Source organism: Dipodomys merriami, unplaced genomic scaffold (genome assembly GCF_024711535.1).
Source record: "Dipodomys merriami isolate MVZ:Mamm:240054 unplaced genomic scaffold, mDipMer1.0.p SCAF_15, whole genome shotgun sequence".
NCBI classification, from domain to species: domain Eukaryota; kingdom Metazoa; phylum Chordata; class Mammalia; order Rodentia; family Heteromyidae; genus Dipodomys; species Dipodomys merriami.
The window spans coordinates 21,013,907-21,085,995 of NW_027202826.1; the positions used below are offsets into that span (position 1 = coordinate 21,013,907).

Genomic DNA, 72,089 nt, shown 5'->3' on the forward strand with positions numbered 1-72,089 from the left:
GCTCAAGTGCTAGCCTTGAGCAAAAAACCCTCAGGAACAGTACCCAGACCCTGAGTTCAATCCCCAAGACTTCTATAAACACACACACACACACACACACACACACACACACACACACACACACACACACACACACACACACACAATGTCTTTTGAAATACAAACAACTGGTTTTAGCTACAAAATATATAATTCTGTTACCTTCTACCAACACATTCTTGCTCATGTTGCCATGCTGCCTGTTTACTTTTTCTTTCCTTGTAGCTCTGCCTTAATGATTTCCATGACAGAAACTAAGGATATCTTCTCTGTATTCCCCAGCATACCCACACCTTAGTGCATCCACATTCTGCTACTGGGGTTTGAACTCAGAACCTTGTACTTGCTGAGCTTGTTTGCTAGGCTGGTCCTCTATCACTAGAGCCGTACCTCCAGCACAACTTTTCAATGGTTATTTTGGAGTTGGAATGTTGTGTACTTTACTGCTTGTGATTGCTTTGACCTACAATTCTCTGGATCAAAGACTTCTGAGTACCTAGGATTACAGGGATGAGACTCCAGAACCAAGCTTCCATTAGGGTTCTTCAGTCACTATTCACAGCTACCCTAGGACACTATCTAAGTTGTTTTATTTTAAGCATCTCTATGTTTCATGGTGGTTCTTAGTTCAGTTTTGTATCTCCTGAATCAGTTAAAATGCCTAGCACTTAATGGCTGGCCTAGTATTTTTTAATTGCAATAAGGAAGAATATGCAATGTCTAGTTGCATGGGTATCAACCATCCACAGTCATAGACAGGACCAATTCAAAAGTGTAGAAAATATGCATTAATTCAAATGAAACTGAAGCCCCTTCTGTTCTTGGCTTATAACTTAATTACTAGATTTAATATTGTCAGTAACTTCATGTGTCAAGTGCTAAGTTAGGTATTGAAAGAACTATATGCTCTAAAAGTAAAAAAAAATTTGTTTCCAGTTCACAAAGAACAGATAGTCTAATGGGAAAAATAGACCATGCACCAGGCCATTACAAATAAATGTGATAAGGACCATCACAATAAACTCTAAATTTATTAAAAAGTATTTCTAAAGGAAATACATTGCACTGCAGTGATTTAACACTACTTCCAAGAAGAGGAGGTATCTGAATTTCACTTGAATATACAAAACTCTAATTGGTATAAAATAGCATTTCAAGAACAGAGACAAGACTAAACATAAACATTAGAGATCAATAATAATTTGAGATATTAACTAATATTTGCTCCATGCTCTTCTTTCTGTTTTTCATTCCCTCTCTTCCTTCTTGCATTAGGACTCAGATAGGATATCATAACATGCAAGGAAAAGCTATTTTATTTTCAAAAATAATTTTAAATGTTAGGCTTTTCTAGTGGGAGGTGCTAAGCCTTGAAACATTCAATACAAGCTAGGATCAAAGTTTGTGTTTTTATAAACAAGGCACAAAGGACCAGATCTCTCAAAATCAGACTATGTAAAAATTTCACTGGCCAAGAAAAACAGAAATTCTGTGATACTGACAAAGACCCAGCCAGGGCAGCTAGCACATAACTCAGGCCTTGGAAGAAGACAATAGGAGCCATTCAACAGGCTAAAGGAACCTGGGCTCAGCTCCACCCAGGGGAAAGTTGTCCTTCCTAGGCAGAGAAAGCTCTGCCCATGGAGGAGTGACTTCCTTCACTGGGTAAACAGAGCCAGAAGCTACCTCTCCCCACTGCAACACAGACGGCAGACCTAGCTGCTGGAGGGTAAAAGAAAAACAATTGGAAACTCAATACACATAAATCCTGAGAAGGGCTCTAGGCTGGGCTGTGTGAGTGTTTCAGGAGCTAGCCCTTCAGGGAAAAGCTACTGATTGCAGACAGGCCGCAGCCCTACAGATAACCTAGCCTCATCACAACAACTCCAAGCTAGAGGAAGCAGCCATCCCTCTCTCTTATAATACTCAAAGCAGATCGACCTCCTACTGAACTAGCCTCCGAGGAGGGTCATAAAGTCCCTGGTAAGGCAGAACTTCCTTCTGCTTGCTCAAACTGATTTAAGAAACCAATCAAGCCACAGGAACACCAAACATCACAAGCAAGCCAGAGACTCTACCAAGAGACTGGTTAGGGACACAGGGGAGAAACTAGATCTGCCCCCAACAACAACAATAAAAAACAACAACAACAAAGAACTATTTTTTTCTACATAATTTTTAATTTTAAAAAATGTTTTCTATTTTTTCATCATTTTTACTTTAGGTTTTTTTTTTTAATTCTCCTTTTACTCTTTTCCCTTTTGGTCCTTTTTGGGCGTTTTGTTTTTTGTTTTTGTTTTTGTCTTACTTAATTGCTGATCAGTTCATCTCCAGATATATATATCTGTCTTTGATATTTAGACCTTATCCTTTATTCAGATATAACTCCTCAGCCATAACTCCTTTAATTGCAGTATTATTTCTTTATACTTATATAATTTTAAGTATTTCATTTTTAAATTTTTTATTTTTTGTTTTTCTGTATCCCTCTTCTTCCCTTCTATCCTTTTCCTCTCTCTGCATTTAAGTCTTGGTTATATTCCCTCTCTCCTTTTCCCTCCCAACATTCCTCTAATCTTTTTTCTCCTCACAAGTCTCCCTAAACCTATTAATTTCTGGTCTGCTGAGTCCTTCTTTGATTTTCTTAGTCCATTGATCCCTAGCTGTTTGTTGTTGAACTAGATTATATCTATTGAAGTAGACTGTATCTGTATTCATTTTGATTGTATCAAACAATCTGTGCAACCACAGATTTCTGGTTGATGCTCACCTTAAAATAGTGTTCTAACATGGAATTGGTTTTGCATTCATACCCAAATGGGCAGAACAAGCTGGAGAAACACAAGAAAAATGGGAAGTCCAGGTATCTCAACTCTCACTCATAATAATCAGGCAACAGAGCAGTTAATGAATAATCCAGAGGAGAGTTCCCAAAATGCTCTACAAACACTACTGGTAAACATGCTGAATGAAAATATTGAAAGCCTGCAAAGGACTCTGTGTGAGCATGATAGAGAAATATTTGAGCATGATGAGGCTAACCAAAGATTAATACAGGAATTTTGTAAGCATGAGGAGGCTAATCAAAGATTCATTGAGGAATTGTCTGAGCAGGATGAGAATGAACAAAGATTAATAGAGGCATTCATGGAAGCCACAAAAAGAAAGCTGGAGGAATCCATGCTGGCCACAAGGATTGCTGAATGAAGCCCAACAGAAGGAAAGGGAGTCCAATGAAACTATAACCAATCAACTAAGGGATCTGAGAATGAACACTGAAAGCCAAATTAAGGAGGTAAATAAGTCCATATAACATCTAAAACAAAGCTCCAACAAAGAATTTGAAGCCATCAAATCTGACCAATTAGAAGGAAATGAAATAAAAAAACAAAGTAGAAAGCCTTTACAGTAGGTTAGACCATGCAGAAGATCGAATCTCTGGGATGGAAGACAGCCTAGATTTTATAGAGAAAGAATATACAAGTATTCAAAACAAATCCAAGAAATATGATAGAACTATTTAATATTTAGAAGACATCATCAGAAGGCCTAATTTAAGGCTAATGGGTGTAGAGGAGGGCCTAGAGACAGAAGTTAAAGGTCTAGGAAATTTATTTAACAGGATTCTGGCAGAGAACTTCCCAAACATGCAAAAAGATAGGCCCATTCATGTACAAGAAGCCTTTAGAACCCCAAATAAACCAGAACAGAACAGGACATCCCACCATCACGTTGCAATGTGTACAGGATCAATTGAGACCAAGGAAAGGATCTCTAAAGCTGTCAGGGAGAGAAGATCAATCACCTATAAAGGGAAACCACCCAGAAAACTTCAGATTTCCCAGCAGAGATAATTAAAGATGAAGAGCCTGGAATGATGTATACCACACCCTAAAGACAAACAGCCATGAACCAAGACTACTATACCCAACTAAACAGAAGGACCAATAAAAACCTTCCACAGCAAAGAAAAATTGAAAAATATATCTCCACCAAACCAGCCTTACAAGACACTTAAAGATGTCCTATACATAGAAACCAACAAGCGCACAATAAAGGCCAAGAACAGCCCCCAAACAGAGAATCCAAGAATCATAGAAAGAACCCAGTTGGCACAGCCCCCAAGAAGGTGGATAACATGGCAGGAATTACCAAATAACATCTCAGTCCTAACTCTCAATATTAATGAACTTAACTCTCCAATTAAGCAACATAGACTGTCTAGTTGGATCAAAAAGCAAAATCCTTCTATCTGCTGCCTTCAAAAGTTACACCTCACCCACAAAAACAAATATATTCTGAAAGTAAAAAGATGGAATAAAATCTATCATGCAAATGGACCCCATAAACAGGCAGGAGTTGCAATCCTAAAATCAGATAAAATAGCCTTCAAATTAAAATTAGCCAGAAAAGATAAAGAAGGATCTCTCGTTCAGGAGGATATTACAATTCTAAATATCTATTCACCAAATAATGAAGCATCCAAATTTATCCAAGAAACACTATTTTCCCTAAAATATCACATAGATCCAAAGACATGAATTGTTGGGGACTTTAACACATCACTATCCCCACTGGATAGATCAACCTGGCCAAAAATTCAATAGAGAAACCTCGAATCTAAATAACTGCATAGATCAAATATGATTAACAGATATCTACCAAATATTTCAGCTAGCAGCATCAGAATACATGTTCTTTTCAGCAGCACCTGGAACATTCTCCAAAATAGACCGCATTTTAGGTCACAAAGCAAAATTGTCCAAATTCAGAAAAAGTGAAATTATGTCCTACATTCTCTTTGACCAAAGGGAATAAAACTAGAGCTCAAGATGAAAAGCCACGAAAGAAAATCTGTAACACATGAAGGCTGAACAACACACTGTTGAATCAGCAGTAGGTCATGGAAAAGATCAGAAAGAAAATTCAAATGTTCATGAATTCAACAAAAATGAACCACAAATTACCAGCTCTTCTGGGAAATAGCAAAGGCAGTACTCAGAGGCAAGTTTATAGCTCTGAGTTCCTACAACAAATTGGAGAGATCTTAAACCAACAACAAGGCACTTGAAGCTCCTTAAAAAAGAGGAACAAGAGGCTGGGAAGGTGGCCCAGTGGTAGAGTGCTTGCCTTGTATGCATGAGGCCCTGGGTTCAATTCCTCAGCACCACATAAGCAAAAAGCCGGAAGTGGCGCTGTGGCTCAAGTGGTAGAGTGCTAGCCTTGAGCTGAAGAGCTGAGGGACAGTGCCCAGGCCCAGAGTTCAGGCCCCACAACTGTACCCCCCCCCAAAAAAAGAGGAACAAGATAAATGCCAATCCAGTTGGCAGAAACAAATGAGTAAAATTAAACCAGAATTAAATGAATTAGAGTCCAAAAAAAATGACAGAAAGAATCAACAGAACAGTTTGTTCTTCAAAAAATTAACAAAATTGACAGACCATTAGCAAATCTTATCCATTAGCAAATCTTATCAGAAAAAGAAGAGAACACACCAAAATAAACTCAGATGAGAATGAAAACATCACCACAAAAAAAAAATACAAGATTCAGAACATTATAAGGGAATAACTCTCAAACCTTTATGCTAATAAGTTTGAAAACCTGGAAGAAATGGACAAATTTCCAGCAAATATTGATATAACCAAACTAAACCAAGATGATTTAAACTAGCTTAACACACCCATATCAAGCATGTAAATAGAAACTGCAATAAGAGTCCTCTCACCCAAGAAAAGCCTAGGACCAGATGGATTTACAGCAAAATTCTACAAGGCCTTCAAAGCAGAACTCACACCAATACTCCTCCAACTCTTCAATGAAATTGAAAGTGAAAGTTCACTATCAAACTCTTTCTATGAAGCCATCATAACCCTCATCCCTCATCACAGGGACTCATCAAAGAAAGAGAACTATAGACCCATTTCTTTGATGTTCATTGATGCAAAACTTCTCAACAACATTTTGGCCAATCAACTTCAATAACTCATCAAAAAAATCATATAGCATGATCAAACAGGATTTATTTCAGAGCTGCAAAGCTGGTTCAATATACGTGAACCAATTAATATCATTCATCACATCAACAAGAGCAAGGATAAGAACCACATGGTTATCTCAATAGATGCAGAAAAAGCATTTGACAAGATCCAACACCCCTTTATGATGAAAGCTCTGGAAAAACTAGGAGTCTATGGAACATTCCTCAATATAATCTGTGTATGATAATTCTACAGCCAGCATTACACTTAATGGCAGAAAGCTAAAGCCATTTCCTCTAAACTCAGGAATGAGACAAGGATGCCCACTCTCTCCATTCTTCTTCATTTTAGTATTAGAATGCCTAGCTAGAGCAATAAGACAAAATGCAAACATAAAGGGGATCCAAATAGGGAAAGATGAAGTAAAACTCTCCCTCTTTGCAGATGACATGATCTTGTATTTAAAGAACCCCATGGATTCCATTCCCAACTTACTTGAGCTGATCAGAAACTTTGGCAAAGTGGCAGGGTAGAAAATTAGCCCTCAAAAATCAGTGGCTTTTCTGTATGCCAATAATAAGAAGAGCACAGCTGAAATCAGGAAAGCAACTCCTTTGTAATAGCCCCACAAACATAACTAAAGAAGTGAAAGACTTCCATGATGAAAACTTTAAAAACCTAAAAAGGAAATTAAAGCAGAACTAAGGAAGTGGAAATGCCTCCCAAGCTCCTGGATTGTGAAAATGGCAATACTGCCAAAGGCTATCTAAAATGCAATGCCATAATACCCATCAATATCCAAACCTCATTCTTCAAGGAAATAAAAGAAGGAATCCAAAAATTCATATGGAACAATAAAAAACCCCAAGTAGCAAAAACAACCCTTAGCAGAAAGAACAGTGCTGGAGGAATATCAATACCAAACTTCAAACTCTACTACAAAGCCATAGTAATCAAAAGAAGTTGGTACTGGCACAAGAACGGACCTGAGGACCAATGGAATAGAACTGAAGATCCAGAAATGAATCTACAGACCTATATCCACCTAGTCTTGGATAAAGGAGCAAAAAAAAAAAATAGAATGGAAGACAGCCTCTTCAGTAAATGGTGCTGGTAAAATTGGTTAAAGACCGTAGAAAACTAAAGCTAGATCCTTATATATCACCCTGAACCAGAATCAACTCGAAATGGATCAAACATCTCGAAGTAAAAGCAGACACTCTGAAAACATTACAGGAAGAAATAGGAGAAACTCTAGGGCTCCTTGGCACAGGCCAAAATTTTCTTAATAAAGACCCAGAAACACAACAAATCAAAGAAAGGTTGAACAAATCGGATTGCATGAAACTGCAGAGTTTCTGCATGGCAGAGGACATAGCTAGCAAGATCAATAGAAAGCCATGGATTGGGAGATCTTCATTAGCCATACAGACAAAGGTCTCATATCTAAAATATACTTAGAAATCAGAAAATTAAATCCCCCAACAACAAATCATCAAAAAAAACTGCCCAATAAATAAGTGAGCTAAAGACTTAAAGAGAAACTTCTCTGAAGAGGAAATAAGAATGGTCAATAGACACATGAATAAATATTCAATTTCTCTAGCCATAAAAGCAATGCATATCAAATCAATATTGAGACTCTATCTCACCCCAGTTGGAATGGCTATAATAAAGAAATCTAATGCTGGAGAGGATGTGGCCAAAAGGAAACCCTACTGCACTGTTAGTGGAAATGTAAACTTATTCAACCGCTTTGGAAAGCAGTATGGAGGTTCCTCAAAAGACTACACATAGAGCTCCCCTACTACCCAGCAATCCCAAATAATCACAAACAAGACCATACTAAAGCTACCAGCACAACTATGTTTATTGCAGCATTATTTACCATAGCTAAGATGTGGAACCAACCCAGATACCCCTCAGTAGATGAATGGATCAAGAAAATGTGGTATATATACACAATGGAATTCTATGCCTCCATGAGAAAGAATGACCCTGTCCCATTTGTTAGGAAATGGAAAGACTTGGAAAAAATTATAGTAAGTGAAGTAAGCCAGGCCCAAAGAAACATAGGTCTCATGGTTTTCCTTATTTGCAATAACTAGTATATGTCTGAGACAAGCAGAAAAGGTCAGATAAGTTGATGTTAGGGAAATGAACCCTAAGATATGTATTCAAATGTTTTTTTTTCTTTCTTGCTATTGTTTCTAACACATGGACTGCATATTCTAGTTATATTTAAAAAACTTAACTAAGCAGTGGACTAATAAAGACCAATGTTTCTTTTTAAATTTTGCATTGTAGTCGTCAGAGAAATCTGAAGCTCCAGTTAGGAGACTCTAAATGATCCCAATCAACAGTCCTTGATGCAATTGTAGAAGTTAGATGAAGGTCCATTTCGATAAAGTTGCCTGATTACGTAAATGGATAATACATGTAAATGAATGTTCTAAAATAGGGATCTGTTGGTGTGTGATGAAATAGTATCAGATAATAATAAAAGCAGTGCTACTTGCCCCTGGAGGAAATTGTGTTCCTAATGCTGGTTTCTGGGAGATTTCAGCAAGGTAGATTTCTTTCAAAGTTGGTAAGACTTGCTTTGATTACACCCACACACAAAAGTCATTTATAATTTGAAATACTGTCTTGCTTGCAAAATAGAAAAATTGGTAAAGATGTCAACCATCATTACAGAAACAAAATAAACTGAAATTAAGTTATGCTGATACTTAACACCTAATACAGACATGAATAGTCAAAGGTGTGCTTGAACTCTACTTGTTCTCAATGAAGTCTTTTGAGGAATATATTTTTATGTGATTATACAAGTTTTTGTAGCATATATCCTGGAACTGGAGCTTGGGATCAGGCCTCATTCTTTCATTCAGCTTTCTCTCTCTCTCTCTCTCTCTCTCTCTCTCTCTCTCTCTCTCTCTCTCTCTCTCTCTCTCTCTCTCTCTCTCTCTCTCTCTCTCTCTCTCTCTCTCTCTCTCTCTCTCTCTCTCTCTCTCTCTCTCTCTCTCTCTAGGCTAGTGCTCTACCACTTGAGCCACATACCTTCACTTTTGGCTTTTTGCTGGTTAATTGAGGTTAAGAGTCTCACTGGATTTTCCTGCTTTGACAGGCTTTGAGACAGCATCCTGAGTAGCTAGGATTGCAGGCACGAGCCACCAGCACTATGCTCAATATGTTTTCAATTACATAAATTAGTTAGCACTAAGGATTTAACTTTTAAGGAAACAATTGAAGCGTGGATCTGCTGGATTTACTTCTTAAAAACAAAAGTAATAAACATAGTCGTGCTGGTAGCTTTAGTGTGGTCTTGTTTGTGATCATTTGGGTAAATGCCCAATAGTGGGATTGCTGGGTCATAGGGGAGCTCTATGTGGAGTCTTTTGAGGAACCTCCATACTGCTTCCCAAAGTGGTTGAACAAGTTTACACTCCCACCAACAATTCAGTAAGGTTCCCTTCTGGCCACATCCCCTCCAGCAACTGCTATGTTTATTGCAGCATTATTTACCATAGCTAAGATATGGAACCAACCCAGATGCCCCTCAGTAGATGAATGGATCAAGAAAATGTGGTATATTCTATGCCTCCGTCAGAAAGAAGGACACTGCCCCATTTGTTAGGAAATGGAAAAACTTGGAAAAAATTATATTAAGTGAAGTAAGCCAGGCTCAAAGAAACATAGGTCCCATGAGTCAAGCAGAAAAGGTCAGATAAGTTGATGTTAGGGGAATGAACACCAAGATAAGTATTCAAATGCTTTTTTTATCCTTTCATGCAATTGTTTCTAACATATTTATAAAATTGTTTTTGTGTTGCTTTGAATGTCCCTCCCCCACGGTATAACCCAGTCTTTAACTGTATTTGATGTTGGAATAATTTGTGGAGGGGAAGGAAAAAAACAAATTGTTTAACTAGGGATACAGGTGGTCCCATTGCAACAATGAGATGTACAACTCATTATATCGAAAAACGAACTTTACTACTTTGGTAGGGGGTGGGAGGAGGATCTAGTAGGGAGAGGGGGGGAGTATAGAAAGGGATGGGAAGGGGAAACAAAGAGGAGGCAACAATGCTTGATAAGAAATGTACTTGTAGGGGTTATACTTGCAACAATGAGATGTACAAGTTGTTATGTCGAAAAACGAACTTTACAACTTTGGTGGGGGGGGAGGATTGGGTGGGGGGCGGGGGAAGGATGGGAAGAGATGGGAAGGGGAAACAAAGGAGGAGGCTACAATGCTTGATAAGAAATGTATTATTATCTTGCCCATGTAATTGTAAGTCCTCTGTATGTTATTCTCACAATATAAATAAATAAATAAATAAATAAATAAATAAATAAATAAATAAATAAATAAATAAATGTAAGCTATTCAGCTGGGCACCAGTGGCTCATGCCTGTAATCCTAGTTACTCAGGAGGCTGAGATCTGCGGATAGCAGTTCAAAGCCAGCTCAGGCAGGAAAGTCCATGAGACTCTTTATCTCCAATTAACCACCAAAAATAAAAAAACAAAAAAAAACAAAAAACAAAATAAAACAAAGTCTCAACTGATAGAGTGCTAGCCTTGAGCTGAAGAACTGAGGGACAATGCCCAGGCCTGAAGTTCCAATTCAACATGAAATTATGCTAAATGTTGTAGACCAATAAAAAATAGTAATAGCTATATTTGAACTTCCAATCTCAAATATTACAATAATCTTTTTATTCAACTAATCAGTTAGTCTTTTACATGTAAATTTTTATCAGTGTCACCAATGCCACAAACATATAAGTCTTGATTTTAGGATAAATATCATTTCTTTTAAAAAATCAACCCTTATATGTGTGTATGCATATATTTTACTCTGAAATTACAAGTAGTTTATAAATTCATAAATATGGATTTAGACACATTATTAAGTCTAACTAGTTATTTTAAATAAGTTGTGCCATTTTGATTGAATACATTCATTGTTACATATATATGAAAACATAATATTTCTACAAACATGTGTCTATGATCAATTAAAACAATAAATAAGTTAAAAATAAATAAAAATATTTAGATTGAACAACACCATTTCTGGAACGAACTCTTTACATCAATATTTGTAATAAAGAGCTATGTTAATCCCATCCAAATTGTCTCTAAGTATTAAACTTTAAAGAAAACCCTACTTCAGGATTTTATAAATTCTTTCTTAGTATTACTTATTTTAGGAAATTTGTTTTATATGTATATATTGTCTATTTTAATATGAAAGACCACCAAACTATGTAAGATCTTAGTTTTCTTCTAAATTGGAAGATGAGAATGAAGGTATTTTTATGTACACAAGAGCAAATGTATTTCATAAGGCAAATAAGTACTTGTAGTTACTTACACATTTGTGTGTGTTAAATACACTCACATTGGATGACAAATTAATATGAATTCAAATGCTTGAGAAGACTGTCTGATTTGTCTAATAATATTTATTTTAGGATCTAGTTATTTCATATTTCCTTCTTCTTGTTCTACTTTAAGATGCTTGAGGTTCCACTCCGTGTGTAGGAAACAGGTAACTGTTTCTCTTCTCCACATCTACACCCTCTTGTCCCATCAGTGACCCTCTCCTTTCCCCACAAGCAGAGCTGCCTATCTGGGTTTCATGGAGAGGTGGGAGGACTGCAGACCTCTATATTTGGGAAGAGAGAGAAAACACGTTCCATTCACTTGTCCTGAGATGTATAAAGATATTTAGTCTCTTGGAGCAGTGGTTCAAGGACAGGTCCAAGATCCATGTCAGGCCAGGAATTTTTTTTTCTGTCTCAGAAAAGAAAGAAAGAACCTCTTTGCACTGAGTTGACAAAATGGAAGCTGGTATGACAGGAAGCAAGGGTGACACTATTCCAAGAAGAATCTGAGGAAGCCCATTGGGATGACGTTACGTTGCCTCATAATGACGTTACGTTGCCTCATAATGAAGTTAATTCAATCAGGCTAATCTATACAGAAGGAGCAAGAGACAATGAAATGTTTCCTAAACGAATATTCATGCACTCACAACCATCTCTGTTCATATGCTCCAAGCAAGGAGTTTTCTTACAGCAAAGCAATAGGAAGTCAAATGTTTTCCTTGCTTCTTTATGGCTCAGGGGAAGTTGACAGCTGTCAGTCAAATAAACCACAATGCCTGAGTGGCCAAACAGCAAGTAAAAGGAAACTGAACTGCTAGAGAAATTGATGCCTCGATTTTCTAAGGAGATTCTGACATCTGCCTTTTAAATTAGAATCCGTTTTAAAGATGGTTGATTTCAAGATGGCTTTCCATTTTACACAGGTGAATTTGTCTCATCCATACATTCATATCAACTATTTATTATTACCTAAAAATATCTTTTCTGTACTGGGCTGCCTTTTCTTTTTGGTTTCAGTATGAAAATCTTTACAGACCTATCTTTGTGGGCATAGATTCTTCTTCCTTAGCTATGTTAAGCCTGCTGATACACCTATTGAAGGTATTCTTTTTATATTTTATATTTTATTTTTTCTGTGCTGGGCTTGAATTCAGGGCCTAGTACTGTCCCTGAACTTAGTATGCTTAGGACTAGCACTCTACCACTTGAACCACAGCTTGACTCTTTTTTGGTCAGTCATGGGTCTTGAACTCTGGGCTTGGATGCTGTCCCTGAGCTCTTCAGCTCAAGGCTAATGCTCTACCACTTGAGCCACAGTGCCACTTCTAGTTTTCTGGTGGTTAATTGGAAGATAAGAGTCTCATGGATGTTCCTGCTTGGGCTGCCTTTGAACCGCAGTCCTCAGATCTCAGCCTCCTGAGTACTTACCATAGCTCTACTTTTGTTTTTTGTTTTGTTTTGTTTTGGGTGGTTACTTGGAGATATGAGCCTCACAGACTTGCCTGCATGGACTGGCCCTGAACAGTAACCCTCAGATCTCAGCCTCCTGAAGAGTTACAAGTATGAGCCCCCAGTGCCTAGCTGAAGGCATTCTTGCTTGGTTTCTGTGTGTTTTGTTTTTATCTGATGTTTTTCAAACTTTTTATCTCTGCTGAAATCACCAATCACTTATCAGAGCTAAGGTTTATTTACATCTTGTCTTGGCAAATTTGGACTCATCTCTCCTTTCTTCATAAATACTTCTCCCTAGATTTGGGGTCAGTTAGTTGAGTGACACCTCTGAGACACTCAAAAACAGTCATCACAGACGAGCGTAATATTCATTATGGTTCTCTATATTTCCAAGTGAAAGCCAGAAGCCCCTTATGAAAGATTCATATTTTGGTCTTTTCAATGAAAAAAACCCCACTAACGTAGTTGGCATTACGAACCCTGGTTCAGCTTCTTCATTTTTGCCATCTTTGTCTTATAGTTGGGAAGATAATTTACGTATCATATTACATATGGTTTTAATATTTCATAAAATAATAGTATACAATGAGAAAACACTTTACTGTTGCAGATATGATACATAAGGATTCTCTCATAGCATGAGGTAAATGAGTTCAAAATGGTAAACATTAAGTGTTCTGAAACAATAAAACATTTGACTTCAATTATACACTTTTTGGGGGACTAAGTCAAGTTAAATGTAGGTTGACTGATGAGGTAGCAGATACTATGAAATAATCTACATAAAATGCATTTTTATTTGTTAGGAAATGGAAAGACTTGGAAAAAATCATATTAAGTGAAGTAAACCAGTCCCAAAGAAATTTAGGTCCCATGGTTTCCCTTATTTGCAATAATTAGTATACATATAGGATAATCAGATGAGCTGAAAATCTCAAAAGCTATGTATATGTGTCCATATAAGATGATGCTAAGTGAAATGAACCTCAAGATATGGACACAAGAGGTCTGTCTTGGTTGTTATTGTTTTAAATGTACTATGTGAATTTTTTTATTGTCTCCTTTGTATGTTCTTCCCCCTATAGTATATCCCCTGTTGTCACTGTACTTGATGTTGGTACCCTGCATCTTGTATATACATATGTCTAATCTGAGGAAGGAAAGGGGAATAACAAAACGCTGAAACAAGGACACAGGATGACCCTTTGCAACAATGATACAAGAGGGTATACTGGAAATGAACTTTACAACTTCAGGGGTGGGGGGAAGGGAGGGGTGGGGGGAGGGACGAGATAGCGGGACAACAGGGAGGGGGTAACAATGCTCAACAAGTAATGTACTCATTGCCTTACTCATGTAACTGTAACCCCTCTGTACAGCATCTTTACAATAAAATAAATATTAAAAAAATAAAAACAGGGCTGGGAAGATGGCTCAGTGGTAGAGTGCTTGCCTTGCCTTGCCTTATATGAAGCCCTGAGTTTGATTCCTCAGCATCACATAAGCAGAAAAAGCCGGAAGTGGTGCTGTGGTAATAGTAGTGGTAGAGCACTAGTCTTGAGCTGAAGAGCTGCAGGACAGTGCCCAGGCCCAGAGTTCAGGCCCCACAACTGACAAAAAAATAAATGAAAATAAAAATAAATAAAGTTGGTGTCCCAAGTCTAATTTGTATCCTAGGATTTCTGTGATTTTATTTTAGTTCTCTATAAAAAATCCTTTTGTGTGTAGATAGATAGATAGATAGATAGATAGATAGATAGATAGATAGATATTACTTATGCTCTACACAAATTTTCGCATATATTTCTATGAAATAATGAAGTAACTAGAAAAAATGGAATTTTGCCAGAAGTCTACAAAACTCATTGAAAATCACCAGCACTACAGAAATAGTGTTGCACTCATTTAGACCCAATTATAGGTAGAATGTTATTGTATGTGCCTGTGTGTGTTTATGCATATACATGACTAATTAATACAAATAGATTTTCCAACATAGCCAAATAGAATTATCACACAATTATACAGAAATTAATGATCCTATTAGAATTCCAACTAAGATCTCCGTTTCTCTGACTCCTTTCTCCTGCTGCTACCTTGTCTATTTGTCTCTTCAATAAAAGATGCTGCCAGAGCCACTTGTATCATCTCTTTTCTTCTTCCTTCTGGTCCTTCCTTCCCCGTTCTCTGTCTTTTCTTTATCTGTGGTTCTTTTTCTCTATTCATTTTCCATTCCATCTTTTTTTCCTGTCATTCATTTTTTTCTTTTGACACTCATTCTCTATATTTGATAATTCTGTGCTGGTTTCCCCTGAAGAGATCTTTTTCCATCTCAATAAGTATGATAAAAAGAGGCATACTCCATCCTGATGGCAGAGTAGGGCTAGGATTAATCAAAACCTTGCTTTGAAGTTGCTCAGATACCTAGCCAATTGGATCCAACAGGTATTACTTCCGGAATGTTTGTTTTTGTTGTTGGCTGAAATTGTCAGGAAAGTGTTCACTTTCTAGGAACTGCAATGAAAAACATTAGGGAACGGTAGAGACCACACCATAAGCAGAGAAGATCTCTTTTAGTTGGCCAACAAAGAAAAATGAAAAAATAAGGACAGGAAGACAAAATAGCATGTTTCTTTGCTTTCGCTTTTTCTCATCTGAGATAATAAATTCTCATCCCTGTTTAATCTGCTGCCTATAGTTCTACTTTCTACCTTCTTCAGAGAGTAATGCGAAAGAAAAGGGTTGTACCCTCAGAGAAGCCATTTTCTCTTCTACAAATTAAATTAGCAAAAATAACTTCAAAACAGTATTATTGGAATAACACAAATTGAATAAGCTCCCTGTTTTAAAAGTTCATCAAGACATATTAACATCGTGCCATGAACAAAAAGCAACTTTATCTTCCAATTTTAATGGATATTTTGGAGTTACCTATGGGAAGCTACATGAAGCAGATGAAAACTAAAGATGTTTTGCCAATCAAATGCAATTTCTCTCTGTCAAAAGCAGAGAGTACCAGGTTATATCTTATCTGAGCAGTTTTGCTTACCTATTACACTTTATTTCCACTACCAACAGGAGGAGTGTATACATAATTATGAACTGGCAGATGTAAATGTGCAGCATTGGCAGCCTGTGTGATTACTGATGAGAATGAATCAATGTTCCTCGTGCCATGTACAATGCGGTTAGAAACAGCAAATCTGTTCAAGCATTGCCCATAAGCTGCATAAAAGGCTAACCAAGTAAAAATATATCATCCGCCATGACTCAGCTTATGTCATTGAATTGTTAGCTAGCTTTCCTTAAATTAGCCATTTTTATAAAATCCAGTAGATTTTATAAACTGGAAATTACCTCATCTCAGGCTCTCAGTTCTGTGACAATGTCAATGTCAGAATACTTTTAAATAATTCATAATAATAATAATAATTAAATAATCATTAAAGAGTTCATAAATGAACTCTTACCTGGTAAAATTAGTTGATGAGAAAATGTATTGGTGTGATTTCCTGAATGGCAGGATTTATTGTGAAGTCTAAGAGGCTCTACTGCTTGAGCTCCTAAAGAGAGAATAGATTGCCATTTTATTGCTAAATGCTTCCCACCATGATAGATTGTATTTTTTTAAATTCTTGACATTTTTCAAAAGATAATCAACATTTCTTTTCTTTTCTTTTTTTTTTTTAAACCAAATTAGGAAATGAAGCATTTCAGGTGATGTGGTAGTCATTGTTTGTTTTCTTGTTTGGATTGTATCAATCAGAATTATATCAATCATTATCATGTTAATTGGCTGAAAGCTACTGTTCATCTCCTTCAGGTTTAGTAGTGGTTTTCCTTCAGTCTTTGGATATTTGGTGGTAAGGATTCATCTGGGATCGTCAAATACGTAGAAGTTCTGTCAGATGTTAAATTGGAAATTGAAAACACCCGAGAAGATCTGTTAAAGAAAAATGCTTTCTCATCACTTGCAAAACACAACTACTTCTCTCCTAATCATGTGTCTCAGAAGGCATTTCAGCCTCTATTGAAAAGTGTTCACAATTCCTTTGTGAAGAAGGAAGGCTAGAAGATCAAGAATGATAATTAATAAAAATGTAAACTCTATGGTAAGAAATGTATGCATTATCCTGCCCATGTAATTGTAACCCCTCTGTACAGTATGTTCTCAAATAAAATAAAATTTATTTAAAAAAAATGTAAACTCTAATATGTTTTATAGTCACAAGCCAACTTCTCCTATGAGGATAGTTTAGACAAACCTGAAAGTCTTATCCCTTTTTTGTGACTGAAAGTCAACCAGGATTAATCTCAATTTTATTTGCTTTTTTTGGGGGGGGGGAGGGGAGGGATCAAAACTAGGAATTCAATTCAGGGCCTCCTGATGGCTAGACAGTCACTCTATCACATGAGCCATGTCTCCAGGCTGCTTTTGGCTGTTTATAGTGGAATTTGATTTCACAGTCTTTTGCCCAGATTGGCCTTGAACGACACTCTTCCAGATCTCAGCTGAGTAACAAGGATTACAGACATGACCCACTTGGTTAATCTAAATTTTCAATACCTACTCACTTTCTGCTCAAGCAGTTTAGGCCCCAGCAATGTCAAATAAGCAATGATATCATCATTTTAAAGGCTTGCCGCTGAAGAATATAAGAACAGGATAAATTCTTAAACTAAGTGGAATCAAATTTGTTTATTAATTACATGATTAAACATGCTATACCTTTAATTCAAGGTATTTACATCTGTTATGAAAGCATTCTATCATATTGAATTACTGCAATAGAATATTTTGTGCAGATAAATAAATAATTATAAAATATGCATGCAGTGGAGAGGGGATAAGTTTATGAGAGCAACACATGGATGGAAGTTAAAGATAGATAGATAGATAGATAGATAGATAGATAGATAGATAGATAGATAGATAGATAGATGGATGTAGATACAGGTATATCTCTGAGCTGTGCCCAACAAACAAACAATTCAAGTGGAAATTTTTCATTCATGCTTTACCTTGGTCAGTGTGGGATATAGAAACCAATGGGAAAAAATAATTAAGGATACAACTGTTACAGATGAGCCCAGTTCTAGCCCTTGATTAAATTTTACTTCTCCAGGCTCATTATTCTTTAACATCCTTTGTATTCCCAGCATGTGTGTGTGTGCACGCATGTGCACGCGCACACACATGTATACCTATTATCTCTCTATATCTCTATCTATCTAGCTATCTATCTACCTATGCCTTGATTTCCAAGCCTATACATTGAATTGTACAAACAATACTATTTCCTTGGATGTCTGAGAAGTTTAAAGTCAGTAGGTCCAAAAAACAAAATTTAGCCATCCCAACTTGGTAAATGGCAAGTTTATTTTTTCAATTATTCATAATTAAGAACTCTTCAACCACTTACTTTAGATGTCTGCAAATTCTGTTGCTTTTATTTTATATTATATTATCAATTGAACCGTTGTCACCGTTTCCACCACTGCGACCCTAGTTCTACTTGAAGTAAAACTTGGCTTTCCCAAACTGACATGTGTTCTTCCATCTTTGGCCTCTTATAGTCTGTCCTCAACACAGTGGCCAAAGTAGTTTTTGTTTTTATAATACACACTAGATTATGTTTTCCATCACCCAAACACTCCAAACAGTTCCCATGATGTTTTGAGTCTTTAAAAGGACTTTGAACTATCTTGTCTCTTTTTAACTATATTTTTATTATTCTGTCTTCTCGCTGGTCCTTGAGAACTCCAGGCTCATTCTTGTCAGGAGTCTTTACAACTTGCTATTATCCTTTGTGCACTGGGTTACTTCCAAGATAGCCACATGACTTCCTTCCTTTAGGTCTCAACTCCAACATCTCCTTCTCAGTTTAAGTTTGTCCTAAATGCCCATTCAAACTCCTGTTATCTTCCTTCCCTTTTCACTTCACAATCATTCCTGATGTCATTTTACCTCCTAAATTATTTTCTTAACATATACACTAGTACCATGTGACACTGTGTGTGTGTGAGAGAGAAAGAGAAATAGAGATTCTCATTGCCTAGGTGAGTGGAGAGTATATGAGATCTATCTATCTATCTATCTATCTATCTATCTATCTATCTATCTATCTATCTATCTATCTATCTATCTATCTATCTCATATGAGATAATTTAGCTGGGCGCTGGGGGCTCAGACCTGTATTCCTAGCTACTCAGAAATCTAAGATCTGAGGATCGCAGTTTGAAGTCAGCCCAGACAGGAAAGTCTGTGAGACTCTTATCTCTAATTAACCATCAGATGCTGGAAGTGGAGCTGTGCCTCAAAGTGGTAGAGTGCTAGCTTTGAGCAAAAAAACTCAGGGGCAGCACCTAGGCCCTGAGTTCAACCCCCACAACTGCCCCCCCCAAAAATCAACATTGTCAACATTGCTATAAAGATATGACGGATAATTTGAGAAGCTCTAATAGGTAAATCAAACATAGCCCTAAAAGTTAGAAAGGTTAAAAGTATGTCTCTTTCACTAAGTTCAGAAGAATGAAGAGTTATTATCCAGGAGAAGGGAGAAGAATCGGGTGCGAAGAATGTAAACAGACTGTCTGAAATGGAAGGAAAACAAGCCCATCTTGCAAGTCTGCATTGGAACAAAGGCTGAGTGACTGGAGCTTAGAAAGAAGAGACTACAGGGTCAGGGCTCCTCATAGATCACATTCCGGGATTTGTTCTAAGGGTGATGGGCCATTAATGATGCACATGGAATCCCATGAACTGTGTGTGGGCACCTTAGGTCTGCAGGGGCTGAGGCACATAACGGAATGACTAGAGAAAGACAAGGTGGGAGATGAAATGAGAATTAGAACTAAGTAGCTTTGACTAAGGTATGATTTCTCATTCAAGTCTTGTAAACCATTCTTTTTCTTCCTTGCCATGATAGTCTTCACTATTTTATTGTCAGGTTTTAGCCCAGAAATGTTCAGGTTATAGTCTCTTTCTTGAGCTGAAGTAAAAAAAAAAAAAAAAAAAGTTCATTCTATCATCTCCAGCTATTCCTCCACTCAGAATGGATATTTTCCATGGATTTTTATATACTTGGAATATTTATTTCAGCCTTTTGATGAATTCCAAGATGATCATAATGTATCAGGAACCATGTTTAATTTATTCCCATAAACTCAGTAGCTGGCATGTTGAAGATTCATAATCACACTTGTTAAATAAATGTGAGATGAAATTGGTTGCTAGTCTGCCAACACAAAATACTGGCAGTGTTTTCATTGCTGGTCTGGATACACTGGATGTTGCTTTGAAATGAAGGCCTTTTCTGTATCACCCACAAACAGATCAAATGGTCAGTGGTCAGATGTGTATTTCAATTGCAAACATACAGATACCTTAACAGGACATAATTATATACAAACTGCCCAAATTATATTAACATTGAATAATACATGTAAGGAGCAAATCATTTTTCAACACAGTTCCTAAAGGAACTGAAAGTAGAGAACTATAAATTGAAGAAGAAATTCAGTAAAAAAACAAACAAACATTATTTTAAAGGAATAAAAATATCTTTGTAGCTTCTCAAAAGTCTCTGATTCCCAGAGAATATGATAAATATTGTAAGATGCTAAATCATCAAGTATAACTTCAACTGTTTAATCATAAAAGGATCCTTCCAAATTAAATAAAAATCTTAATAGTCTACACTGATCCTTAACTACTTATTCTAGGACACGGCTTAAACTCTACTGAGCAGAAATAAACATGCACAAGGAGGCTGATCTGTGTATACACATAAGTACATTCATACATAAACACATTAATTCAGTACTGTAATAAATAAAGTTATAATGCAAGTCATACAAGGAATAAGAATTTTCAAATGAAATGCTTTATGACCATATAAGCCAGAGGGAGCAGTCACTCTCCATTTATGATGGGAACTGTGGAGGGATGAGAAAGCTGGAAATGGAATGTGGGTGAATAGGATTAAAGTACTTTATGTGAAGGTCTGAAAACAGAACAAGGAAACCTGCTAAATTGTTTTTGAAAGGGGTAAGGGGCAGATATGAAAGAAATGGAGAGGGGAAATTTGATCAACATACACTTATGATTGTATGGAAAATCACAATGAATCTTTGTACAATGAAGATAGAGTAATAAAAAGTTATGTAGCACCATTTAAATAGATGCTTCTAAACCTGCAACTGTGAAGTTTTCCTGAAGTTATAGAATTTGAAATAGATCTCTTTACATAAAAATTGTAGGCAAACCATAGTTTGAACAAGGCTAAGACATAAGATCCTCCCATAGTGTAACTATTAAAGCGTAATTTAGTTGTATGTCAAAAAATGCTTCACACTTAAGAGTGTGTTTTAAAAAGTAGTGTTTTGGAAAGGAATATGCTTCTGTAAAACAGAACAACTTTTGCAATAATACATTAAACAAAACAGAGTTGGGCAAAAAGATAATTTGGTAGTTTATATATACTTGATATTAAGATACATTGACTTAAAAACTGGCCAAAAACACGTAGACAAAGAAGTAGATCTCAAGCTGAGATCTCAAGCTGTTCTATTTATATAATGCATGCACATATTGTATTAGTTGTATTTATTTCAAATAACATTTTTCTAAAAAATGACCTGAACAGTGGGAAAATGAAGAGTAGTTTCTGCATAAAACACAGAACAAAAACTTTTACCAACAAACACACTTTAAACATAGAGTATATGTTATGAACGATAAAAATTATGTGACTTGATGTCTAAATAAGTTACAGCAATCTTCTTTCATCTCTCCAAATTTTTGTTACTCAAATTCTCTTGAAGAGGATTACCTAGGGGCTTTCAAGTATTCGTATCTTTGCCAATTTCAAGTACAGAAAGGACCATTTGTCAAATTCCAGTTCAATGTATCTGTCATATTTGCTGTTGCTTACACCCAGAAATAATATAGAAACACAGACTTACCTGAGAAATTGCAGAATATATTGGAGTTCCTATAGTCCAAATTACTGAATTCTTCTTTCTCATCCTGTATGATTCCATTCTGTTGCAATAACTCAGATTTCTACATTTGTAATATTATACTAATAGGTCACATATTAATGCTCAAAAATGTATTTTTTTCCTGATTGATTAATGGATTTTGTTTTTAATAATTAGCTAGTCACTTAGTATTTTTTTTTACTATTTTTTAAATTTAATTTTATTTTATTTGTGAACATACTGTACAGAGGGGTTACAATTACATGGGCAGGATAATGCGTACATTTCTTACCAAGCATTGCACCCTCCTCCTTTGGTTTACCCTTCACATCCCTTCCCAGCATCCCCCCTCCTCCCCAATCCCAATCCTTCTCCTTCCCCCTCCTCCCCCCCCCCCCCTGCACCGATGTTGTAAAGCTCGTTTTGGACATGACAACTTGTACTTCTCATTGTTGCAACAGGTCCACCTGTATCCTTAAACAACTGGTTTTTCCCCATCTCCTCCACAAGTTATACTGACATCAAATATAGTGAAATCAGGGGTTATACTGTGGGGGAGGGACATACAAAGCAACAAAGAGATAATCTTATAAATGCGTTAGAAACACATGCATGAAAGAAAAAAACATTAAAATACATATCTAAGGGTTCATTTTCCTGACCTCACATTATCTGACCTTTTCCGCTTGACTCCTACATATACTAGATATTGCAAATAAGGGAAACCATGGGACCTATGTTTCTTTGGGCCTGGCTTACTTCACTTAATATAATCAAAAATGTATTTTTAAAAGGTGGTATTCTACTCTATGAATACAAACTGTCAATCATATGAAGTTCCATGTTTGTAGTGATTTCCATGTTTTAAAACCATGCTCCACTTTTTCTTTTGGTAATTAATTGTAGTTAAGAGTCTCATGGACTTTTCTGTCTTGGCTGGCTTTGAACCACCATCCTCATCAGTCTCCTGAGTAGCTAGGATTACAGGCAACAGTCACCATTAAAAAAAAATAGAATCTAAGGCATCAAAATATCAGAACTTTGGCTTAATAAGCAGTGAAATAAGAGTTAGGCACATTCACCACCAACCAATAAGCAACCTGGGTAGACTACAATATTTCATAATAAAAAAATCACTATAAAATTTCATCTCAGAATATTGCTGAGTAGCTAAAGATAGCCATAAAGCATATTTCATATTTTCTCCTAGCAGAATTTATCTTGGAGAAAGAAGAGTATGGTACATTCAATTCCTCCTTAATTTAGAAGGCCTTTAAGTTTTCAAGAAAAAGATACATCATTCAAATATGAACAAAGAGCATGCATTTTCTGTAAAGCCAAAAAAAAAAAAATACCCTGAACTTCAATGGCACGTTTAATGAAAGTTGTGTACACAATGTTCGTTCTACTGAGCTAAGGGAGTGTATAGAAATGTAACTTTCTATCATACATAGAATTAAATTTTTAGGTCACTTTCTATCCTACATAGAATTAAGTTTTTAGGATCCTATAGTCACTACTTAAAATCCCACAAGTAAAAATGTATCCATGGAAAAGTAGAGATATTTTGAATACTAAAGTCCTTTATTCAACAACACAGAAATTTCACAAAAACAACTGTACTGGGCAAAATTGAAGTGATTTTTTAAGGTTTTTTTTTTTTTTACAGTTTTGTACATGCCCCATAAGTGATTTTTCTTTAATAAATACACTGTTTTCCAAAACTGCATTTTAAATAATTGCACAAGCATACATACACCTTACACAAATATCTATTAGAAAATGTAATAGATAACTGCACAGTTCAGGATAGGAGAACAAAGTGACAGGAGTCCACCTAGTGACCCAAGTTCCTGAAATATTTCAACTATTTTGCCATTGTGATAACAGAGTCCCTCCTAACACAGTAGCTGTGTTTCATTCATGAAGAATACAGATCTCAGTGTGAAATGCCAAACTGAATAAAAACAAAATGTGAAACATTTAGCTGTTACATGAGAACCAACTGTGTGATATCACCGTGAATCTAACCATGATCAAAGGCTCACTATAGCTTTTGGCTGAATATATTTGACCCCAAAGAGTGTGTATGTTTAACTGCTTTCATTTTTTTTCATTATTTTATTACTGATATTATCCGCTTAAAGGCTTCATATGCTTTAGCATTAATTGCACACTTCTGTGCCAGGGGTTCTGACTGAGAGGAAGGGAATATTTCTTGTAGTGATTATTTAATGTTAATTCACAGTAAGCCCATCATTTCTTACTTGCTGGACATGTGTTTAGAAGAAGAAAGTTGGGAGACAGAACATAAGCAACAAGGAGACATTTGTGATGTATGCTTTCATGGGGAGAAGACAATTCTTATTTTTTTCCCCAAGGATGGATAAGTTACTACTTTGTGAGCATACCTCTGCTTATACACAAAGCAGAGTCCATCAAAAAGCCACTTTGGTCGAAGGTTCAAGAAGAGAGGGTCTGTATTATGAGTTAGGGCACTGTGTGATAATAAACTGTACATTTGCTCACTACATTGGCCCAACTATTTTGATCTCCCTAAATACTGGCACATTATTATATTTCCTTTGAGAGGACAGGACCCAGAGCATGTTGGACCTCTGTTTTTAGTTCATCTGATATATAATTTTTAAGTTGTTTAGCGAGTACCCACCACACCATCTATCTTTGGATTACTGAATTTTGAATTTTCTTGAAAACTGAATAGGAAAGGCAGTGAGGAATTTTTTTAAGTTACATTTCATCAGTATTTGAGAATATGAGAACTGTAAACCTTGAAGTCAGGACCCTAAAGCTGTCATTGTATGCTTTATAAGTTCTCACTATATGAACAAATTGGAAGAAAACCAGAGGGAGTCCAGAAGAATATATTTTTTTCATCATCACCAATGAGAACTTTATGGCACCCCACACTACACAGACTTGTAACCAAAAATATTCAAAGCAGGTGATATGAAACACATCAGTAAAATATATATATGTGAGAATTAAAGAAAAGCTACTCTGTTCTTTTTCAGTAATTAACAGATTTACTTTGATAAAAAAAATGAACTGACATAATAAACATCACATTATACAATATAGATACAGATTCACTAGTTATTTTCAAAAGCAACCAAAAACACATTAAGACATGCAACACCACAATGCATTTCAGACTGTCAGTACATTGCTATGTGATCTTTTTAAAATAATATGCCCAATATAGCCTGAATAGAAGTCTGTTTATTTATGTAGTAATCATTTTCCTAAGAAAGGCAAGCTTCTCGTTGAAGTGTGAAAGCAAGTTTTCACTTATGTGTACCTCATTAGTACAAATTGGTAAACAAAGGCAAATTAAAATAATAAAGGGGAACAAGGAAGAACTTATACTCGTTCTCATTGGTCCTATAGAAGAAATATAAATTCTAACTAGAAACCCTCAAAGGAATATTCATCGAGTCAAAAGCTATCTCAAAATTATTATACAGTACTGTACCCCATAGCTTGTGATTATTTATACTGTCTAAACCCAGACTGATTTTAGCACATAATGGATTTTCTCCAAAAGGTGCTGGGATGGTTACTGTAGACTTGCTTTGGTGTTCTAGGCCAGTGATGTCACACTTTTTGTCTCCCAGTGGCATTTGCATGATCAGTACCCACACTTCCCCCAAGTATTCTGCTGATGTATAAGGTGCTCCTTCTGCCTCCCAATACTTCATTCCAATCCTATCATCTCAATTCCCATTCAAAACTACAACTAGATTCTTTTGACTACTCGTTTGCCAGTCTTTCAAAAACGTTACACTTCAACTTCTCTCTGTCCCATCATAGTTTAGTTATTTTTCTTCTCCTGGGCCGTTTGACCAACCTGTTTCAACAGGCTTGTGGAATGTCATGAGCTAGCATGACTTTCATGAATACAGAACAAAATGCTGCAGTAACATGACAACTTGAATGTTGTGTGCATTTTTTTTTTGTTTTTTGTTTTTGATAAACTCTGTTCCAGTCTGGAATCTGAAAATAACCTTTATAGTTTCATTAAAAGAAAAAAATAAAAGAAAAAATCCCTAGGAATGCTGACTCTCATAAGCCAAACAAACCCTATAGGCCATGGTAGCCACGCTTGTATGGATCACTATCTCCTTTGTATGTGGACAGATGACAGAGCCAGCCTTCCGTTTACGAAATTCCACAGGCTGGCCCCATCTCAGGGAAGCATAAATGACAAGAATGGGAAAGGGGATGGTGGAGATTTCCACTGAGACGTGGGGGGGGAAAGCCACTGGTCCAACCAGAAGGCTATGAGAAAAGAAGGTAAAAACAGACCATATGCCTCACTTTTAGAAATTTGTTTGATTTTTTTTTTGGTAACTTAAAAATATACTTAGCAACACCCCAAAACCAGGTCTCCATGTATTTAAGTGTTAAAACCTTATTTCATAACATTAACACATTTGGATACTGTGTATTAAGGATTTTTTTCCTACCAAAAAATAGGCAAAAAGAAAATGAACAAAACAAAAATAAAATCAAAACCCAAAACAAACTTATCCTATGTTTGTCTAGGAAAGAAAAATCAGTCGTGGATTTCTCCCCCTAAGATCTTATGTTTAGTCTAGGAAACACTGGGTTGTTTTTTTTTTTAATTTGTGTTGTTGTTAACAAAAAAATTTACACAACTGATTCTGCATTTTCCAACTATTCTGAGTACTTTGGCTTACAGTGCAACTCAAGACAAGCCAACTACACTAAGTACTGGGGATCTACACCCTTCTGTACAGTTTGCTTGTAAGCAATGCAAGTGCATAACCACTACTCTAATACAGTGCTCAAAAGATTAATTGAAACTTTCATTACATCTTCCCCTCTTAGAACAGAACAACGGAAGGTAATGGCTGGATGCATCATCTTTGAAGTCTTGTAAAACTTGGCCTCAAGTCTCTAAGGAAAGATGCATGGCAAAACAGTGCCAGTATTCTTACTACTTCTAGAAACAACTGGTAAAAAAAAAAAGTTTAAAGCTAAAATTTATTGCTCCAGATTTAAATTGCAGAAGCAGACTGTTGTATACAAACTGTGAATCTCCATAGATGCTCAGACGTGATTGTCCCCTTGTGTCTAAACACACAAAATACAAGCTGCTATCTGTACAGTTTACATTTGAAAAGGAAGTATAGATATGTACTTTGCAAAGATACATGATTTTACAGCAGGGGTTTACCCAAACTTTTTTTTTTACAGCCACTTTCAAAATAGACAACAACTTCACCAGAAGAGCTAAATTACATCAAAGAAAGAATCAGTGTATTGAAAAGTAAATAGACTAGCCAATTTCCCAAGCTCCCATGTTATTTTTATGTGTTTTTTTCCTCTTTTCTTTTCCTCTGTTTTGTTCTTTGAAGAAATCCCTATACATAAAATGAAAATAATTTCTGGATATTTTCTTCAATGCTGGACTAAGCAGTTTCTTAAAACAAGACATTAGATTGCCCTTCATTTCCAAATGCCTTGAAAATAAGATACACTACTGCTTTAAAAGAACCACCGGAATGCTTCGGCACTGGGAACAGGTGTTCTCTATGAAAAAAAAACAAAAAAAAAAGCAAGAAAACAAGTTAAGCTTTCTTTCTATGCCAATATAAAATTAGATTTTTCTCCTTTACACTTCAGCAATATCTTTAGTCAGCAATATACAACGTAATGACTTGTATATTTCAACATTTAATAAAAAGAGACATTCTCAATCTTAGGATATGACGAAAATTAGAATATTAAATTTAATGCTAACATATAATGATTAAAACATACTGATCTTAAAAAAGAATACAGGAAATGCAAAATGAATAGCAACCAGAACAAGCACATAGCACCATAAAACTATGGACCACAAAAGGATTACTTTTTCCTAGTTTTACCCTTATATATTAAATGTATTATTTAATGACAGATCTTCATTTATTTTTTCTATATCAAAAAGTATATGATCAACTATGCATGTGGTCTTTAATATTAGTAAGACACATGTGTATTGTATGCAATAAAAGGGACTAATTAACTTACTCTACCATAACCCACACCAATGAAAACATTACCAACAATTTAAACTGAAATTTAGATCTCTGTTTTTATGTAAAATCTCAAAACACATACATTTATGTGAAATATATGTAGGGCAAAGTCAGAATTAGGTGAAGTAATTTCTTGATTCTGGAAGATTTCTTTTTATAGTGTGCTAATAATAAGTATCATGTCAATATTACCTGTATCACTTATCAATGACTGAAATGCTAAATGTATTTTATCAATAATCTAATGAGCACTATTCTGATAAAAATGTCCATCTGAAGTGAGTCTACATTTTCAATAAGTATAAAGCCATTTTAATAAGTATAAAGCCAATCACACTATTTTTAGTGAAGGCAGATAAAGAAAAGAAGCTTAGGGTATATTTTCTTACAGTGGCAAATAAGTCTTACTTCTTAGACAAATCCAAAAGGTCTGTGTAGATTGTAAGATAATTTTTAAGAATAAATAAGTATAGGGCTGCAGAGGTAACTCAGGGTGCTTGCCTTAGCATGCAGCACACACACACAAAAAGTGCATGCACATGTACACAGACACACAGACACAGACATGCGCACGCGCACGCGCGCGCACACACACACACACACACACACACACACACACACACACACACACACACACACACACACACACACACACACACACACACCAGCTTTGCTAGCATGCCTATAATCCTAGTACTTGTGAGGCCAAGTCAGAAGGATGGAGAATTGCAGAGTACTCTGTGGTACATAGCAAAACTCTGTTGCAAAAAAAGAAAAAGAAAAGGAAGGGAAGGAGGGAGGGCCAAGGGTAAGAAGACTGAACAAGACTGGTTTATTAAGTGAATGTTATTTTTAAAATACTTCTTAAAACAATACTCATGACACTTGAATTACGTATTTTAGAAGATACACCAAAAACTATACTGTAATGTTTTAATAATTGAGACTAGCATTTATTTACCTTCTCATCCATGAATTATCTGAGTTATGGGATTGTCATTCTTTTATGTTAAAAATGTCACTCCAAACTAAGGGTACTGAAGTAAGATATCACTTACAATATAGGTGAATAAAACAATTATTTGGAAAACAAATCTGCTTTTCACTATGTGTACTAAAAAAATTTTTAGAGAAAACTGCCCGCACAACTAATAACAAACTTCCATATTGTTAAGAAGAAATTAATAATTACTACAATTTGTTAATTAAATGTTGCAAGTGTGTGTACCAACTGTTTAACTTGTGAGGTATCTTCTCAAAGCACAGAAGTTCTCTTATTCTCAAAAATATAGCCCTGGCTTTATTAATATTTTACTCCTATCTTGATGAATTCACTAGTTTTCTTCTTCCCACTATCCATGCATGGAACTCTGAGTGAATAATAAATAAACTCCTAAACTGCTCTCCCAGATTGGCATTAAATACAAAAAGTAAAATGTTCCTGTCTTAATTACACTTACTTAATCACTATCAAAGGACCTTATGACATGAGAGAACATGTACCCATTCTAGTATTCATACTTTATAGGCACACAAACAGTAAATGGAAACCTGAAAGTTTATACCAGATGCTAACTTGCTAGCTGATGCCAACTAAGAATAAATTTTATATAAGTATGCATAGTTACACAAATGTAGTCATTTTTAACGAGATAAATTAGATCCAAGTATATCCATGCAATTATAGATCTCTGGTTACAGATTCACATATTAAAAAACAAACATGTGCATATATATTCACGTATATTCACATTTATGTGTATTTGTGTCACAAAGTGATGCCAAATCACTCTCAGATGCCAATTGGAAGCCGGATATAAATATGTACTTTTGTAATGTTGTCTCTTGGTAAACATATATGTTTATGGAGATAAACAGAAAAATTTATGGGATACATTTTTTTTAATGAGATGAAGTCCTTATGCCTTAGATATGTTCCTAAATTGCTCTCCCAACTCTTTTTTCTTCCTGAGCTCCTTCCTACTACTCGGTTTTATTTGCAATATTAAGAAAAAGTAAGTTTATAAAAATGTCGCCTAGTGTTACGGTTCATTATTGTGGGTGGGAAGGGAAGGCATTCACTTGTCAATCTTACTCATATTAATCAAAAGAAGCTTCAAAAACCAAAACATGGAGTTTATTTTTTCCCTTCTTCCCTCCCCCCCCCCAGCACTAAGGTTTGAGCTCTGGGCTTCCCTCTCGCTAGGCAGGAGCTATACCACTTGAGACACACCTTTAGGCTTTTTTCTGCTTTAGTTATTTCTCATATTGCATCTCAGCTTTTAATCTAGCCAGCATCAGACGTTGATCCTCCCAATCTATGCCTCTTAAATAGTCTGGGTTTCAGATGGCTATCTCCATACTTGGCTTTTTTATTGTTGTTGAAATGAGGTCTCACTAACTTTTTGCCTAGGATGATACAGACATAGTTCAGGCTGGACCACAGATTTCCTACCCTAACGTGATCTCTCATTAACTACTTTATTAACTCTGTGATTTACTGAGCAATAGGATACGTGGAGGCTAATGTAATCCCCAGAAATTAGAATATCAACAATGTATTGGAGAAAAAAATGAGAAAATAATCAGTGAAGCGTACTTAATTTGTTTCCTTCTATTAACATCTTTGAGATCAGGAATCCTAAAATTGGCTACTTGGCAAATCTCCTAAAATATGAGAGAAAATTTAGGAGTGATGGATTCCTTGGAACAAGTTATCCCCAGAAACGTAGAATAAGGCCACTCTAATACTTTTATTTTCGAGTAAACACAACAGCAAATCTCTTTGGTGGTCTAGAGAGCATATCTGCCCTCTTGCTCAGCTTTCATAAGGCTCATTAGCAATTTACTTTAGGCCTGGCCTAACTTCTTAGAAAACAGGATGGTGCCAAATTGTTTTCCTAGGTGATGGGGTTGAACTCTTAAGTTTCTGATTAAGCCTGTATGAATTTGGGCACACAACTTCCTTAATGATGTCAGCTACTGAGGTCGTTGTTATGAAGATTCTATGAACTGGCTTGGGGACTCAACATGCCAACATGGGGGATTAAAGTCTCAAGGAAAAACAAACTCTGGATGAGACCACAAGGACTTCCAGCTTGAGCAGGACTGTTATACTGAGTGAGAGGAAAGCCAGATCCCCTTAAAAGAGATAAGGGACAAAATCGAGTTCATCAGTCTTTTTTTTATGACAGTCTTACACACTAATAGGAGCCTGGCTTCCAGAAGCTTGTGCAGAAACCTCCAGATCCCCAGGCCCTCTCTGCCAGCACCACTGTCAAGTATGGTACTCCTGAGAACTCATCCTACCTAGACCAGATCCATAAGGACCTTTAGGGAACAAAAAGAGAGATAATGAGCTCTGTTTCTCCTTTCAGTATATATATATATATTTTTTTGGTGCTAGTCCTGGGTTTGAACTCAGGGTGTGAGCACTGTCTTTGAGCTTCTTTTGCTCAAGGCTAGCACTCTACCACTTGAGCCACAGCTCTACTTCTCAGCTTTTTTTTTTTTTTTGGTGGTAGTTTTAATGGAGATAAGAGGTTCACAGACTTTCCTGTCCAGGCTGGCTTCCAAGGATGATCCTTAGATCTCAGTATTTCAAAGTAGCTAGGAAAATAGGCGAGAGTCATCAGTTCCAGCTCCTTCAAGTAACTTTTTTGAGCCAGGAAACAGCCTCTAATAAAAGAATGACTTAATTCAAATATATTTTGCATTTGCCTTTAAGAAACACAGAAATTATTACCTCTGGGAGAAATATATTTTAGTTTCATTCTTGTTTTCAAGGAAGAAATGATCACATAACCTATGATAAGTAAGAATCCCACCCCCTCAAATGCCACTTTAAGAATTTTAAGAGTGTTTCTCTTTTTTGTATCTGCTAACCAATCACAGTCTGTGGGCTTTTCAAGTCAACCACATGTCTACATATTTTTTGTTAGAAAATAAAAACTAATAGAAACTCAGCTCATAAAAGCTTCAAATGAGACATCTATACCTCTACACATCAGGATTTCTGAACTGGCCATTTCTATCTAGATACAAGTAGGATGTTGCACACACCACTATACTTAAGTCTAATCACTTCTAATAAGTTAGAGCAGAGGTATCAAAGAGAAACATTAAAGATAATTCATTGCAGAAGCTTGCCTCACACTTATGAAATTTTAAATGGAGATATTTGTGTCATTACAAATTCCTCTAGCTAAATTAGGCACAGTGGCAAACAGAGATTGGGAGGATTTCAGTTCTAGGCCAGCCTAGAGAAAAAGTTTGAGAGATCTCATCCTGAATTAGGTGCCCCAAGCCTGTATTCCATGCTATAAGGAAAGAAGAACTGAAAGGATTATGGTCCATGCTGGACTGGGAATAAAACAGGGACTCTATCCCAACAACTAACTAAAGCAAAAAGGACTAGGAGGTATGGTTCAAGGAATAAAAAACCTGCATAGCAAGTGTGAGACCGAGAGTTCAAACCTCAGTATCACAAAAATGAAACAAAACTTAGCAACAACAACAAAAGTCTCACTGCCAGTGGACAACTAAGCCACCTTAGGCCGCCACATTAGAAACTCCCACTGTATTGGGATCGCATTCCTCACACCAGCATTTGAAGGCCTTAAAAAAACGCCCGATAATTCTGTATAAATACATAGTGTGTGATATAAGAAAACATAGCAATAGGCCTTCCTCTTTTCCTTTAGCTAATTAAATATAGGTGTTTTCATGGATTCTTATAAATTTTTCAAGCTTGGAGTTTTTGAGGGGGGGGGATGATGAACACCAAAATAAAGATTCTTCCTAGTAAGACAACTATTTTCCTGATGTATATTAGTACATCCTCATGGTACATTAATACCAAAAAGGAGGACAAGGGGGCAAAGGAAGAGGAGGAATAGAAGGAAAGAGGAAGTGGAGAAAGAGGAGGAAATGGAAGAGGAGGAGCTAAAATAATGTCACCTAGGTCATTTGTCAGTTTTTGTTTTTAGCACTGCAGATAGAACCCAGGGTTTCTTACTTGCAAGCAAGACAAGCACTCTACCACATGGCCTGGCCCAACTTATTAACAAAAACTTGTGACTGTGACATCTTCAGCCCTGTAATTGAGTCTCTTCCCTTCTTTCCTCCCTACCATGGGCAACCCTTAAATATCACCTCTGCCACCCTATGATTTTAGAAGACATGATCAGCTAACTTTGCAAAAAAAACCCATAAACACACGCAAGTTTATAATTATATAGGAAAGATACTAGGTTCACATGCAGATAGAGTCAAGAAAACAACTGTCTAAAAGATTTTTGGGTGTATAGGGAGAAAGAGGGTTGATAGGAAGGAAAATGACAAGTCTAGCACTATGATTCATGCTAGTCTAGAGTCAACCCATTCCCTTACCCTCCTCCACTCCCCAAGACACCCATTTGTGATCCTATTGATTAATAATCACTTGCTATATGCCAAATCTTTTGATTAATGATAGGCATAATGGTATTTCCATTACGTTTTCTAAAAGTACTTAAAACCACATCATCCCAACAAGTGAACACATTTCTTGAGATAGCATGTATCTGGACACAGACTATAATATAGTAAGTGTTCAACAGTAAGTAAAAAGAAGAAATTATTTCAATGATCTGCAACTTAAAAGATGTTTTTCAAAGATGATTTCATATCATATTTTTAATCTTGCATGTAAGATACAGCATGAAATTAAAGTAAAATTGTAACTTAAAAAGCAAAACTTCATTAATAAAACTATCTTGAGAGAAACTGAAATATAATATATATAACACACACATGTGTCTTCATGATTATATTATATGCAAATAAATATATTTGGTTATAGACTGAATCATATGTGCATGTACGTGTACATGTACATATATATATATATATATATATATCTGTGTATGTGTGTATAGAAGTTTAGTAATGAAACTTCTCTTTGAAATTTCCCTAGTAACTATTGTTGAATGTTACAACTACCTCTAGGTGAAATTCTTGGTAAAGAAAGAGTTGTCCAACAATTTTGAACATTTGGTAATCTTGATCATAATCTAACCTGTATGTCACTCTATTATTTAAAAGAATAAGAAATATTTACGTAAAATGCGAGAAAAGGAAAAGTTGCTATTAAAAAATGATATCTTCTCTATCAAAGCACAGATTTGGATATCTCCTAATTTAATTAAAAATATATACAAAGTTACCGCTAATATTCATTAGCAATTCAACCCCTGCTGTTTCCTTTTATCACTGACCTGAGAAATAGAGAAATACTTATTTTTCATATTGTCTACAAGTGAAAATAACAAGACTCACAGAGAATTGTTCTCCTAGTCTAAGTCAAAACACCATTTTGGTTTCAGATATAGAACTTCATTTTCTTCAGATTTTTCTGAAAAACAGCCTCTGGGACAGGCCCAAGCTTAATAGACTACTACAGGGTTTATGTCTATCAAGTACTAAAAGGAATTGAGCAAACAATAGTTCAACCAGTCAGAAGTTATCTTTAAAATAATATATTCGAGTAAGACTATGCTTCTAAGAATAACGTGACTTTTGGAAGCACTTTCTGGGTTTTGTTTCCTTTTTTTGTTCCTGTCTTCTTTTTCCCTCCCTCCATTTCTTTCTTTCAACTACCACACAAAATGCTCCAGTTCATACTCATACTGACTTTGATATATTGGTCTTATCCCTAAATATCTTTTAAAAATACTTGTTGTATGTGTGTGCATGCGTGCGTGCATGCATGCCAGTCCTATAGCTTGAACTCAGGGCCTGGGCACTGTTCCTGAGCTTTTGTGTTCAAGGCTAGCACTCTACCATTTTGAGCCATAGCTTCACTTCTGGTTTTCTAGTGATTAATTGGAAAAAAGAGTCCCCTGGACTTTCTTTCCCAGACTGGCTTTGAACTGTGATCCACAGATTTCAGCCTCTTGAGTAGCTAGGATTACAGGTGTGAGCCATTGGTGCCCAATTAATATTTTTTAAATAATAAAATTGAAAGCCAATAATTACTTTAATTCAATTGTAACAAGATTTTTACATGTCTCTGAAATCTTTAGAAATACATTTTGTGAATAAGAGCCTATCATGTTCTAGAATAAATTTTTAAGTATTCAGATTTTAACTTAATCTCATGATATTTTCATGGCCTATCTTTTTTTGTAAATATTGTTTGAGTAGAGTTACACACTCAGTTAACTCATTAGCCAAACAAATTAGTATAGCTTTTTTTAAGCACAGGGTTTATAAGATGTAGTGTTGGCTACTATTCTTCTCATTAAATCCCTCTGGAATCCTTTTTATAGACTCAGTTATAGATTCAGTTTATAGATTCAGATTATCCTTAGACACGTAAAAATTACTCAAAGGTTTTTGGTTAATTTATAAATGGTGGATAGCCTCCATCTCTCTAATCACCATCATTAATTTTAAAGATTAGTTTCCTCATCCTGACCTTCCTATGTTTCTAATTGCAGACTTGAGAATTACTCTGTGTGTGTGTGTGTGTGTGTGTGTGTGTGTGTGTGTGTGTGTGTGTGTGTGTGTGTGTGTGTGTGTGTGTGTGTGTGTGTTGGTTCTGGGCTTGAACTACAGGTCTAGGTGCTGTCCTTGAGCTTTCTCGCTCAAGGATGGTGTTCTACCACTTGAGCCACAGCTTCACTTCTGTCTTTTTGCTAGTTAAAAGGAGATAAGAATCTCACAGACTTTTCTGCCATGACTGATTTAAACTGCCATCCTCGGATCTCAGCCTGAGTAGCTAGGATGACAGGCATGAGCCATTAGTGCCCAGCTAGAATTAAAGAGGATGTTAAGTAGAAAACAACCTTGTTATATTTTTCCTGATATTTTGTTCATTATGTTAAATAAAAGGCAGCAATGTCCAGTGGCTCCAGTTGACTTAAACCCACATCCACAGTATCTTTTCATAAATTTTAAGACTTTAATTACCACTGGTCATTTATCAGTTAAACTACAATGAAGATTAACTTCAAGTATGACAATTCTTTGTGCTAACCTACTCCTTTCTGACTTCTCTTCAATCTGTGGCAATCCTTAGCCTCCTTTGTCTTCCCTCCCTCCCTCCCTTCTTCCTTTCTTGTCTCTCTCCTTCCTTCCTTCTATATTTGCCTCCTCCAATATAACCTTTTGCCTTATTCAAGTGAAAGAAAACAGTTCAGCAGTCTATAAAATATGGATTAAAATACATGAAAAATATAGTAAAACTAATGCTACCTCACAGAAATGTCAATCTGTATTACTTATGTAGATCTGGGGGAAAGGTTGATTCAAATAAACTTAAAGCTTTTAAATAGGAATGAGATTGCTTTTACAATTGTCCACACTTTTGATTATATCATTTTAAATTTGTCCATTTCCTGAACTTGGAATTGAAACTATGAATAAGGGGGTTAAGTACCTTGAATGAAGGACTAAGACCTAGAGTGGAAGAAATGCAATGGTATTGAAAATCGTTAATAATAAATTAGGAAAGTCCAAATTCCTTAAGCCAGGACACAAACATGCTTGTGTGTGTGTATGTGCACCTGTGTATATACATGTCCACATAAGTATCTTCAGAATAGTACAAGATAAAAGATAAATTTCCAACCTAAATATCTGCTCAATTGGATTTATCAAGGGTTTACCACGTTCTTTGTGATGTCATGTATTCCTGAATAGAGCATAGATATAGATACAGACCTGCCTGGAAGGAAATACACATTCTTTACAGGAATACATTTAAATTTTACTCTTGGTTTGAAATATTCAAATATAATCTCTTTCCTCACTGCAGACTTGTTTGATTGTGTTGAAGGTATTGAGCTAGTGTTTTTCCAGCAGTTTTGACTGCAGTAAACAGTCTGCATTATACAAAGCAGTCCAGAACAAGCACACATCGCATTTATGCGAACATGCAGAATGAAGCAGTACTTAGCAATAGCTACTGCATGGGAGGCGCTGACACACTTGGCTCTCTTCTGTTCTATTTTCAAAATATCATGGTGGGAAACCCACACATTGGTTTGTGTGCCACTAATGTACTGTCTGCTGTGACTTGAAAAACACAACATCATAAAAACTGAGCTCACGTCCCACCACACAAAAACATATGTGAATGGAGTCATGTGACACATATCTCAACTATTTAGCTTCATAATGCACTTAACTCTGCATATGGCAGCCTCACAGACCACAGCCTGCTAAAGTTGAGTAGAGGATTCCATACCCTCCTATTTTCCATCTTCTACACCTCATCTTTATCTTTCTTATTCTTAATGCCATTAAAACCATCAATATGCCAGGTACAACCGGCTCATGCTTACAATCCTAGCTGCTCAGATGGCTGAGATTTGAGGATCATGGTTTGAAACCAGCCCAGGCAGGAAAGTCTGTGAGACTTTTATCTCTATTAACTAGTGAAAAGCCATAAGTGAAGCTATGGTCCAAGTGAGCACCAGCCTTGAGTGAAAAAGCTCAGGGAGAGGGCCCAGGCCCTGTGTTCAAGCCCTAGGAGTGGCAAGTTGCACACACACACACACACACACACACACACACACACACACACACACACACACACACAGATAATCAATGTATCTCATCAAATCTATAGGAAATAACACTTTCCAAAGAAATTTACTCCTCAGCACAATTATATTTTTACCATTAATTCATTATCACAAATATTCACTATTGACACATAATTAACTCTAAATAGTTTTCTTTTTCAAAAAAATTATTTCATCTCTCTTTCCACTCTGTAACACTTTGAGGCCAAAAGAAAAAAGAAAAAGACTACTGCAGAATTCGCCAGCCTTGCTAAAATCCACAGAAATGCCCATCACTCTTCCTGATCTATGTGCAGAAATCTCTTCTGTCCGAATCCTGACTTGATCTCTAGCTTTTTGATGTTTCTATCAATCATCTAAGTGAGGTTTGCTGCTTGTGCCAGAAATGCATGGTCAGCAGTTTTCCCCATTACTTAAGACTTTTCCCTACTTTCTCAAAAATGTCCTATAAAATATGTAGATCCATGTCTATGAAACATAAATGGGATCCCATTTTCTCCTCCTCTTGGAAATACTCGCTTTCATTTACACTTTGGAATTACCCTACTAAGTGCATCAGCGGAATTTATAAAAATAATAGCCTTAGTTACAATATTCCTTATCTCTAAAGGATTTGCCACTCTGTTCCACTGAAACCTATGCTCTGACTTTGGAACCAAATATATTGAGTCAAGTCACAGAAAAAAAATATTGTCTCTCAGTTTGTATTTTTCTATTCTCTGCAAAATTTCTGATGGAAAGCTGACATCTCTGATCTCGTATTGATCAAGTCGCTGCTAGTCACTGCATTTAGTATCCTGGCTGGAATAGTTAATATTTTACTAACTAACATCACTTTTTGTTCTCAACCTTTTGGTCCTTCTTAACTATTTTTGTTTCACAGACACTCTGTTCTTATTTTTCTTAAATAAAAAGGCTGGGCACTGGTAACTCATGCCTGTAATCGTAGCTACACAGGAGGTTAAAATCTGAGGCTATCGGTTCAAGACCATCCTGGGCAGAAAAATACCCAAGACTCATGTCTAATTAAGTAAAAAAAAAAAAGCTGGAAGTGAAACTGTATCTCAAATGGTAGAGTGAAAAAGCCAAGTGAAGATGCAAAGCCTTGAGTTCAAGCCCTAGTACCAGCAAATACACTTTCAGAAAGGAAGGGAGGGAGGGAATGACATTTCTATAGTCATTTCATTTACTATCACAACCATCACAGTTACCTATTTTACTTCCTAACTATACTAATGCATTGGAGATTTTCTAATTTTTTAAGTATTTGTTACACATGTTAGCTAAAAGTAATTACAGTAAATACATGAAAATATTGAATTAGTAATATAAAACTGCATTGTGTTGTGTGTGCATGCACAACACATACACATACACACAACTATGAAAAGAAATCAAATGGATGGTGGTGGAGTTGCTGTAGGAAGAAAGGAAGGAGGGAGTGCTAAATGATGGAATTGTCTTGTTGAAGTGATGGACTTGCAAGGCAACTGCATGGCCTCCTCAGGCATTTTTCAATGCAGATGGGAGAGCAAGGAAACTTGTTTGTCTGGTTTGTGTCTGCAAGTGAGCTTAAACTGGATCTTCGCCAAACTGCATGATTAAAACAAATATTCAGAACATACACATCACAAAATAAATCTACCTGGCCTCTAATATGTGAAAACTATGAGTAACTTGCTGGTATGTAAATATAGCTATTTTCAGAATTTTTATCGTTCACTTTAAAATAAACTAAAATTATATAGCATCTTTCAGTTTACAATGAACATTAACTTCAGGTAATATTATAATATTGTAAGATGTATTTATATTGTTACTCTCATTTTCTTTTTCTTTCTGTTAGTCATGGGGCTGGAACTTGGGTCCTGGGTGCTGTCCCTGGCCTCTTTTGTTCAAGGCTAGTGCTATATGTCTTGAAGCCACAGTTCTACTTCCAGTTTTCTGGTGGTTAATTGGAGACTTTCCAGCTGGGCTGGCTTTGAACCTCGATTCTCAGATCTCAGGCTCCTGAGTAGCTAGGATTACAGGCATGAGCCACCAGCACCCAGCTGGTGGGTATTGAAGGGGAAATAACATTTATAGAAAGCTTTTTCCTATGCAGCCTCATGGTCTCTACATAATGTTTAACAACATAAAAACAGGAAGGAAGGAAGGAAGGAAGGAAGGAAGGAAGGAAGGAAGGAAGGAAGGAAGGAAGGAAGGAAGGAAGGAAGGAAGGAAGGAAGGAAGGGAGGGAGGGAGGGAGGGAGGGAGGGAGGGAGGGAGGGAAAAAGAGGAGGGAAAGGAAGGAAAGGGAAAAGAAGGGAAGGAGGGAAGGAAAGAAAAGCAAGGAAGGAGAGAGGAGATGCAGGGAGGGAGAGATGAAAGAAGGAAAGGAGGGGAAGAAGAAGAAAGGAAAGAAGGAAGCAAGCAAGTATCTAGTATTTTATTTCCTAAAGAAATAGACCTTGAAGAGGGGGGAAGAGGGGAAGTAATTGCTTTGCCACTAGCCACTATTTAGTAAGAAAAGTAATGTGAAATAGTTGTTAAATAATAAGAAAGAGGAAAAAAATCCTGTAAACTTGTTCTTATATCTATCTATATATTCTGACAATCTTAAATCAAGAGACAACCCTGAAGTTTCTGAGAGGAAAAAATATTTCTCATAATGTTTTAGAGTAGAAGTTAACAAGCCTGCTGGGATCCTTTTAGCCCCTGCAGAGCTAAGTCTTCAACATTATTAAATGGCTGTCTCATCTGAAGTACGGTGTGACATAACTCAATGAACAACAGAAAACATATGATGCTGAATGAAGGGAGGTTTTCCCATTTCCCTGCAGAATAATTCAATTCTGAGACAGGTATTTGCATGTGATGGTATAAGACAGGACTCAAGGATAAAATCACCAAGTAACTCCCAAAGACAGAACAATGATAGATAAAGAAGTATAAGAAAAGCAGGAACACTGAAACAGAAGGCAAAGAACAACAATTTTCACATATAGTGTCCTAAAAATTTGAAAAAAAATACTTGAAAACCACTTTTTAAATGAATAGTGTTATTTTCTAGAGTGTTGTTTCACTAACATCATCTTACAGTCAAGCCAGTGACTTAAAAAAATTAATAAAAATTAAAGACTATACCCATGCATATGTGTTCTACTTTTGACTTTTATAAAATTATTCTAGAACTAATAAGAGAGGGGAGAAAGTAGCCCTTTCTCCAACTTTTACATATTTATATGGACAGTTAAATAAATCTGGAATTCTACCTATTCTGTCTAAAGTAATAATTTTAACCTGATATGGCTAAATGAAAAACATATGAATTTATCTTTGGTATTTTGTATATTGTAAGTAAAAATAAATTGTAACAATCTGAAGCATATTCACTTGTATAAAAGCTACTGAATATTAGGACATTTAGTTCATCTTTTTTCAAGGCAAACCATATGTTTAGACAATCTGACCAATTCAAGTGGACCACTAATTTCTAAGATCATAAACGACATTAAAAGAAATTATTAAAACCATTTTAACCTATATCTTGGGGGATTTTCAAATAGCTGAATGTTTAATTTTGTATGCAAGAAGACTATCCCAACAATGCTTCCAGAACTATACTACGTTCCACGTCCCAAACTTAATAAACAATGGTCCAGCTGGAGAAAGTATGGATGGGAAACTCATCCTTTTTGCACACTTTTTAACTTCCAGTCTTTCAGATCATTTTGTTACACTGTTCTATATTGATCTGTAAGTCTGACTGTTCAAAGTCACCTTTTCATTCAGAAAATAGATGGCAACATACAGTACTTCAATAACCAATTTACTAAAACTTTAGAAATCAAGCAACTTTTACTACCTCAGAATTAAGTATTTATTCCCTCATGAACCAAATACTTTTATCTGACTATTGAAATCTGAAGTTTAATGTTAGATATATTGTTTCTCAGTGGTACTCTGATTAGTTGCTTGCATTTTATTTGAAGATGGTTGAATTTCAAGCAAAAATTTATATGGTGTAGTCTACAGATTTTGATGGCTTTATTTACTATTCAATTCTCCTCTGGGAGCTCACTTAGATTTTACTTGGTGTTTGGATGGAACAGAGTTTCATTTAGGACTTCTTCTGAGCAGGGCACTGGTGGCTCACATCTATAATCCTAGCTACTCAGGAGGCTAAAATATGAGTATTGCTGTTCAAAGCCAGCCCACGCAGGAAAATTGGTGAGACTCTTATCTCCAATAAATGATTCAGAAAATGCAGGAAGTGGTACTGTGGTTTAAATAGTAGAGTGCTAGCACTGAGCACAGGGGCTCAGGGACAGAGCCCAGGCCCTGAGTTCAAGCCCCGGGACTGCAAAAAATAATAATAATAATAATAATAATAAATAACAAAAAAACCCAAAAAACAAAAAAAACTATTTCTTTTAAAACCAATTTTATTTTTTATTATTTTTAAACTGACAGATAAAGATGGGCATATTCACCCATGTACAATATATTCATATATATACGTATATATATATTCATATATATATACGTATATATATATACATATATATGTGTGTATTATATATGTGTACATATACTATCTTTAGCTCCTTTGGATTAAACATACTGATGGGAAGTGAACTTCAATGGACATTAAATACTTTGACCAAAACCACTGATCTGTGGCTTTGGCTTTAAGGGCTCAACTTTTCTGAGTTCTTCTTTTTCCTATCACTTATAAAGATACTATCATTTTGTACTGAAAAATTATCTTTCCCTTTATAGCTAATGATGTGTTTGCATTTTTGTATTAAAACAAGAACTTGCATCTTTTTAATTCTTGAAAATGGAATCTGAAAAGACAGCTTTTAAATTGCCACATAACTTGATAAACGGGAATGTTTCAAATCAAGAAACAAAACATTTATATTTGATTCAGTGATCATAATTACTGAATTCATACTTTAAAAACCTTACAACAGGTTCAAATATTCACTAATATTTTTTCCAACTATACAAATTCTGAATTTGAGTGACACCTATTTTCTGTGTGGTCTACAGTTGAATGTCCTCAGCAAGTAGGTGTCATCATTTTTACACAAATTAAAAAGAGTGCTTTGACTAGATTTTCATAACTGTCTATACGTTTGCATATATATAAATTATGTCCCTCCTCTCTTAAAGTAATCTTTGCAATCAAGTTATCATTTTTTAAATAATACCTGGGTAGTTTTTACCAAAGCCTCATGAAGATCAACCTAGCTTGTAGAAGAAGTTGTCCTGTTCTTCAGTATAAAATTTTTAAAAGAAAGAAAAAAAAAGAAAAAGGCATCCTTTCCCCTGATTTTCCAGTTTCTCAAATTCTTCCCTATGAAGTTGTGGCAGTAGAGAGAGCAGGTGTGGGGGCAGGGAACTCTCCCAACCTCAAGAGGCATCCCTTAATAATGCAATTCCATAAATCAACTAATGGGGGGAGGGGGACCAGATCTGTGTGGTCTTTAATGCTGTCCCACTGAGATCAATCATGTCACCTGAACAATGTTCAGGCACTGAGAACCTGGGGTTGCCCAGGGGATGACTTTATCCCTTGAGCCTTATCCGACTGGAATATTGTAAAAAAAAAAAAAAAAGAGTCATCAGAAACCTAACTGCTGTGAATATAAAAATTTAAGGTTGTCTTTGCTTGTAGCTTAATGTTATAAGAATTTGCCTATATAATCATGCTGGTTAATGTATCTAGGAACTCAGTATCAATCACTGGCATTTATATTAATGTTTTCCACATCACTATTTAAAAAGCATTTTTAACAACTGCTTCCAACAATTAGTGGCTATTACTACAGAGACTAAGTCAACAGCGAAATATGCAAATATATAGTCCTGAAATCATAGAAAAACTAAATGATTTATGTGCATGATCCTAAGTATTACCAAGAGGTAATATGTAATCAAGGGGTGAAAATTTTTCTGTGGCATTAATTGCTGCTCTTAAAATTAAATGAAGCAGGAAATATAACTTTAAAAGGAAGGCTAAGCCAGGCACCAGCGTCTCAGGCCTATAATGTTAACTACTCAGGAAGCTGAGATCTGAGGATCAAAGCCAGCTCAGACAGGAAAGTCCATAAGACTCTTACTTCAATTAACAAAAAAAAAGCTGGAAGTAGATCTGTTGTTCAAGTGGTAGAGGTCTAGACTTCAGAAAAAAAAAAACCCTCAGAGACAGTGCCCAGGCCCTGAGTTAAAACTCCAGAACTGGCACAGAAAAGCAGAAGGAAGAGGAGGAGGGTGAGGAGGAGGGTGAGGAGGAGAAGGAGGAGGAGGAGGAGGAGGAGGAGGAGGAGGAGGAGAAGGAGGAGGAGGAGGAGGAGGAAGAGGAGGAGGAGGGGGGAGGAGGAGGAGGAGGGGGAGGAGGAGAAGGAGGAGGAGGAGGAGGGGGAAGAAGAAGAAGAGGAGGAGGAAGAGGGGGGAAGGAAGAAAGGAAGGAAGCAGGCAGGCAGGCTAGTGTTGGACTTTTAAAAAGTAGGCAAGAATGCTTGCACATCCATGTGAGTCTATCTTAATAGAAAAATTGATAATACCTCAGTCTCTGAGATAAGACTCAGTAAAAGAAACAAACAAGGGAACATGATGTTGGAAGGGATAACTAGAAATACATGTCAAGAAGATGAAATGCTAACAGGTATTCTAAAGTCATCAGGATTTGCTACCAAGTTTCCAAATGGCAATCTAGAGATTGCAGCCCTATTGAGCTCACAAGTGACCATCCCCACTTAGCAGTAAATTCAGTGTCTGAAACACCTTAGAAGCCCAGGTCAGTAGTGGGACTTTTTACTGACCTCCAAGCCATTCTTCCAGCTCTCTTTCAAGTCCCTGTCACTCTGACAGGTGTCTGGTGGCCTCCAACTATACACTTGTAGGTATACTTTAGTTTACTACTTGCAATTCCTAATTTTTAATGACCTACATCGACTATAGACAATTTTCTTTCTTTTTTTAACAAAGCCTTTTTCTTTCTATGGCCAAATATTGTTCCACTGATAATATTTAAACAATAATCCCCACTCTGATAGAAGAGAGACTCTGAGGAAGAGAACGTCTTGAGACTTTCCTAATTTGCTATCCACACCCAACCTTTGGAAGATCAGCAGAACTTTTATGCATGAGACTTTTCAAAAGGAATGAAAAGGACTCTATGCTATTTTGTGAGCTTCCAAAATGCCTAGGAAATTTAAACATCATATAACAAGCTTGTGGGAAAACTATTGAAAGAGAACAACAAAAAAAAAAGGTGTATGAAACTGTCTTAAATTGATACATGAGCACAGAAACTTACACAGGAAAAACAAACCCAAAACAACCCTACTGGTTACTTTCTAAGTCCAAACTTTTCAGTAGTCCTTGTCCATTAAATGCCCGAAAATGGCATGTTCATAGTGCCGTAATACAAAAACCTATAGTTCTATGTACATCTCAAAAGAGAAGGTTCAAAACCATGTATTTCTTATCAATTGAGTATTCATGAGAAATTTTACTAGAGCTGAATCTAATTTTCTATGGTTTTCCATGTCTAGAGAAGTCATAGTATCTTAATCCTTAAAGGAGAACTCAAACGTTAAGTTGAGCCACCAAAGAAGATACAAGAACCTGCACTCTGGTACTAGAATCTTTGCTTAAACAGAGGTACCAAAGGAAATACAATAAATCACCCTGCAGTAAAGTTAAACTTTTAACAAAGACACACTTTCTCATGTAAAGAGGATCAAGTGCAATATTTTAATGGAACTGATTGTAGTCAATAATATTACCCATACATTTCTGATTTTTGGAATCCCAAAGTGCTATCTGCCTTGATTTATACTACTATACTAAGAATAATAATTTTTATAAAGTGATACTGGGATTTGTGTTCAGACCAGCAACAAAAATCTTTAACCCTGTCTCCATCCTTTCAAACATCATTTTCCAGTAATTCATAATGGAACTTCACCAAAGAAACATCTCCAAGTAGTGCTCATAATATGGACAAGAATATACAGACACTCCTCTTAAGATAGCTTATGGAAGCCATACTCACTCTACAATCCAGACCATACAATGTTCCCAAATACTAACCCCCTGGAGTCTCATTTTGCAAACAGCTAACTATGGTTACCTTTCCATGATTTTTAAAATATACCATCAAATCATTTGCTTTTGTAATTTTCTACTTTTTTCCTGTACTGTTTTGATCCAGATACTATAAAAATTTCACCAAACACACTAACTTCTATATTTAACGTAACAGGCTAATTTAATAACCATTTCAGAGACCACCTATAGAATGTCTTTTCTTAAGGACAGAAGTCCAAGAAGCTAGCATTGATCATTATTAGATCTTGAACCCAAACCATTCTTGATGTGTAGAGCAATTCTGTAACCACAAAATGGTTACTTCGTCCAACCCACAACCCAAGGGAAGTACTTTACCATTCACTTCTGAAACTATGTAAAACAATGTCTAAATCCCCAACATTTGCCCTCAAAAGAACTAACTGCATCCTTTGATGCGAAGTCACAACTCCTTAAAAATTGGTGGTGGTCATAAGTGTTCTAAATGATTTCTACTTTCTCAAAAAAAAAATGCCAGATAGGAAAAAACAAAAAACAAAAAAACAAAACTGGAAACCTTTCAGGTTGAAGAGACGAACTATCTTAGCCAGGGGTAGAAAAATCAGGTTATTTCAGTGTACGTGTGTGTGTATGTGTGTGTGTGTGTGTACACATTCGTATATGTGTATATGTAATATGTATGTGTGCATTTATGTATGTCTCCAGATACATGCACACACGCTGTGTCTTCACCTTCATAACTGTGCCACACTATTAGGTCTCTCTAAGCTATAAGTATCTCTAGGATATGATATATCCAATTCTTTGGACATAGGTATGGATTTCTCTTTTTTTTTCCTTTTTAATAAGGAGGGTGCATTTTAAAGGAGTCAAAAGCGGACCACACTGAATGTCAGACTTGTGATTATCCAGAGCAATTGCACACACACACACACACACACTCTCACACACACACGCACACAAAGGAGGGGCGCCCCCTCTAGTGTAGCAGCAGGGCGGTGCCACGCCCAGGGTTAGCTGTGGTGGGACAGGGTGGCGCAGAGGCCGCGCCCTCGGCCCATCCATCCACCCAACCCGCCACCGTGCGGGGCTGGGTGGCTCTCACAACCTGAAGGCGGCTTCGGAGAAGGGGTACTGCACGTTGAAGCCCGACAAGCAGCCCTGCGTGGGGGGAGAGGAGAAAGGCGTGAGGAGGGCGGGGGGGAGGCTGGGAAACAAGAAATCATCTCCTCTGACCTCTAGCGAAGTGCCAGGTTTTTTCTTTAGCTCTTCACATTTCCTAAATTTGCAGATCTGGTGTCCGGTTTTGCGGTTCCGGCAACTGCTGCAGACGCCACAGTTGATGAGCCTCTTGCAAGGCACGCACACCCCGCAGCGTTTCCGCTTCTTCTTGGCGGGGTTGGCCCCGCCAGCGCCCCCGGAGGAGGAGGAGGAGGAGGAGGAGTGGTTCTGCGGGCAGTCTGCCAGGTTGGCAATCTGGAAGGCGCTGTCCGTGACGGCCGCCGAGGCGGCGGCGGGGGAGTGCAGCGCGGTCATGACGATGACCCCCGGAGGTAACGAGATGCCCCCCAAAGCCGGGATGGCGGAGAAGGTGCCCACGCGCTCGGGGAGGTTCATGATCTCCGCTTCCGCCGCGCCGCACTTGAGCTTGTTCATGCATTCCCCCGCCAGAGGTCTGCAGTGCTCGGGGGACAAGGTGGAGAGGAAATTAGTGTTGGCCATTTGCAACGACGACGACGGCGGCGGCGGCGGCGGCGGCGGCGGCGGGGGCGGCGGCGGCGGCGGCGGCTGCTCGGGCGGGCAGCCGGCCTTGGCCAGCCGCTGGGAGTCGGTGCGGTGGGGGAGGCCGGTCCTGCCGCCGCCCGCGCCCCCGCCCCCGCCCGCGCCCCCGCCGCCGCCGCCGCCGCCGCCCCCGCCGCCGCCGCCCGCGCCCCCGCCCCCGCCCGCGCCCCCGCCGGCGGGGAGGAGGGCGGAGGCTGCGGCGGCGGCGGCGGCGGCGGCGGAGGCGGAGGAGGAGGAGGACTTCCTCCCGCCCCCGCCCCCGCCGCTGCCCCAGAGCATGGCGGTGGCGGCGGCCGCCGTGGCCGCGTTGTCGCAGTTCCAGGGGGCCATGCCGATGCGCGCGGCGGCCGCGGCGGCGGCGGCGCTGCCCGGGAAGATCGGGGTGGTGATGCGCGCGATCTTGGCGGCCTGCGGGAAGGCGCCCCCGTTGGTCTTGTAGAACGAGGTGGCGAACGAGCGGTAGCGCTCCATCTCCGAGTTGTAATCCACAAGGCTGTTCAAGGCGCCCTCGGGCAGGTGGCTCTCCTTGGGCAGACCCGGGGTCTCCGGGCTCGGCCCCGGTTCCACGCAGACATTGCTGTTCATGGTGCAGGGTGGAAAGAAGGGGTGCAGGGTGGAAGTGGTGGGGACCGCCGGGTCCGACACCTGGGTGGGAAAGGGGGGGAGGTGGGGGGGCGGGAAGGGGGTGATGGTGGTGTTGGGGTGGGGGCTGGGGTGGGGGGAGGGGAGAGCGGGGCCGGGTGGGGAGAGCAAGGTGAAGGGTGGCTTTATTCCTCTCCGGGGCGCATTTCCATAGACGGTGCACTGCCGGGCAGCTGCGTCTTCCTTTGCATTATCCTCCAACTGTTACAACTAAAAGAAAGAAAGTCATTCCAACGAGCTGCTGCACGGAGGTGGGGGGGGGGTTAAAAAAAAGGTTTAAAATAAATAAACAGCCTCCTTCACAGACACCCCCCCTCCCCAGTTACCCCCTCCCCAAAGCGCCTACATTCTTCAGTCGGGTCGTTTGCATAACAATCATCAAGACGTGATTCCACCCCCCCTCTGCTAATTCCTCGCCCCCCCCACTTCCTACCCCAGCTCCCTCCCTCCCAGCAGCACCGCACAGCTTCTCCCCCTCCCCCTATTCTTGTAACCCTCCTGAGAAAATGTATTAATAGCCAGGATACCCAGGGAAAGAGGGAAGACGGGGTGACGAAGGCTGAGGGAAAAGGGCAATTGGAGTGCTAAAGACATGCAAATCAGGGGTGGGAGGGTGATACTACCTATAAGCAGAGGGCATTTAAACATTATGAAATGTGTGAACAAGTGCTGTCGGGGCATGCAAATGTTGCAAAGTAGAAGGGGGAAAAAAAACCCACCAGCAATGGCCCTATGAGGAAAATGAACAGGAAATTAGCAAATGAAGTACTGAGAAAGTCTACAATACATCCGAGTATAAACTGTAAGCAAACACAATACAACTGAGAGCTGAGAGACTGCCCACATACAATCTGAACTAAAGAGGCAGGGAGAGAGGCGAGAGAGAAGAAGAAGAAAAAAAAAAAAAAGGACTACCAGCTGCCACTGTGTCCTTCTGTGTCTGCGGTCATTAGTTTGAATCCCAGCACAGCTGGCTCTGTTAGGGTCTTAATTCAATGGACCAAGGACAGGTCTCAATTGTACAAGCCATTTGGTGGTGGGGCTTGATCGGGGTAAGAGGATGGTGTTCTACTTATTTAAAAGAGAGGGAGGGGGGAAGAAAAGAAAGATGCACCCGATAATTTAAAAAGAAAAAAAATACAAGCAATGTCAAAGGCTTTGAACCTAGTGGCTGCAGCCTCTGTCAGAATATTCCCAGTTATTCCCCATGGAAATTGCTGTCTCTTTCCAAGATAAGAGGAAAGCATGGATGGGACCCCCCCTCCCCCAGCCACACGAATTTCTCACAATCACTGATTTTTCTACATTGAAAAATGTAGAAAAGATCCCTGAAGAAATAACCATCACAATATTTTTTTTTTCTTTTGCTCCTTTGAAGGAGGAAAGTTTAATGCTAACTGGGTGTTTGCATTCATCTCTCTGCTTACAAGAAAGCCATTATTCTGCTTTAGGAAGAGGTATTTTAGTTGTGTATTACACAGAGAAAGATACACCACAGCCTTTTAAGAAATAAAGGTATAAAGTGTGTATGCACCTTAAAAACCAGTGTCTTTGTTTCCAGATATATATGTATGTGTATATATGTGTATACACACACACACACACATATATATATATATATATGTAGAATCTCTTTCTGTGACATCTTTTAAAGCCCACAGATTGGTCTAACATGTGGAGTTCTGGGAATTCTTAATGTGGGCCCAGTAGTCTCAGTCTCAAATATTCAGACTTTAAAATGGATATCAATTATAGTAATTACACTTATAATTAGATTAATGAACCATTTATGCCTAAACTCCAAGTGCAGAACTTCCAAGACCTACTGATGAGGTGCCCTAAAAACAGAAGTTTATGTAAACAAATCTCTATTAGGCAAAGTAAATCAAGATAAGGAACCTCACCCCAGGCTGGATAAAAAGCTAGCAGGCATCTTTTCAATCACAGCAAGTAACTAATCATTCAGGAACACCTCTGTGGTTTCACATTAGGGAAAACTGCTCTCTTCTAGGGTCTGATGGCAATACAAAGGGTGCCCCCAAAATGCTCCTGGCTAGAGATTCTTGATGCTTGGAAGGGATGAGAGGGTGAGGGGAAGGAAGGTACTGCAAGAATATGCATATAGCTTCAGTTTCTGCAAATCACATTGCAACTGCAAGATCCTAATACATGCTACTCAGTTCAAACTAGTTATGCCAACCATGCACCAGGTATCATCACACTGAGTGGAAGGGAAATCAACATTTCAGTCTTTTGACCTTGTTCCAAATACAGGAATAATGCAATGTCCCCTTTCAGAGTCTCAGAGTGGTGTTTCAAAACAGAAGCTGTTCTTGCTTTTCTCATGGCCACCACCTCTCCTCACTTCCAACCTCAAGGTTTAATGCCGCCAGAAACTGTAGAAAAGGATTGTACCCAGTCTCTAGGTCATTATTGTTTAATCCTCGCATCTCTGGAACATGAAAATAAAGGTACCTAAGCCACCTCTATTGTTTGGATTTTATTTAGCATTAAAATAACACACACACACACACACACACACACACACACACACACACACACACACACACACACACACATAACTCTAGTCCTATACCAAACCTCAATTAAACATCCAGACTTCATGAACCCTAGTTTGCCTTTAAACAATGTGACTGTACATACCTAATATTGTATGTCTGCTCTACCAGAGACACAGAGATCAAAGGTCACATTTAACATTCAGGAGGAGGGGGCGGGTACAGATTAATTAATAAATTAATACAGCCACGGCTTTTATTGCTGGAGTCCAGCATTAATAATCTACTTTTACAATCCCAACGGACAGCAAACATTGGAGAGAGAGAGAGAGAGACAGATTGAGAGAGAGAGAGAGAGAGAAAGATTGAGAGAGAGAGTGGTAGCCAGAGAAAGAGAAAGAACAATCACTTACCAGTCTCTTTTTATTTGGGGAGCCTTAGAATTTGCAGACGCTGCCAGTCTGCCTTTAATTAGTTGCACATCACCCCCTAACACAAAGAAACACAAATCCAGATGTGTCTTGGCAGCTCCCAATTACAACTTTAATACTTGTAAACAAACTGTTGGGGAGGGGGGGGGTAAATAAATATGCGGATCAAAAAAAAATACCTGTAAATGGCTTTTTTTTTTCTTGTTGCAGAGAGGAGGAGGAGGAGATGGTGTTAGTGGTGGGGGTGGCAGGAGGAGGAGGTGGGGTGGGGGGGAGAGGAAAGAGCCGAGTGTGCGTGTATGTGTGAGAGCCGAGCGCGGGGCTGTAGCCGGTGGTCTGTCCTCTCCCAGCGCGTTGCTCTCCGTCCGTCTCCAGTCGCTGTGTGCGAGGGAGGGAGGGAGCCGGGGAGTCTCTCCTCTCTCTTTCTCACCCTCCCCCCTTCTCTCTGTTTGTGTGTGTGTGTGCGTGCGCGCGTGTGTGTGCGTGTGCGTGTGTGTGTGTGTGGTTGCTGGGGGGAGGGGATCGCAGAGAAAGGCGAGGGAGGAGGTGTGGAGCTGGGGGCGGGCGCGCGGGGCGGGGGGCGGGGGGCGATTGGCGCGGAGGTGAGGAGGACGCGGGGACGTGGACACCTACTGATGATTGGCTGCAAATTACACGGGGGACAAGAGGCGCACGCGGGCCAGCGCTCCTTTTCACAAATCCTCGGCTCCGCACCGGAGCCACGTTTGCCGGCTCGCCTGCAGACCGCCCTCCCTCCGCCCGCCCGCCCGCCCGCCCGCGCGCCCGCGCCCGGCTCGCCAGCGCTGCGCCCAGCACGCAGGGCTGTTGATTATTTTCTTTTGCTCTCCCAGATAATTGTTTGGAAGGAGTGGGAAGAGGGCGCCTCTCTCTCTCTCTCTCTCTCTCTCTCTCTCTCTCTCTCTCTCTCTCTCTCTCTCTCTCTCTCTCTCTCTCTCTCTCTCTCTCTCTCTCCTACCCTCCCCCCGTGTGTGTGTGTGTGTGTGTGTGTGTGTGTGTGTGTGTGTGTAAATAAACTTGTCTGGTTCTCTTCTGGCTAGACTAAGAAGAGCAATACAAGAACCAGAGGAAGAAAGGTCGTGTGTCTGGTTTGAAGAAGGCTGTTGGTGGTTCGCACCCCGTCGCCTGCTTTTAAAATAATTGTACCGGCCTTCCCAGGAAGACTGACTGTTGAATAAAAATTGAAGTCAGAGGAGCAATTCTTAATCGTGCAGATCTTAAAGTAAGGGGAAATGGGTGGGTGTTCTGGTTGTTCAGATCTGTGAAATGTTATTCATACCAGAATGGAAAATACTGGATGGGTGAGGCTTGACCCAGGTCGAAATCCCTGGGTCTGTTCCCTGTCCTTTTTCACCTCTTCTCTCTTCCCCTCCTCCCCCTTCCTCCTTTCTCCCTCTTCCTCCCCCTCCTCCTGCCCCTCCTCCCCCTCCTCCTGCCCGTCCTCCCCCTCCTCCTCCTCCTCCTCCTCCTCCTCCTTCTGCTCCTCCTCCTCCTCTTCCTCCACCTACTTCCTCCTCTTCCTCCTCCTCTCTCCCCCCCAGACACATACACACACACACACACACACACACACACACACACATCTCCCTCATATATTACAATTCCACCTTGTAGTACCCAAAAATTAAATCCGATTTTTATTCTACTCTCCAATCTTTAATTCTAAACTTTCCTTACAAAGTTTTATATCTAAAGCAATCTATTTTGTCTTAGTATGTCATTAACATTTTCATTAACACTTCTTGTCAACAGCAGAAACCATTTAATAACTGAAAGATCAATCTTTTTACTACAGATCAAATAGAAATAAAATTCACTCATAAACGCAGCTGTTAATTAACCTCTTCCCTTCGCCCTCTAAAAAAAGGAAACCCCAAGATAGTCCTGGGTACATAGTATTCTACTATTGATTGTATGCTCTGGTAGAAATAGATGTGAATATGATATAAAATTATGAATCCTTTTAAGTTTTTTTTCCTAAAAGGAAAATAGAGTAGCTAAGGATAAACTAGAGGAAAGAAAATTTCAGACTAATTTTGTTATAGAGCAGAAAAAAAGTTATTCATTAAATTAAAACTATTCCAGGGTAGTGCAGTAGTTTCAGGAACAAAAAGAAAAGACATAATGAGTTATTTCTTTTGTAAGAGCAAAATACTGAAAGGCATTCTTTTCATATTTCAATTTTCAGAAAATAATTATTCATATATGCTTCCCAAGAGTTCATCAACCATATGGCAAATAGATGGGCTAAAATGGTAAGAATGGAGGTTGGAAGAAACGAAGGTGTTTTATCAACAGTGTGCATAGATTGTAATAGAGGACAGCTATGTTTTGTGACTCAGTGATTAATATTCCATTTTTTTAAAAATCAGAGGCTGTTTGGCTGTACACATTATTTGTCACTTACAGGCAAAATAATTAGATGGTTAATAATAGCACCCTAATAAATTTTTTGTGCTAAAGCTTTCTATAAACAAGAAAGGAAATTTTCCATTAAAGATTTTGTTTTTGTTTTATTTTTAACTGAATATCTAGGTAGTCTATCAACAAGTTGCAGTCATGTTGTAAGGAGTGAATGCATTCTAGAAAGACGACAGATTCTTATATATCCTTTCAAATATTTAAACACTGATCTAATGCTACAAGTTTTGTCATATGTAAATAGGCACTTTTTCTTCATCAAATAAAGTACCATGTTCTCTTGTGCCTAATTTTCCTTCATTCCTCCTCTCATCATTTTTCCACTGGCTGGGGAGGGGAGGAATTCTCCAACATCACACTCTAAATGAAATCATAAATGAAAAAAAAAAGCTCTGAATTTTATTTTCTAGTTGGTGAAACCACAAAGTATTCAGTCTCAATAATAAGCACCGAGTTGTTCTGACGATCTGGGTCAGATACTGTATGAAGCATGTTGTAGATACTTTTATTTCATTCTTTCATAAATCTTAGGAGGTAATTATTAATTGCTTCCATCCTACAAATAAAGATATTGAGATACAAAGCAGTCTAGATTGACTTGTGAAATTACTGTGTAACGAGGCCAAAATTTGTACTCAATCTTACATCATTCCAAAGCCAGGTGGTTATATTCTCAACCTTATTTTCAGTAATTAACCAGTAGACCCTCTCTGAATACTAAAGCCTTCAGTTAAATTAGGATTATAACCCCTTTGTTAATAGGACTTTAAGTGAAACTGTAGAATAAATTATCAACAATACATCTTACCGTTCTGACATAGCATCCGTTTTTTTTTTATCAGTCATGGGACTTGAACTCAGGGCCTTGGCGCTGTACCTAAGCCTCTCTCTGCTCAAGGCTAGTGTTCTACCACTTGAGCCACAGTGCCACTTCTGGTTTGAGTGGTTATTTGAAAATTAGAGTCTCACAGGGACTTTTCTGCCCAGGCTGGCTTCGAACCACAATCTTCAGATCTCAGCCTCCTGAGTAGCTGGCATTACAGACAAATTACAGCACCCATTTTGTATCCATTGTTTTGACACAAGGGAATTGGTTGTATCCCAAACCAGATGAGATAAAGGGACTATACCTTGTTTGATTCACACTTTGTTGTAATTTATATGAGTCCAGACACTTGCATGTCTACCGTGTCTTAATGTGTCACATTAACTTCTCCAAGATAGTGTGCCCATGCCGTAGTAACAAATACTGACATTTCATTTTTGGTGAACTCTCACTCAGGCTCCATACTTCTATGAAATACTAAAACTTAGGTCTCCCTCCCCCTGACCCCAACTACACTCAAAAAGCCTACTACAACTCCCAACCACTAGGAATTCATATGCACCTTTACTCTGCTTTTTATGCAATTAGTCCTCATAGATAGCTTGAAGGGAAAATACAATTCCCACTTGAGTGTCACCCTAACCTGCATAGATGCTGATGTCCAGATGATTGGGATCCATATTATTATTCTGGAATCTCTCAAAAGATAGCAAACAGGTCAAATAGACTTCAAAATATATTGATGCAAAAACTATATATTGCTTGCCTGTCTAATCATCCCGGGTAGACTTTCAGGTCAGAAGATTCAGGTTTCTTTCTGTCTGCCTTTGCCATCAACTACATCCCATAGATCAAGCTGGCAGAAGGATGTGGAGGAGGCATAGTTAACAGACGGCTCTTGCAGGGTATGGTAGTAATCCCAACACGTGGGAGGCTGAGGAAGGAGGAGGAGGAGTTTGAGCTAAGCCCGGACTACATAGTGAGTTCTAGGCCAGTCAGGGATACATGGTAAAACCTTGTCTCAAAAAAAAAAAGCAAAGAAAAAGACATACTACTATTATTAATAATACAACTTTGCTCTTAAAATGGAACGTGGTATTACAGCTTTCATGTGCTTGGCAAGTACTAAGTACATACCACACCTTGCTGCAAAAATTGCTGGGCTGCAATGGATTGGAAGAAGATCTTCACTAGCTATATAACAGACAAGGCCTCATATCTAAAATAAACTTAGAAATCAAAAAACTAAATCTCCCTACAACAAATCCTCAAAGAAACAATTGCCCCATCAACAAGTAGGCTAATGACTTAGACTTCTCTGAAGAGGAAATAAGAAATGGCCAATAGACACATGAAGAAATGCTCAACTTCTCTGGCCATAAAAGAAATGCAAAGCAAAACAACATTGAGATTCCACCTCACCCCAGTTAGAATGGCTTTAATAAAGAAATCTAATAAGAACAGATGCTGGAGGGGATGTGGCCAGAAGGGAACCCTACTGCACTGTTGGTGGGAATGTAAACTTATTCAACCACTCTTGAAAACAGTATGGAGGTTCCTCAAAAGACTACACATAGAGCTCCCCTATGACCCAGCAATCCCACTTCTGGGCATTTACCCAAACGATCACAAACAAGGCTATACTAAAGCTACCAGCACAAGTATGTTTATCACAGCACTATTCACCATAGCTAAGATATGGAACCAACCCAGATGCCCCTCAGTAAATGAGTGGATCAAGAAAATGTAGCATATATATGGGAATTCTATGCTTCCATCAGAAAGAACAACACTGCCCCATTTGCTAGGAACTGGAAAGACTTGGAAAAAAATCATATTAAGTGAAGTAAGCCAGTCCCAAAGAAATTTATGTCCCAAGGTTTCCCTTATTTGCAATAATTTGTATACATATAGGACAATCTTATCCGATGAGCTGAAAAGCTCAAAAGCTATGTACATGTGTCCATATAAGCTGATGCTACGTAAAATGAACTCTCAAGATATGGACACAAGAGGTCTGTCTTTGTTGTTATTGTTTTAAATGTACTATGTGAATTTTTTTTTGTTTCCTGTGTATGTTCTTCCCCCTTTGGTATATCCCCTGTTGTCACTGTACTTGATTTTGGTACCCTGCATCTTGTATATACATATGTCTAATCTGGGGAGGGAAAGGGGTATAACAAAATGCTGAAACAAGAACACAGGATGACCCACTGCAACAACGATACCCACAGGACAGTATATTGGATATAACTTTACAACTTCGGTGGTGGGGTGGGGTGGGGAGGAGTGGGAGGGAGGGAAGGGATAATGAGACAGCAACAAGGGAAGGGGTAAGAATGATCCACAAGTACTGTACTCGTTGCCTTACTCATGTAACTGTAACCCCTCTGTACAGCCTCTTTACAATAAAATAAAATTTAAAAATAAAAATTTGAAACATTAAATAAAAAAAATTGTACTACAACCTCCTAGATGCAAGTCTATGACTATGGAGAATGGAAATCATCTGGGGAGAAGGAGTAAGCTGGAAGTCTCCCAACCAGAGGAACACTAGAAAGAGAGGAACCTTTGAGAAAGAGTTGGTAGACCATACAGCCCTAAATTGACCCTTGAGACTTCTTTTTTTCCTCTTAGGAGCTTTTTTACATGGTTACCTCCCTTTGAGATGACCGCTGAAAACAATATCTTAGTGACTGGGGGAAGTCTGACAATTATGAACCAATTATGCCTTCTTAACTATCTAGAGGTCAGCCAAGATAAAGTTAGAAACTTTCAAATTTACTAAAAATTAAATTGAAGAACATAAAAATAATGCAAAGGGAAGTGCCTAAGTCCAAAAGATAATGACTTAAAGGTGGATCTTAGAGCTCCTTGTCTTGGTGTTTTCAAGCCCCAGAGTTAACTTTTAGCCCCTCTCCTCAATGAAGAGGTATCCAACATCCAGCCCAGAATAGGCATATGGAGCCGTGTCACCTGACGTCCTAGAGCCCATATCCCAGTTCATATCCAGGGCCACTCAGAACTCTTTCTCCAGCAATCCATAGTGTAAATAACAAACCAATCAAACACATAGAAAACAATTCGGTTATCTCTTCTCTATCATGGTTGACTTCTTTACCAGGGTTTCAGGTTCTTGACTTTAAGGATTGTGTCTTTGTCATCTGTGTGTTCCATCTAGGAAATAACCTCTGCCACAAGGAAGGTTTTCCTCACATTCTGTGCCACGTGCATGGAACTAAAGTGACATCTTTACAACGTATGCTTACAAGCTCTCCATTCCACTAAGATAAAAGTACAAATTCAGCTGATGGGATTCAAGTCCTTCTCTAATTGACCCATCTTGGGAGTCATGTCTTCTGTTTCTCCTTCCCTGAACTTGACTTCAACATATCTACTTCTTTCAGAAATCAGTCATCTCACCATGACCAAAGGGAAGAAAATAATTAACAACAACAAAAACTGCAGTGAAAACGCTATTATTTCTGTTGAAGAGACTTTTGTATATTATGAATTATCATATCATGAAGTGATATTTTAATGCTTCAAAAGAATATTTAATAATGTTTATACAGGTTTCCTTGGTGTCTAAACAATTAGGATTTGATTAGACCTATTCTTTCAAAAAATCAGAATTCTGCACACCTGTTATTTTCACTTCTAATTAAGTATCGATACATAGTTATCATAGTGCTGACCTTCATATTCTAAATGAGTCCTTTTCACCTGACAACACAATAGGTCATATGCGCCGAGATATTTTCCCAGCTATCTTCACTCTCCTATCTTGTGTCTGTAATGTGCATTTATGGAATGGCTGGTCACTTCTAAGGATAAGAACTATGACAATTGAGGATAATGAAAATAATGGGTTCACAGGGTTAAACCCATTACCCTGTCCTCATTAGTACCATTTTCAGATCAACTAAACTAATCAACTGCTATACATTTCCATATTTTTATACAGATTGGACACTAAATAGATACACACAAGGTACAGTACTGGGCATATATTTTTAGGAATATTCTTTATATGACCAAATTTGATTTAGCTCCATTCTTATTTGTGGCATTTTTTCTTATCCTATGAATTCTCATTTCTATAAAAAATATAACTGATATTCATAGCAGTACAATAGGAGTTGTCCCCAAACACAAAATTTCATATGGTTTCTCTCATAGCTTATAAAGGGAACTTTTTGGAATTACAGCCCTTTCATAGTTTTTAAACATAAACTTGATTTTAATTAGGAGTAATCTTCCTTTACTTTACCATAAATATTTGATATGATCTGCTCACTGATAATTTTTAGAAAATCCAAGCACAAAATATTTCAGATCCCCCCCCCCAATTTATTCATGAAAGAGATAATGGCTTGTATTTGGTTTCAAAGACCAAGTCATGGTAAGTAGCTTCAAGACACTAATTGGCCAAAACACAAATGGGTAGTTAGAGCTACAAGCTGTCCTTGGGAACTCCTTCTCACTTGGTTGCCAGAATGAAGAAGTTCTTTGTGGACCCTTTTCCCAGGAAAATCTGCCATAGTCATCGGGCTTTTCTGAGAACGTTCTCTTATAGAAAGGTTAAATAGTGGTAAATAGCAGTACGGAGTATGGGAATGTTGTGGTGACATTTGCAAATATGAGTCAACCAGAAAATGCTTGGGAGTGCTCTGACCCCAGGTAAGCAACATGACAGTGGCCCATGTCCTAGGCCTGGAGGCCAGAGTGGCAGTCTATCTCTGTTCTCAGCCATTCTTTGCTGCACCCATGTCTTATCTGACAGGTTTTATAGGATGCTGGACTCCCTCCAATATCAGAGACCCCCCTTCCTGGAGTCCTCAAGCTCCACAAAAACCCCAAACTTAGCTCCTAACAGTCTCCCGAGCTAAGGTTCTACATAGCTTGACAGGAAGAAGTGAAGGTTTCATCTACAGAGAAACTCCTGGGTAAACATTGGCCATTTTATAAACCGGTCTCAATTTTCAAATGACCAGACTAGATTTGTTCAGCGATTTAAAAACAATCACAAAAAATTTTCCAAATGTTCTTAATAATGAAATCACTTCTAAAATTTACCTTTAAAGACATACAATTAGACTGAGAAAATTCATACCTCCTAAGTTCGGAGAAACTTGGAAATTAAATATACTTGAAAGCTTCTTCTTTTCAGTAATGTTTATTGAAATCGGTTTGCCATTTTCAAATCTAATAAAAATGTTGGTCAATACAAGTCTTCCTTTTTCTTTCCTCGTGAACTTGAGATTTTACACTTCCTGGATGCAACCTAGATATCTTCACTTGCAACACTGCAGGTTTATAGATATGAGTCTCAATGATTTTTTTTTTCAAACCCAAACCATTCTTGATGCTGTCTTTAACGTGTTTCCATGGTTTAATTTATCTTCAATTAGCCCCTTTCTTAAAGAAAAGAAAAGAAAAAGCATTTCTTTCTTCTTTGTGGAAAATAATTCAAGATAATATCCCTGAGTTGTTAACGTTCAGGCAGGTCCAACCCCTCCCCATGCTGACCTTTGTTATGCTGTAGTTATAGCAACAAGAAGAGTTCCTTCTGTCTGTCTGCTGTGTTCTCTTTCCAAACTAATGACAGCCTTTTATTTGCTGTTGTGTAGTATGGAGAATGCTTTACGTGCATTGATTTCTTGATTTACGGACGCATTTAGCTAAGCCAGCAATTTAAATGGAAATTTTTAAATAAATGCAATTAATTGAAATAGAGTTTGCATACCATATATGTTATTTATGGAATAGGAATTGTTCATTTCGTGATATTGTTCCATATTGTCTTCCAGCTTCCCTAGTTAACTTTCAATTTAACTTCTCGATGATCAAGTTTATTTATCTTGTCATTATATCTGCTTCATCTAAGCATCTGCAGACAGAGAGAAGACAGAAAAGGAGGCTAGTCCTTTCAGGAGAACAATCTGATGTAAGAATTTGTAGTTCATTTGCCAAACTGGGCCATACACAATTGCTTTGACCTTGGGCATTTTAAGTCTCATTTTACCAGTCTGGAATATCGGATTAATTATAGTAATTACCTATCTCACAGGGTTTGTGAGGTTTAATTAATGTTACCCAAGTGTTAGACTACTTAGCAGAACAGTACTATAGAAGGCAAACTGCCTGAAAAAAAAACTCCCTCTTCACTATATAGTATTTTATTTCATGTACTCTTTTTTTTTCAGATTGCAAGTCCTATTTAGTGTCTTTCTCCCTCATCTTTCTATGTGGTCTTTCCAACTTAGGATTTATATTGGATGAAAACTTTTCAGAATTATACAAGTGGTTAACAGGTAGACAAGTTGCCCTCTATCTTTGAGTCAGAATCATAAGTAGACACTCTGTGATTTGAGTTTTGTTGCAATGAAATTAAACTGAATTTGACATCTATTTCAAAAATTAAGGGGAAAAATCTGAAAATGTGTTTTTGTTCCATCCAGGAAATGGTAACGAGAGCTAGTTTTAATGATGGCCAGCATGTTGGTGTTTCTTTGCTACTTAACACCTACCTGTCCACCTAAGTTCTAAAGTCACAACACAGGCTTCTGAGTACACATGCCCAGCAGCACTTGGTCACATAGATAGGGGATGGAATCTAGCCCATTGCTCTGCCTGCCAAGCCTTGTTCTTGTGAATCAGAGAACCTACAAGGGCCTTCTGGAGCCAGAAATGGCTTGGTCAATATCCCACTATAAGTTAATTACCTATAGCAGTGAACCTCAGAGCCACGTTTATTAGAATTAAAAATGTTGCATCCTTTTTTATCTTTGAAATTATATGCTAGAAGACTATTATGTCAGTGAAGATTAAAATCACATCTTTACTTCTCACTTCTGGTGGATCCATTTCACCCCAAAACAAAACAAAACAAAATACCAACAACATTCTTTTTCTTTTTTTTTATTGTGAAAATACTGTACAGAGGGGTTACAATTACATGGGCAAGATAATGAGTACATTTCTTATCAAGCATTTGTTTCCCCTTCCCATCCCTTCCCATCCTCCCTCCCCCCCACCCAATCCTCCCCCCCCCAAGTTGTAAAGTTCGTTTTTGACATGACCACTTGTGCTTTTCATTGTTGCAACAGGTCCACCTGTATCCTTATTTAAACGATTTGTTTTTCCCCTTCCCCTCCACAAATTATACCAATATCAAATACAGTGAAAGCAGGGGTTATACTGTGGGGGAGGGCTTTTTCTTTTTTTTAATTGTGAAAATACCATACACAGGGGTTACAATGATATGGGCAAGGTAATGAGTACATTTCTTATCAAGCATTGTTGCCTCCTCCTTTGTTTCCCCTTCCCATCTTTCCCCATCTCCCCCCCCTTCCTCACCCCGCCCCCCCCCCCCCCCCCCCCCCGCCCACGGCCAAAGTATCAACAACATTCTTCCATGAACTTTCAAATCAAATGTAAATAGAATGATAATTCCAATTGTGTTAATTTATCGATGCAGAAGAAGCTATATTTAATTAAAAATTTTCCAAACATACAACCATACTAGATGGTCATAAAAATGTGTCTCTTTGGAAACAACTATACTCTGAAAGAAAGGCCACTCTTCACAGACTATCCCCTTCTTGTTAACTGCTAATTTTTTTTTCATGGTATCTCTGCTCAAAAGAGCAGTTGTTTTTACCTACTTGTAACTTGGCTCATTTGAAATGCATGATGATGTGATGGCATTTCCTTTGGAGTGTTTCTATTTTTAAAGACATTCTATTCCTGCAATTCTTGGCTACCTCATATTAATGCAAGAGAAACAACCCTGTTATTCAATGACAACAGTAATTGATGTACACACTTCTCTTTCCCAAGTTTCTAGAGACCAAAAATCTGAACAGCTCCCAAGAAAGACAAGCTTTCTAAATATTTTCTTGCTTATCAATCTACTTGCAAAAGAAATTGAGACACAATCATCTTTTTATAGGACAAAACATAAAATTCCTTTGTTCTAAAGCCGTAGATTTGAGCAAAGTTGCCAAAATTCTGTACAAGAATTCTGTACAAGAATTCAGAAGTTACTTGATTGGCTTAAAGGAGGAGGTCCAGATAGGACAGGGAGGAACAGCACAGGCTCACAATGAGCTGGGCAGGTTCAGGTTTCTCCATGTCTCACCCAGCCCACATCAGCTCTTCTCATCCCTCAAGCAGGTTCTCCCCGAGTTACTACTACACCTGTTGCAGGTAAATCACACCTGGCAAAAAAAAGTATTCATGGGAGAAAAGGCTGTCTTTCTTTTTGTGTATCTTTTGAAATTATCTTTACGTAGTTCTACAAAAGGGTTTTGATTCACCATGTCAATTTGTGAGTAAAATGCATCTTGATTATCAATGTCATTCCTTCTGTCATTCTCCCAGATCTCTCCCAGCCCCACCCAGCCCTTCCATTTACCTAGTTCGATTTTCACATGTGTGCATTGAGTATTATGATTACATTTGTCCACCCATCCTCTCTCCATTTAGGGCTCTCTCCTCTCTCTCTCTCTCTCTCTCTCTCTCTCTCTCTCTCTCTCTCTCTCTCTCTCTCTCTCTCTCTCTCTCTCTCTCTCTCTCTCTCTCTCTCTCTCTCTCTCTCTCTTTGGGTCCTTATCTTTAGATTGAGAATCTTTCCAAATAAGATGTATTGCTGGCTTCCTGTAAGATACCATGTCAAAAATTTGGTCCCATGACATTCTCAAAGAAAGTAAGATCAGCAGTTGGGTATCCATCTTCCCTCGAACTAGAGCTGAGCTACTCCCGCACAACACACCATGGTAGAGGATGGGAGTACAGAAACATAGTGGTGGTTCAGCAGAGAGAAAATAGTGGATAGGGTTTTTTTGTAAGAGAAATATCAATGTCTGTGACTGTGTGCAACTTTATCATCACTTGCTTTTAGGAAAGCCAACCTGCCTTAAATCTCATGAATTATGTCATCTTGTACATGAGAAAAAGTCAGTTTACAGGCCTTTTGTTAGGTATAACCCTTTATGAGTAATAATAAGTAAATTATAATTTTTGTTATGAATATTTGTAAGTGGGGTTTATTTTAGCAGCATTGCTTTCTCCTCATCTTTGTTGAGTCTTACATCATATTCATTATCCCAGGCTTTTAGCACAGTATTACACAAATCAGAGAAAATCTGGGTATCTAAGGTAAATTATTCAGGATAGGGGCCAACAATTCCAGATGTGAAGAAAAAGCAAAGAAAACGGATATGCTAGACTCTCTCTCTCTCTCTCTCTCTCTCTCTCTCTCTCTCTCCATATATATATATATATACATATATTATTTCTTTTAAAATTAGAAAGATAAATGAGTTTAAAATTATACTCTAGCATATCCACTTCCAAAATTCAGCCCATTTTGAATATTTTCTTTTTGCCTTCTGCTGGTCCTTAAAAGTATTACCTAAACACATTTGCAAGGTATCATAAGCAAAGTAAATAGCCAGTCTTGAAAATTTCAAGTTGATCCCCAAACTGACTCAAATTTGCAAAAAAATCTGGCATAATTTAAAAGTAAATAAATAGAAGCAACACTTAACAGAAGGTTCCTACCATAAACAAAGCTGTGCACGTTTTGTTTATTTATGGGATCCATGCAAAGTGTCATATTCACTTAAAAATATTCAGCATGAGAGTGATTGATTTTAAAAATGGTTAGAATTAAGAAGCATAAACTTTCTAAAAATTAAAAGTGCAGTTAAAGGAAGAATCCCTGTTTCTTTGGCTATTACACTTGGTAAAATATTTCAGATTTTTTTTTTAAGATTGTGAGAAAAAGAGCCATTTTTTGAGAAGTGCATTTTAATGTGACAGATCTTGCCATTCATATAACTTAATCTGGATATTGCTTTTAATTAGGAGTTGGAGTGTAAATATGAAATTTTTCATATTCATCTTTCATTTTTTACTTCACTTCCAAAAGAAAAAATGAGTTAAAGTCCCTATGCTAGTAGAACTTAATTTAAAAAAATGTTTTGGTCAGATAATGTGATGTCAGGAAAATGAACCCTTAGATATGTATTTTAATGTTTTTTTCTTTCATGTATGTGTTTCTAACGCATTTATAAGATTATCTCTTTGTTGCTTTGTATGTCCCTCCCCCACAGTATAACCCCTGCTTTCACTATATTTGATGTCAGTATAACTTGTGGAGGAGATGGGGAAAAACCAGTTGTTTAAGGATACAGGTGGACCTGTTGCAACAATGAGAAGTACAAGTTGTCATGTCCAAAACAAGCTTTACAACGTCGGGGAGGGGGTAAGGGGGGGGAAGGAGAAGGATTGGGATGGGGGGGGAGGGGGGAGGCTGGGAAGGGATGTGAAGGGTAAACAAAGGAGGAGGGTGCAATGCTTGGTAAGAAATGTACGCATTATCCTGCCCATGTAATTGTAACTCCTCTGTACAGTATGTTCACAAATAAAATAAAATTAAATTAAAAAAAATGTTTTGGTTCTGGTCCTGAGGCTTGATCACAGAGCCTGGGCACTGTCCTTGTGCTTTTTTGCTGAAGGCCATTGCTCTACCACTTGGACCACAGCTCTAATTGTGTTTTATGTTTTGTTTTGCATGTATGTGTGTGCATGTATGTGTGTGTGTGTGTGTGAGTGTGTGTGTGTGTGTAGAAAAAAATCTTACAGACTTTCCTGCCCAAGCTAGCATTGAACTGTTATCCTTAGATCTCAGCCTCTGTTGTTTTTTTTTTTTCCCCTGTTGGTCATGGGGCTTGAACTTGGTGTCTGAGTACTGTTCCAGAGCTTTTTAGTTCAAAGCTAGCATTATGCCACCTTGATCCACAGCACCACTCCCTGTTTTTGAGTAGTTAGTTGGAGACAAGTCTCTCACAGGGACTTTTTGCCTGGGCTGGCTTTGAACTGGAATCCTCAGGTCTCAGACTACTGAGTAGCTAAGATTACAGGCATGAGCCACCAGTGCCCAGCTCCTAGTGGAATTTTTATTCTACTGTTACCTCTTTACTTTGATATTTAGTGATGTGCTGAGTAAAGAGATAACAATAGAATTAAAGTAGAATGAATTAAAAATATAGAATGTATATATCATTATATATAAAATATTAAATGCAAGTAAATAATAACTGTATATACATATATGCATATCTACATACATATATAAGCTCAGGGAAAGTGCTTACACCCCGAGTTCAATCCCCATAACCAACAAAAGAAAAAGAAAGAAATGCAATCAGAAAGAAGGATGGTGACAGAAAATCCCCAAAGGAAAGGTATTCCTAGACTAATAAGATCTAGCGATGTTAAAAGAAGGAATCTATGGGGTATAATCCTGGGCTTGTGCTCATGGAAATTTTATTCTCACTACTAATTATTTAGGAATAGAATGGCAACTCACATTACTCTTATTGATCTGAATACCAACCCCACAATTGGCATCTATCCATTCATATACCTAAACTATAGTTATTTCAGAATCTATTTCATGGCAAAGTGTTATAAAGATCATGCCCTAGAGGCTTTTGCCACATATTTCAGCTAGTTCATGTAGAAGCCATCATATTTGCTGCCTAACTATTCAGTCAAGATGATCTCTCTTCTCGTTTCCATCATCCATTAAGCTGATGAAGAAAGGCACACATTCCGGCTTCTTTAAGATGATGTTCTTTACTATAGGGCGAGTACTAGCAAGATTCAGATTTTTTTTTAATGTGCTTTTTGTCAGTCCCAAATGGAATCCCTGTTTCTGGAACTTCATTGGCTATATTCCAGAGCTTTCTACAGCTCCATAGAATAACCATTCAGGAGTGATGTCCTACAGGCCTGACTGCTGTCTGTCATCTAAGTAAGACTGTTTGTCTATCATTGTCAGTGTCTCCCTCATCCTCCACACTTCTTTGAAAGTTCCCTTCATCTTGTTCTATTCACTGAAACATGGTGCTTTTGTTCTTTTGGGAGCCAATGCATGGCCTGCTGCCCTCTTAAAGTGACAGTGGGAAGGGTTTAACCCTTGCTCCCCATCACCTCTTGTAGACTAATGCATGCTCCTTAAAACCTCTCCCTTGGCTTTAACACAAAGTTCATCAGATTTCACCAGTTTCTGTGCCTAATTTAAATCATGAGTCGAACCATGGACTTTTCAATCTTCCAAAAATTAGCTTTAGCTTCCGGAATGGTGTACCACAATTTATTATTATTATTATTTTTTTTATTATTATTATTCAGATATTTTTAGATATTTAATTCTGCCAGGATTGGACCTTAGGTCTTTGACTCAATGATTATTTCTTTCACCTTAGCTCAGTTCTTAAAGTTCAATGGCCACCTGCTGTCTACTCAATACCCTCTGTTTCTCTGGATCCATTATTCAAATCTTTGCTACATAGATGTTCTTCAGCCCTCCTACACTAGACCTATGATACATTAATCCTCCATGATTGCCAGTACTCCTTCACACTTTTGTTCCCTACTTACTCACCTCCATCAATCATTGCCAGCACCCCACTTCACATGTTCTCACTTCTCCATGATCAATTATTTTGCACATTCTCAAAGACCTCAATCAACTTGGCTATTTATTTTTTTATTTATGTATGATGTCTGTGTGTGTGTGTGTGTGTGTGTGTGTGTGTGTGTGTGTGTGTGTGTGTGTGTGTGTGTGTGTAGCAGTTTGGGGTATGGAAACCAGAGTCTCATGAATGTTAGACAAATAAGCTTCTGAAAGTGAGTCTCATATGCTAAAGACAAGAGAGCCAAAAGTTAGCTAAGAGTCCAGACTATTAAAAAGAATTATTTGAAGACAGGATCTTTCTGTGTTTACTAGGCTTACCTCAAACTTGTAATCTTCCTGCCTCACACTCTTATGTACCTTGGACTGCAGATATATATATATATATATATATATATATATATGTATATATATATATATATATATATATATATATATCTTACTTGTTTTTCTCTTGGCTAAATTTGCTAGACAAAACTCTTACCCTAGTTACACAGAATTCTATAACTCTTTCGTTCTAGTGTCTGAATATCCAAATGTAGCTGTGGAAAAGTCTCAAATCCAAGCCTCACTTTGACTGCACTGTAATTACTTAGGTGGCTATCAATGTTGCAAAGCAATTATACTACTACTTTTGTTTTTCTCTACCTCTCACCTGTAATACCATAACCCTGTTCTTTGTTCCACTTCCTCTATCATTGAGATCATAGAAGCTACTGGAAGAAAAATTCCATGAATTTTTGTTATCTCCTTCTGTCCACCCCTTAAAGTGTACAGGGACACCCTTTCTTGTTTTCTATTTGAATTCACTTTGAATGCCTCTAACCCAACCCTTGCCATTCTCATAAAATCACCTGCACCAGCCCTGTTCATTCCAGACATTTTCTCTCTCCCTCACATTACTGCACTTAGTCATATCATTACTCTCAGTATAAAAATACATCTGTTTTTCCATTTTAACCTCAACTCTTCCTTCACCTACATTTACTTTACAGTAAAATTTCTCAAAGTAATATAGGAAATGTCATAATTTCATTTTCCTTTTGTCTGTTGAACTTGAATGAGACTTTTGCAAAGATTTCTAATGATTATATCTTGCTAAATAATAAAAAAAAACTTCAGTTTCCTCTTGTTTGAACCATCAGCAGCATTAGATATTTTATCTCCATGACATAGAAAAACACTCTGTTGACTTATCTCTTGCCTTCCTAAAGGCTCAACACTGACAACCCAGGGTATGGAAATCAAAACACTCTCTCTCTGTCTATACTCATTTCCCTCCTGTCTATCTAATCTCATGCTTTCAAGTTTTATCCATAATACAGGTGGACCTGTTGCAACAATGAGAAGTACAAGTTGTCATGTCCAAAACAAGCTTTACAACGTCGGGGCGGGGGGGGGGGGAAGGGGGGGAAGGAGAAGGATTGGGATTGGGGGAGAGGGGGGAGGCTGGGAAGGGATGTGAAGGGTAAACAAAAGGAGGGTGCAATACTTGGTAAGAAATGTACGCATTATCCTGCCCATGTAATTGTAACCCCTCTGTACAGTATGTTCACAAATAAAATAAAATTTAAAAAAAAGAAAAAAAAAGTTTTATCCATATCCTAAAGTCTCCAAAATCAAAATCTCTAGTCTAGAATTTTACATCTAATTGAATTCCTCATAAATTACACAGAACTGAGCACCTTTCTCCAGCACATTGAAAACAAACCCTTAATTAATAGCAACTCCATCCTTCTAGCTTATTGGATCAGAAATCTCTGTGTCATTATTAACTTTTCTGTATCTGTCATGTTTAGTTTTAGGTATAGAATGAGCAAATGATATCCACATATTTGGGAGAAAATTTTTGCTGAGGTACAATTATGAGGATGTTTCTGGAAGACAATACAATTTTTTAATCTAAGATGAGCCAAGATCCTTCTCCCCAATTCAACTGGATATCATCCACTTTAGGGAGGATCTGAATAGAAGAAGAAGGTGAAAGAAGGAAAGATTCTCTTTTCTTAAACTGGGCCCTCCTATGTCAGTACTTCTAGTTATTGATCCTATAAATAAATGCCAACTAGGGCTGGGAAGGTGGCTCAGTGATAGAGCACTTGCCTTGCATGCCTGAGGCTCTGGTTCGATTCCTCAGCACCACATAAGCAAAATGAAAAAAGCCGGAAGTGGCGTTGTGGCTCAAGTGGTAGTGCGCACTAGCCTTGAGCTGAAGAGCTGAGGGACAGCGCCCAGGCCCAGAGTTCAGGCCCAACGACCGGACCCCCCCCCCAAAAAATAAAAAATAAATAAATGCCAACTAGTACTTAACACTTGTGTTTCCCCTAGTTCTCATATGCTAGAACTTAAACTAAAACTACATTACTAGACTTCTTGGGCCTTCTACTTGAAGAAGGTAGATTATAGGTCTTCTCAGCCTCCATAGTTGTATGTGACAATACTTCATAATAAATTCCTTTCTCTACAGTTCTGTATAACCCACTGGCTCTATTTTTAAGAAAGACTTGATGAATGACATCTCTTCCTTTCTACATCCAATTAATCAGCAAAGCCTTTTTGTGCTACTTCCAAAATACATATAGGGAATGATTTGTTCTCTACCTTTTAACACTAAAGTGGCCTCTCTAATCCATACATATAATTACTCTTTCCCTTCACCCCACAGAATTCATCATCTTTTCTATTAAAATGTGCTAATCTATTCTCCAATGATGGCCCTCAACAGTAGAACAGTCTTTTTCAGTATTATATCCCCTCCAAGGTGAGTTTCTGCATCTAATGACTGGTCAGTTCATGAGGATGAACAGCTTGTCTCTGAAGGCCTCAAGCTGAGACAACTATGAAGGCTCAGACAAAATCTAGCATACCCTGTAGGATCTTCTGAGTCTTCTATTGCAACTAAATCACAGTTCACTTTCTCCTTCTACAAAATTCTGTTCTTCTACCTCTCAAAATTGTTATACAAACCCTTTAATATTAAGGTTTCACAAAACATGGCCTATGACCTTTATACTAAAATTGATCCTAGAAAGCAAAGTCTAAATAAAATATGATGTATCTTATTGGATCACCTGTCTGCCAAATGGCAATGAAAACTTTGTCCGTAGGGGAAGAAGGAACACTCTTACGTGGAATCATGCAGTTTCAGCGAGGTTAATGTTTGCAATGGTACAGAACTCACAATAAACATTAACAAATTCACTAGCATGTTTATTATCTCTCGTTATCTCCTGAATTTGAGAATTTCTATACTCATAATTGAAAGGATTTGAAATGGGATAGCTATTTCTGAGAGTCCTTGATACATTGGAGGATGGTAAGAAAGTCTGAGGATGATAAATCATGCATATAAAGATGGTGTCTCTTGCCAATGGAGAACAAAAGCTGGTCTTTAGACCAGAAATCCATATAAATAAAATCCCTAATCCAAGGAAGTCTGATACACAAACATCTGATCCCAGATTTAAGAGTAGGAGAATTTTGAAAGCTATAGATAAATATGGGTAGCTGGGATGAAGCCCTTCCAATCTTTAAACCTTTAGAAACACTTCAACCTTTTGAGACTCTCAAAGTGACCCACTCCTTGTTAATTCCTAGTCCATTTTTCTTCAGATTCTTTTTTTTTTGTTGGTCATGGGGCTTGAACTTGGCTTGGGCCCTGTCCCTGTGCTCTTCAGCTCAAGGCGAGCACTCTACCACTTGAGCCACAGCACCACTTCCAGTTTTCTAGTGGTTAATTGGAGATAAGAGTCTCAGGGACTTTCCTGCCCGGGCTGGCTTTGAACCATGATCCTCAGATCTCAGCCTCCTGAGTAGCTAGGATTACAGGCATGAGCCACCGGCGCCGGCCTTCAGATTCTTTCTTATAGCATTAAATATATTGTCTTTAGAATATGATGGCACTCTCCAATGCTCCCCATTTCTCACCCTTGCCACTCTTCCCCACCCTGATACTTAGTGTCTTACTAAGTGTAAGTAAGACATATCTATTAAGTCTGCTAAGTACCAGCAGAATTGTAACCTGAAATAAAACTAGCCAACAAAGACTTCCAGGTGAGTAAACATGGGGTTGGATTCTGAGGATGCTGACTATTAAAGGAGTTTATTGATATGAAAGTAGTCTTAAAACCCAGGCAAGGTCTTTGAGAAGCAGAGCAAACAAGATGTTAGGATGGCTTCTAGAAGCTTAAAGAAAATGATGGACTCTACTGTGTAAGGTAGAAGTACCAGAAATGCTCATGTAACAGGTGCATAGGATCAAAGGACAGACAGGTGTAGGCATATTAGAATGCATGTGTGAAGTCAGAGCACCTACCAGACCATTATGATCCATGAGTGGAAATTCCATTTATCAAAGGAAAAAGGAATATATTGGTGAGAAGGGTTTGGGTGTTACTGAGAAACTCAGTGGTGGCTGTCTTCTATCAGGAATAAGGGTAGCAGATGCTTTTAATAATGGGGCTCAATGATAGCAAGGGATCCCCACACCAGTTGGAGTAATTATAATGAGCAGCAGCATAAGAGTGACAGCCAGGAGAATTAAAGAAAGTGACAGTGGAGCCTGACAGAATAGAACACATCTAGGGGGAAAATGTTCGCATAGCCAACACAGCTGTAATAGATGCAGCCAAAATAAGGACGGCAAGATGAGAAGTTGAGGGCAGTTTTACTCCAGTAAAAGAAGTTTCAGACTGGTACTCCTCAAGGAAGAAAGCTGCCACACTCTGGAGAAAACACAGTAATGGTTTATTGACCCAGTCCCTCCCAAAGGGACCTTGCTATTCACTTGCATAATTATACACTGGAGTGAGGAAGAAAGCAAACACATTTTCATATTTGTTAGATGCAAAATCCAAGTTGAAATAGATATCCAGAGTTCCAAAGCATCACTTTGTGTGTGTGTGTGTATATATATATACATATATATATACACACACACATATATATGTATATATTCACATATATACATATACACACATATATGTATATACACATACATATACATATATGTATGTATATATAGCATGTATATATACATATATATATACACGCTATACATATGTGTGCGCATGAGCACTAGACCTGAGCCTTGAACTCTGGGCCTGGGCACTGTCAGTGGTTTTTGCTCAAGACTAGTGCTCTATCACATGAGACACAGTTCCACTTCTGCCTTTTTTTTTTTTTTTTTTGGTACTTAATTCGGAGATAAGAGTCTCATGGACTTTCCTACCTGGGCTGGCTTTGAAGTCCGATGCTCAGATCTCAGCCCCCTGAGTCCCTAGGATTGCAGAAGAGAGCCACCAGTGCCCATCTCCAATACATCTTTTTGATGCTTCCATTTTGAGGGGAGGACGCTTAGTAAACTGAGT

The 72,089-nt window shown here is 37.9% G+C and overlaps 1 protein-coding gene across 1 annotated transcript; it reads right to left on the reverse strand.

Annotated features, from left to right (window-relative positions):
* Positions 1–27,105: 27,105 nt before the first annotated feature.
* Positions 27,106–51,420, reverse strand: Cxxc4 (CXXC finger protein 4). The gene is made up of 5 exons (XM_070022382.1): positions 51,142–51,420; positions 50,945–51,020; positions 47,379–48,222; positions 46,825–47,321; positions 27,106–27,437 (listed from the first exon to the last, which is right to left on the reverse strand). Exons 3-5 carry the CDS (start codon positions 47,953–47,955, stop codon positions 27,393–27,395), a joined length of 1,119 nt encoding a protein of 372 aa, XP_069878483.1. The 5' UTR covers positions 47,956–48,222; positions 50,945–51,020; positions 51,142–51,420; the 3' UTR covers positions 27,106–27,392.
* Between the last annotated feature and the right edge of the window lie 20,669 nt (positions 51,421–72,089).

Bases quoted from the DNA above. Each gene is read 5' to 3' on its own strand.
- Cxxc4 (XM_070022382.1), bottom strand. From the start codon at position 47,955: ATGAACAGCAATGTCTGCGTGGAACCGGGGCCGAGCCCGGAGACCCCG. The intron at 47,322-47,378 runs AGCCGCCGCCGC...CGCCGCCGTCGT, and splicing joins GGCCGGCTGCCCGCCCGAGC to CGTCGTTGCAAATGGCCAAC. The intron at 27,438-46,824 runs GTCAGAGGAGAT...TTTTTTTCATAG, and splicing joins AACCTGGCACTTCGCTAGAG to AGAACACCTGTTCCCAGTGC.